The sequence below is a fragment of the Neophocaena asiaeorientalis genome, unplaced genomic scaffold (genome assembly GCF_003031525.2).
Source record: "Neophocaena asiaeorientalis asiaeorientalis breed wild unplaced genomic scaffold, Neophocaena_asiaeorientalis_V1.1 scaffold613, whole genome shotgun sequence".
Lineage (NCBI taxonomy): Eukaryota > Metazoa > Chordata > Mammalia > Artiodactyla > Phocoenidae > Neophocaena > Neophocaena asiaeorientalis.
Genome location: NW_020172685.1, coordinates 1,221,152 through 1,293,240, shown reverse-complemented (window position 1 = coordinate 1,293,240; position 72,089 = coordinate 1,221,152). Strand labels below are relative to the sequence as shown.

Genomic DNA, 72,089 nt, shown 5'->3' with positions numbered 1-72,089 from the left:
TTCAAACAAGAAGTGTGCAGATAAAAGTTGGAAAGCCAAGGTCATACATTTATTTTACTTTTATTCTCTAATTGCTCCCAGACCGGGGCACGAACCCGTGTCCCCTGCATCGGCAGGCGGACCCTCAACCACCGCGCCACCAGGGAAGCCCTGATTTTCTTTTAATAAATGATTCCGCACAAGTTGTTAAAAGGCTTTTTAATCCTCAGTCGTCCTCAGCTGCTGGGGGAGGACTGTTGATATGAAAGTTTGACTAGCATTTGCAGTGCTGACCAAGACACATCCCAGTCTTGCTCAGAAATGAAGTCTTGGGGCTTCCCTGGTGGCGCAGTGGTTGACGGTCTGCCTGCCGATGCAGGGGACACGAGTTCGTGCCCCGGTCTGGGAAGATCCCACATGCCACGGAGCGGCTGGGCCCGTGAGCCATGGCCACCGAGCCTGCGCGTCCGGAGCCTGTGCTCCGCAACGGGAGAGGCCACAGCTGTGAGAGGCCCGCGTACCGCAAAAAAAAAAAAAAAAATGAAGTCTGGGTCGCCTGTTTAGCCCCATTAGGAAAAGCCAGAGTTAAGCTGTGATGCGTAAGACTGTCAGTCTTTAAACAGTCTTTAAACTGTACATAGGTGGAAAAATTACTTTTAAAACTTGGTCTAACCTTGGTTATGATATTGTTTATAAATTCTTATGATTCTTGCCAGTACCTCTCCACCTTTGCCCCAGTTAATCTGAATTTACATAATCATAATAAATAAAATAATTTTTAAAAAGGTAGAGTTATATACCCCTAGCTACATGTCCAGCTTTAAAATGCATTATAGCTATTTGTTCACATTTACAACTCTTTCTTCTAGATTGTGAGCTCTTCAATGCTTTGGATGGTGCCTTGTTCATCTTTGTAAACTTACTATTAGCATAATACTCAGTTCTTAAGTGTTTGATTCATGGAGCAACTTCTACATACTAGTCTCTGGGATATGTTGGTAAACAATGCTTGTCTAATGAATAATTAGAGGATGGATTTAATAATTTAATAATTCTGGATTTTCTTGGTTTTCTATGTTTTGAAAAGCTAAACAATTATTTCATAGGGACAAAATCCATCACACAATTATTTTCCTGGTGGCAGCTGCAGAAAATAATTAAGATAGAACCTCTGTGGGAATAACTTGATAAATCATCATAGGCTGGTAAAGTCTTACTTTTGTTTCCTATTATTATTTAGAAGTCTTCTCTTAATAGGTTAAATAAGATCTACTCATTACATACCAAGAGTCTGTAGGATGTTTTTTCAGTATACATTTCTATTTGTATACAAAGGCTAATCTACTCATTACACAAAGAGTTTATTTCTCTTGCTCACAGTTATGTGACAATAATTCGAAATATCTTCATTGTCAGAGTTTGTTTTCTCTGACCACAATATTGCCCAGTTTTTCCCATGTTCTTACTTGTATACTGAACATGCTTATAGTCTCAGACCATGATTTTTGCCTTTACATCATTTATCTACCTTTTCACATAACCTAAACAGTTTCATCTCAATACTTTCTCATCCCTTTGTTTATCCATAATTCCTGCTCTGCCAAAACCTTAGGCCTTATATGATTTATTCAGCTCTTTTCCCAAGTTGAAAAAATTTCTTCATTAATTCTCTTAATACTTTAAAATAGATCCTATGTACCAGGAATTGTGCATTGGAGATAGAGTTTAACGTTATTTGAGCACTTCTTTCAAGATGCTCAGAGTCAAATGCAGAGATCCTTAATCTAAGTTAAATGGACTTCCTAAAGGATATGCAAGATATTGCCCCGCCCTTTTTGTACTGGGCACAAGGTCCCTACATTTTGTAGAGTTCTCTAATGAATGGTATAGACAAGGAAATATATAAATTTTAGTGTAATAAGTGCCATTTATGATCAGGATAAGAATAGGAAGCAGTGAAGGATGCTTTGGTAGGATCAGAGAAGGCACGTTCTTAGACTTTAGCTGATTGAATTCACCAGAATTCACCTGCAAACTAGTCTCAGCTGGGACCTCAGTGACTCTCCGCAATCCTTCTATTATATTTTCCTGCTGACCCTTGGTCACGGTCCTACATTCCTGCTATCCTCTCAAATCATTGTTTCTTTTCACTTCTTACTTTACTCATCTTCTTGAAAGGGTTATGGCCAAGTCCAGATATTTCGTTGAAAAATTAAAGGGACCTGCACTGCAGAATCTGAAATGTTCTTATAATGGTAACTGCTTAGAACTAACATTGCCTGCAAGGCATATTAGGTAAGGATATCTAATTCTAAAGGTGAAAAAGCCTCCAAAGCAAACAAGTAAACTTCTGGGAAAAAGGAGGAAACATCATTTACAGAAAAATATTTGTATGCTTCAATTTCTGCTTCATTGAATTTCTACTTTATTATCTCTAGGGAGTCTACAACCTGCTAAAAATGGCTGTGAGTTGGAAAGGGGAGTCTGGGAATCTGGAGGCTAACAACAGTAAAACCTTATTTACTCTTCACACTTTTTAAAAGGTGCCTCGATTATGAACCTTGCCTGAAGTCATGCAGATAACCAATTATAAACTAAAGTTGAAATCCACTTCTGCATGGTGTGGCTTATGTTCTTCTGTCTACCTCAAGCTGCCTTCTTTTTATTCCCACCCCCCTAGCTTTACTGAGGTATAATTGACAATTAAAATTTGTATATATTTACAGTGTAAAATTTGAAAATTTGATATATGCCTACACTGTGAAGGAACCATCAAAATCAAGCTAATTAACATATCCATTCCCTCACATAGTTACCACCTTCTTTTTTTGTGTGTGTGGTAAGAACACTGAAGATCTACCCTTGTAGTAAGCTTCAAGTATACATTACATGTTCAGAACTTACTCATCTTGTAACTGAAAGTTTGTACCCTTTGGCCAACATTTCCCGATTTTTCCACCCAGAGTCCCTGGTAACCATCATTCCATTCTCTGCTGCTATGAGTTTGACTTTTTGAGATTCCACATACAAGTGAAATTATGTAATATTGTCATTCTGAATCTAGTTTATTTCACTTAGCATAATGTCCTCCAGGTTGAGCCATGTTGTCACAAATGACAGATTTCCCTCTCTTTTAAGGTTGACTAATATTCCATTGTATGTATATACCACATTTTCTTTATCCATTCATCCATTAATAGACAGGTTGTTGCCATTTTTTGGTTATTGTGAAAAATGCTGCAATGAACATGAGGGTGCAGTTATCTTTTTAATATCCTGATTTCAATACCTTTGGATAAATACCCAGAAGTAGAATTGCTAGACCTCATATTAGTTCTGTTTTTAATTTTTTGAGGAACTTCCATACTGTTTGCCATAATGGCTCTACTAATTTACATTTTCATCCACCATGTACACGGGTTCCCTTGTCTACATATCCTTACCGGCACTTACTTTTTTTTTTTAATAATAGCCATTCCAACAGGTGTGAGGTGATACCTCATTGTGGTTTTGATTTCATTCCCCTGATGATTAGTGATGTTGAATACCTTTTCATGTATGTGTTGGCCATTTGTATGTCTTCTTTGGAAAAATGTCTGTTCAGTTCCTATGACCATTTTTAAATAGGATTGTTTATTCTTTTCCTATCGAGTGGCATGAATGGATAAAGATGTGGTGTGTGTGTATGTGTACGTGTATATGTGTGTGTGTATATATATACCCATATATATATAATAATACCCATATATATATAGGTATTATTCAGCCATGAGAAATATATATATATATATACCTATAACCATATATATATATTTATGGGTATCACTCAACCATAAGAAAGAAGGACATCCTGCCATTAGCAATAACATGGATGGAACTTGAGAACTTAGTGCTAAGTGAAATAAGTCAGACAGGGAAAGGCAAATACTGAATGATATAACTTACATGTGGAATCTAAAAAAGCTAGACTGGTAGAAACAGAGATTAGAATGCTGGTTATTTAAACAATTATTTTGAATCCTTTCCAGCAATTCATAGATCTCCATGTCTTTGGGTCGGATACTGGAAAACTATTATGTTCCTTTGATAGCATCATGTTTCCTTGATTTTTTATGTTCCTTGTAGCCTTGTGTTGATGTCTGTGTATCTGAAGGCACAATGACCTCTTCTTAACTTAATGGACTGGCTTTGGTGGGGAAAGCCCTTCACCTATGGGTGGGTACAAGGATACCAGCTAGGTGGAGTGTTGCAGCTCTGTCTCTGGGGAAGTGTAGTGGTGGCTCTGGCTCTGGCAGGTGGTGGGGGGAGAATGCAGCAGGGTAGACTCCAGACAGCTCTCAGCTGATGTCAGCATCAGCAAAGACTGGGTTCCTCAGTGGCAAGGCTGCAAGTGACCACCGAAGTGGTCAGGGCTGCTTGGATCCTCAGTGGCGAAGGCTGCTGGGATCTCTTGCCCTCTTTTTCTTCCATAGGAGGAAGAGTTATGCTGGGCTAGGGAATGGGGTGACATAGGTAAAATGTTCTCTATACTTTTTCCTATGCCGTCCTCAGTTTTTGTCCTCCACTTGTTGCAGCTTCTTCATAGCACTCTGGAACTCTCCTAGAGCTATTTTCATTGGTACATAGTTGTTTCATAATTGTTCTTGTGGGGGGACAAACATTAAGACCTTCTAGTCTGCCATCTTGCTGACATTACTCCTTATAAGCTGCCTTCTAAGACAACAGAGAAGCTATCCTTCCCCTAAATCAGAGCCCAAATCCAAGGCTTATTTGCAGGCTGTTAGTTTGGGGATGTGATTCTAGGGAGCAAGTGTGAAGGATTGGGGTGGTGGAGCAGGGAAAGAAGGACCATTAATAGAAGGATGTGAAACCAACTTGGCCAAGGATACAGGATGGCTGGTTCTTTGGGACCTTTTGAAAATCTTAATGAGTGTCTCAAAAATCAGAACTGTCTGAGGTAGCAGGGAGTGGAAAGATGCGTTTCAGGTATCTCCTGCATAAGTGTCAAGCACAGAATCAGAGTTTTCTGAGTACATGTCTTTTACTTCCTTGGTTAGATTTATTCCTATATATTTTATTCTTTTTGATGCAATTGTATATGGAATTATTTTCTTAATTTCTCTTTCTGATAGTTCATTATTAGTGTCTAGATACACAACAGATTTCTGTATGTTAATTTTGTATTCTGCAACTTTACTGAATTCATTTTTAGTTCTAATAGGTTTTTGTTTTTTTTTTTTTGGTTGTTATCTTTAGGATTTTCTATGTCTACTATCATGTCATCTGCAACAATGGTAGTTTTTCTTCTTCCTTTCCAATTTGCATTACCTTTATCCATTTTTCTTGTTTAATTGCTATGACTAGGACTTCCAATACTATGTTGAATAAAAGTGGTGAGAGTGGGCATTGTTCATTTTTACTCCCCTCTACCCCATTTAATGTTTTTGACTTCATATTTTACAACTTTTCGTTTTGTGTATCCCTTAGCTACTTGTTGTGGATATAGATGATTTTACTACTTTTGTTTTTTAACCTTTCTACTAGCTTTATAAATGGTTGATCTACTACCTATACCATATATTTGTCTTTACCAATGAGATTTTTTGTTTCATGATTTTCATATTTCTATTTGTGGTCTCTTACACTTAGAGAAATCCCTTTAACATTTCTTGTAAAACCAGTTTAATGGTACTGAATTCTCTTATCTTTTGCTTGTCTTTAAAACTGTTTATCTCTCCTTCAAATCTGAATGATAGCCTTGCCCAGTAGAGTATTCTTGGTTGTAGGTTTTTTCACCACTTTGAATATATCATGCCACTCTCTCTGGTTTGCAAAGTTTCTGCTGAAAAGTCAGCTGATGGTCTTATGGGAGTTCCCTTATACATAACCAGTTGTTTTTCCCTTGCTGCTTTTAAGATTCTCTTTTTATCTTTAATTTTTTGCCGTTTTAATTACAGTGTGTCTTGGTGTGGATCTCTTTGGGTTCATCTTGTTTGGGACTCTCTGTGCTTCATGGCCCTGGATGTCTGTTTCCTTTCCCAAGTTAGGGGAGTCTTCAACTTTTATCTCTTCAAATAAATTCTCTGCTATTTTCTCTCTCTCATCTCCTTCTGGGGTGCCTATAATGTCAATTTTAGTATGCTTGATGTTGTTTCAGACATCTCTTAAGCTATCATTATTAAGAAAATTTTTTTCTGTTCAGCTTGGATGATTTCCACAACTCTGTCTTTCAGTTCACTGATCATCTAATCTCCTGTTCTCTGTATCATCTAATTTACTGTTAATTCCTTCTTGTGTATTTTTTATTTCAGTTATTGTATTCTTCAGCTCTGTTTGGTTCTTCTTTATAGCCTCTAACTCTTTGTTAAACTTCTCACTGTGTTCATCCATTCTTCTCCCAAGTTTGTTGAGCTTCTTTATGATCATTACTTTGAACTCTTTAAAAATTTTCTTTAATTAAAAAAATTTTAATTGAACTATAGTTGCTTTACAATATTATATATGTTACAGGTGTACAACATAGTGATTCACAATTTTTAAAGATTATACTCTATTTATAGTTATTCTAAAATATTGGCTGTATTCCCCATGCTGTACAGTATATCCTCGTAGCTTATTTTATACCTAATAGTTTGTACCTCTTAATCCCATACCCTTGTATTGCCCCTCCCCGCTTCCCTCTCCCCACTGGTGACCTTCCCTCTCCTCACTGGTTCTCTATATCTGTGAGTCTGCTTCTTTTTTGTTATATTCACTAGTTTTTTAAAAATATTTTTTAGATTCCACATATAAGTGATATCATGCAGTATTTGTCTTTCTCTGTCTGACTTATTTCACTTAGCATAATGCTCTCTGAGTCCATCCATGTTGCTGCAAATGGCATAATTTCATTCTTTTTTATGGCCAAGTAGTATTCCATTGTGTGTGTGTGTGTGTGTGTGTGTGTGTGTGTGTGTATACCACATTTAAAAAAAAATAAATTTATTTATTTTATTTTTATTTATTTTAGGTTACTTTGGGTCTTTGTTGCTGCACATGGTCTTCCTCTAGTTGAGGCAAGCCGGAGCTACTCTTCGTTGTGGTGTGTGGGCTTCTCATTGCAGTGGCTTCTCTTGTTGGAGAGCATGGCTCTAGGCATGTGTGCTTCAGTAGTTGTGATGCGCAGACTTAGGTGCTCCGCGGCATGTGGGTTTTTGCTGCACTCGGGCTTTCTCTAGTTGTGGTGAGCGGGGGCTACTCTTGGTTGTGGTGTGTGGGCTTCTCATTGCAGTGGCTTCTCTTGTTGGAGAGCATGGCTCTAGGCATGTGTGCTTCAGTAGTTGTGATGCGCAGACTTAGGTGCTCCGCGGCATGTGGGTTTTTGTGGACCAGGGCTAGAACCTGTGTCCCCCTGCATTGGCAGGTAGATTCCCAACCACTGTGCCACCAGGGAAGCCCTATACCGCATCTTTATCCAGTCATCTGTTGATGGACACTTAGGTTGCTTCCATACCTTGGCAATTGTAAATAATGAACATTGGGGTGCATGTAACTTTTCAAATTAGCGCTTTTGTATTTTTCAGATATATACCCAGGAATGGAATTGCTGGGTCATATGGTAGTTCTGTTTTTAGTTTTTTGAGAAACCTCCATACTGTTTTCCACAGTAGCTGCACCAATGGTGTAAGAGGGTTCTCTTTTCTCCACATCCTTGCCAACATTTGTTATTTGAGTTCTTTTTGATGATGGCCATTCTGACAGGTGTGAGGTGATATCTCATTGTGGTTTTGATTTGCATTTCCCTCATGATAAGTGATGTTGTGCGTCTTTTCATATACCTTGAACTCCTTATTGGATAGATTGCTTATCTCCACTTCACTTAGTTTTTCTGGGGTCTTCTTCCTTTGGTTGGAACATGTTTGGAACATATTTCTCTGTTGCCTCATTTTGCCTTATTCTCTGATTTTATTTCTAGGTATTAGGTAGGTCAGTCCTGTTTCATGATCTTGGAGAAGTGGCCTTTGTAGGAGGTGTCCTATGGGGCCCAGCAGCACACTTCCCTCTGATCACTAGAGCTATATGGTCTAGGGGTACCCCCTGAGTGGGCCATGTGAACCCTTCTGTTGTGGTGGGGCTGACTACTGTGGGTATGTTGGTAGGTGGGACTGGCCTCTGGCCTGGTTGGCTGCCAGTTCCTGCCTCATGCAGCCTCTACTGGCTGGTTGGTGGCAAGGTCAAGTCCCAGGGGATCCCAGGGGGTCCTGATGCTGGTGTTGGCCTGCTGGTGAGTGGGGCTATGTCCCCACATGGTTGGCTGCTTGGCCTGGGGGGTTCCAGAACTGGTGCCAACTGGCTCGTGGGCAGGTAAGCCCCTGGCGCTAATAGGCTAGGGAGAGGACTCCAAAATTGCACTTGCCAGCACTCGTGTCCTCGCGGTAGATCAAGCTCCCCATAATGGCTGCCGCCAGTGTCTCTGTCATTAGGGGAAGTCCCAGTTGCCTCCTGCCTCTCTGGGAGGCTCTCCAAGATCCGCAAGTGAGTCTATCTCAGGCTCCATTCAAATTACTGTCTCTGTGCGGGATCTTGGAGCATGTGAGATTTTGCACTCACCTTTTAACAGCAGAGTCTATGTTTCCTGCAGCCCTCTGGCTCTCCCATATGCAAGCCCCACTGGCCTTCAAAGCCAGCATTCTGGGGGCTTATCTTCCCAGTGCAGGACCACTGGGCTCGGGAGCCTGATATGGGGCCCAGAACTCTCGCTTCTTGGGGAGAACCTCTGTAGTTGTGATTATCCTCTTGTTTGTGGGATGCCTACCAGGGGGTGTGGGTCTCGACTCTACTGTGTTGCCATCCCTCCTACCTGTCTCATTATGGTTCCTTCCTTATATCTTTCGATGCAGAAAATCTTTTCTGCTAGTCTTCAGGTCACTCTCATCTATAGTAGTCTGTAAATAGTTGTAATTCTGGTGTGCCCATGGGAGGAGGTGAGCTCAGGGTCTTCCTGCTCCATCTTGGCCACACCTCTGTCTAGAAGTTCTTAGAGTCTGTGCAAGCACAGGGCTATATCCTCTAAGAAACCCTGCAATTCAGAAAGCAGTGATACTCTGTGGTCTTTGTGACAGCTGCTTCTTTGGAGGTTCATTACTAAAGCTTTGTCATTGGGATCTTTTCTTTTCCCCTGTGTATGTCCTGTGCTTCTTCCCTCTTATGGAACCTAACTGGCAAATGAAATCTTATGCAGAACCATAATATGTTGGATGCCAAATGAAGTCCCCCTGCTTGAATTAGATAGTTTCTTAGAGAACTGAATGCTAGAAAATGGAGAAGAAAGGGTATGCGGACCCTCATCTGATCTCTTTTGGATGCCCCTGAGGTATTTAAAAAATCCACTAAGAATCAAAAGAGCAGTTAGAAAATGATTGCCTTGGGGCATGAATTAAAGATTCTGAACATTGGAGCTTTTACCACATTTAAAGCCAATCTCAAAATGTGAGCTACATGAAGGCAATGACATTGTTGTATTCAATTGTGTATTTCCAGAACTTCTAAGCATGCTTGGCACATGCTAGGTCTCAGTGTTTGTTGAATAAGTGAGTGACTGCTGTGTTCAATGTGCTGTGCTACTATTTGTTTTTCAGTAAGTTGGGAAAAGCTAGTTTTGGTTCAATACTGATTTTTTTAGTCCTTCGTCACTATCACCATTTGTGAGATGAATGGCCATGATTAGAACATAAGTCTGTTGGCCTCAAAATACAGCAGTACTAACTGACTTTGAAGAGTCAAATCCATGACATCAGTCTACTGAGAAATATCCTCTCATTGAGAGTTGGTCAAACATAGAGGTCAAAATGGCCTGGGGAGGAATGGGGTCCATTAAACATGGAATCTGGAAAAGAACAGACGTGCAGGAGGACACAGTCATGAGATCTTATAGAGAAAAATTAAATGTATTTAGCATAGACATAATGCTGGGATTATTTTGACTCCTGTATAAAGAAAAATAAATAAGTAAAACCCTGTGGTAAGGGACTGGCAGTTCTAGAAAGTATATCTATCAGAAATCCTTGATTGGTCCTATGACACTGAAAGTATTCCTGTAGCCATCCAAAACAAATATTTTTCTTGTTTAAATGTTTAACTTGCACATTACATATTGCCATATAGAAAATATGTTCTCTGTTGATGATGTTAGCAACAATAAAATTAAATATATTGACAATATTTGAGTTACCACCAAACTTCTGGCTACAGAGAATGATTTATTCAATGAGGGTGGCAAATGGCAATTCCTGGCGGCAATCCTAGCAATGGTGGGTTTACCGTAAATACCTTGGAATTTGCTTTTTATATCTGAAGAGGAAGATTACCTTTGTGTATTACAAAGGTTGTAAAGATCAGTTTGTCATTGGAAATCCTTGCCTCTGAACAACTTATATTGTACTATATTTTTTGGAAAAATTATTTCTACAGTGGTGTGTTTTAACAACAGAATTGTTCATGTAGGATCTATCAATAGGGTACCACAATCCTGATAAAGTCTTGTGTGGAATCAAACAGTCTCTCATTTTACATTATACCTTTGTTGTTTTTAAATTATAATTTATTTTTCAATAATGGAGTAATACTTGCTCGTTGTAAAGAAGTAAGGGAAAAGCATAATCCTAAACACCTAGAGACAATCACTGCTTTCGTATTTCTAACTTTTAATTTGTCTTGAGTATACAAGTTAAACATGTTTAGAGAAGAAATTTAGAAAATTCAGACATGCAAATATGAGAAAATGAAATCACTCACAATTTCACTACTAAGAAATGACACTTTCAACATGTTGGCCAAAGTCCTTATCTAGATTATATATTTGTATACCAGATATTTAAGATATGCATTTTATTTTGAACAAAAGAAACCACACTATTGGATGACAATTTTTTATTGTGATTTATTACTTCATTTTTATATTTCTAGGCTAATAAGACTCTTTTATAATACCACTCTTACTGAATCTATAGAATTCTATCACAGTACGATTTATTTTAACAGTCTCCTATTATTGGCATTTTATATACAAACCTCTGAAATATTTCTTCATTAAAACTTTACACCTACTCTTCGTTATAATTTTTGGATAAATTCCTACAAGTAAAATTTTTGTGCAGGAAAGTGGAATAATTTTCATTCTCACTGAGAGTGTATGAATTGTTATGTATACTGTATATCATCATGCTTGGGGATTATGTATAATTATATAAATATATATTAATGTCCTGGACAAAAAGGGGAATCTGACCGTGTCCATGTCGTTTGGTTGGAAGGAACAGATTTCACTTACGTTGCTTCATGTAATGAGGATTTTGTGAGGAAACTTGTGTTAATTGGGCCTCATAGGATCATAGAAAAGCCAAGCACCAAGGAGTCTGATGCTGAATGTGATAGAGGAAGGCTTTTCAAGATGAAGTACAACTCTAGCTATCAGATCTGGTCACCTTCTGCCCTTGGTAAGAGATTTAAAAAATATATTTTAGGGGCTTCCCTAGTGATGCAGTGCTTGAGAGTCTGCCTGCTGATGCAGGGGACACAGGTTCGAGCCCTGGTCTGGGAGGATCCCACATGCTGCGGAGCAACTGGGCCCGTGAGCCACAACTATTGAGCCTACGCGTCTAGAGCCTGTGCTCCGCAACGAGAGGCCGCGATAGTGAGAGGCCCATGCACCACGATGAAGAGTGGACCCCGCTTGCTGCAACTGGAGAAAGCCCTCGCACAGAAACGAAGACACAACACAGCCAAAAATAAATAGATTAAAAAAATATATTTATTTTAACTTTTTATTTCATCTAAATTTTTAAAAAACTCAGCTTTTATATATAGTAATGACATAGATAGTAGAAAAGACTAAGAGAGAGGAACTCAAACAGCTTAACAGCAGAAAAACAAATAACTCAATTGAAAAATGGGCTAAGGACCTGGATAGATAGATATTAAAAAGAAGACATACAAATGGCAAATAGGTATATGAAAAGATGCTCACCATCACTAATCATCAGGGAAATTCAAATCAAAACCACAATAAGATATCACCTCACACTTGTTAGATACCTATTATTAAGAAGACAAGATAATGAGTGTTGGTGAGATGTGGAGAAAAGGAAACCCTTGTATACTGTTGGTGAGAATGTAAATTGATACAGCTGTTATGAAAAATAGTATAGAGGTTCTTCAAAAAATTAAAAATAAAACTACCATATGATCCAGCAATCCCACTTCTGGGTTTTTATCCAAAGAAATAAAATCATTATCTTGAAGAGATATCTACACCCTCATGTTTACTGAAGCATTATTTATAGCATTTGAGACGTGGAAACAACCTGTGTACTTCAACAGAAGTGTGAATAAAAAGAATTACATACACACATACATAAATATACACATACACACTGGAATATTATTAAGCCACAAACAAAGATGAAATCCTGCCGTTTGTGAGAACATGGGTGAACGTGGAGGACATTATGCTAAGTGAAATAAGCCAGATACAGAAAGAAAAATAGTATATGATCTCACTTACATGTAGAATCTAAAAACAAACTCTTAGAAGCAGAGAGTAGAATGGTGGATACCAGGGGCTGAGCGTGGGGGAAATGGGTAGACATTGGTCAAAGGGTATATAAGTTATAAGATGAATAAGTTCTGGAGATCTAATGTACAGCATTGTGACTATAGTTAATAATGCTGTATTGTATACTCTACATTTGCCAAGAGAGTTGATCTTAAGTAACAGAATTTTTACTAAACTTCAGCACTCTTCCGTTTTGGTTTCTTACATAATATTTCTTACTGCTTTCTGCTCTTATTATCAACTTTATATACTCTCTATTTCTCATATTTAAACTTCTAGATAAATAATATCATTGGGTCAGAGCATAATGAATGTACCTCCTGGGTCATGCTTTTGCTCCACACTGCTTCATAGGTCAACTGGATTTCCAAGCCCAATGGGCTATGACCTGAGAAGCAGGGCAGAGATACAGAGAATGGTAAACTGTGTAAGAACCCCATCCACAGAGGGGTATATTTCTGGCAGAAATTCGGAGCAAAATAGGCTTCCCTCCTCCTTTTTATTTTAAATTACATTTTACTGTATATAAACAGCAGTGGGGCTTCCCTGGTGGTGCAGTGGTTGAGAGTCCACCTGCCGATGCAGGGAACACGGGTTCGTGCCCCGGTCCGGGAAGATCCCACATGCCGCGGAGTGGCTGGCCCGTGAGCCATGGCCGCTGAGCCTGCGCGTCCGGAGCCTGTGCTCCGCAACGGGAGAGGCCACAACAGTGAGAGACCCGCGTACGGCAAAAAACAAACAAAAAACAAACAAAAAAACCCAGCAGTGAATAAATGTTATATAACCACTGGTTATTTGTATTTCTTGTTTTGAAAATTTAGTGTTAATATATTGTATTCTAAGATTAAAATAAATGGAAATGCAAACATTATTATTTAACAGGAAAATGTTTAGTTAATGAAGTTTTTATTTCCTGTTTGTTTGAATCAAGTACCTTTGAAGTTGGGAAAGTATTTTGGAAATCCTTAAATCACTTAAAATAATTTAGACCTGCTATTAATTTTACATCACAAGTGAGTAGTTAATGCACAGTTAGCAAGTTCATCACTGCTTTTTAATTAAACATGAGTTGATTGTGAAGAGAGAATATTGAGCATTTGAGAGATATATCTAATGGTTCTATAATTAGATGAAAATTACATAAGCAAGGAATGCCCAATTTAGTTCTTGCTATATATTAGCTGTATAAAAAAAAGTCGATACTTCATTTACGTTGATCAAAATACCCTACAGCAAGATAATTAGGGATCACTTTTGCAAATGGTGGTGCTTAATAGACATATTAATTGATATCAATCTTCCTTCAAATAGCCCATTAAGTGGAAAACTATTACACAGAAAATAGTTTATCAATAAAAATAAAAAATGCGTTTCTTTTTTATGCAAAGCTAATTGACTGCACTCATATATTTTCATTTATTAAAGTTAAATAATGCTTTGTTGATGACTAGCCATAACTATCAATGAATCTCAAATATTGATGGTAGTTAAAAATCACTTTATAAAAATAATAATGATATACCGCATAATCAGAAACAACAAAATGTAAAATTATTATATTGAAATAAGAAAACAATGAGACTGGGACTTCGCTGGTGGCACAGTGGTTAAGAATTCGCCTGCCAATGCAGGGGAGCTCTGGTCTGGGAAGATCCCACATGCCTCAGAGCAACTAAGCCCCTGAGCCACAACTACTGAGCCTGTGCCAGAACACCAAAAAGCCACAACTACTGAGTCCATGTGCCACAACTACTGAAGCTCGTGCACCTAGAGCCTGTGCTCTGCAACAAGAGAAACCACCGCAATGAGAAGACCGCACACCGCAACGAAGAGTAGCCCCCGCTTGCCACAATGAGAGAAAGCCCGCACACAGCAACGAAGACCCAACGCAGCCAAAAATAAATAAATTTATTAAAAAAAAAATATATATATATAACTGCATCTCTAACTTCTGATCAATGGAGCAGTTCTCAGAGCTTCTTAGTATCTGTTTCCTGTGTTATTGTCCTCAGTTTGGCTCGAATAAAGAATGCTCTTTAAAAAAAAAGAAAAGAATATGACTTAGTTTATTTATTTGTGCTTAAGATTAGGTAAACTTCTAATAATAATTTTCAAAATAATCTCTTTTTGAGGAGATTTCAGTAAATTGGTGGAATATCATACCAGAACTTTTGTCTTATGAAAGTGCTGGATGATTGAGGTCTGTCCTTAAAAAAATGAACATTTCCAATCAATCCACATTATATATCAGATACCAGTTTGTGATAAAATTCACAAAGCTGAAAAATTAAGTAAATAATAATAGCAAATTCTACAATAATAAATAAAATTTCAAGGTTTGGGAAAAATATAACTAACTTATAATTAGTCTTTGGATCTACTTGATTACTGTAAAATTTCAATCAAATAAAATCACAACAAAAGCCAGGGAAAAGACTGCAATCTCAGAAGGAGGTCTTAGAATAAATGGATTCAATTAACATTACATAATTTTGTTTTTCTAATTGAAAGTCAAATCTATTAATCATAAAATTAATTTGAGTTACATAAGCATTAATAATAAAATACAAAAAAATCAGCACCTATAATAACAGTAAATATATTGCCATTAGATTTTTTTTTTTTTTAGATTCCATATATATGTATTAGCATACGGCATTTATTTTTCTCTTTCTGACTTACTTCACTCTGTATGACAGACTCTAGGTCCATCCACCTCACTACAAATAGCTCGCCATTAGATTTTGGTTTTAGTTATGTACTTGATGCGTGTGCGTGTGTGTGTGTTGTGCTGCATGGTGATGGTGATATAAACTATATTTCTATTGTAGGTCACAGCCTGTATTAGTAAGGATTCTTCAGAGAAACAGAACTAATAAGATCTATCTATCTATCTATCATCTATCTATCTATCTATAGATATAGATATATCTATTAATATATAAATCAGCTCATGTGCTTCTGGAGGCTGAGCAGTTCCATGATCTGCAAGCTTGAGAACGAGAAAAGCTGGTGTAATTCAGTCTGAGTTCAAGGGCCTGATCGCTGGTTTGGAGTTCAGGGCTGATGGTATAAGTTCTGATCTGAGTCTGAAAGCCCAGGAACCAGGATTGTAGATGCCTAAGCCAGCAGATACATGTCTTAGTTCAAGTGGAGAGAGAGAGAGAGAGCGAGCGAGCAATTTCACCTCTCCTCCACCCTGTTTTTCTATTTAGCTATTCAACAGATTGGATTATTTCCATTGGTAAGGTTCATCTTTCTTTACTCAGTTCACCAATTCAAATGCTAGTGTCTTCCAGAAACACCCTCACAGGCACACCCAGAACTAATGTTTTGTTAGCTATCTGGGCATCCATTAGCCTATTCAAGTTGACACGTAAAATTAATCATCACACAGCCAAAGTTTGAAAAATATATAAATGTATTATCTCTTGTATAATGATTAAAATTTTTATAGTTTGTGATTATTATAATATGTTGTGATATACAGGTGTGGATATAAATTTGAATCAAACCATCCAGGTTTGAAATATGGCTTCAGCATTTAAAAGCTGGATGTTAAAGAGCAGTTTTCCTGAACTCTTTGTTTCCCCATTTATAACATACGTGTAGTAATAGTATTCAACTGACTGGGTTGTATATGTGTGTGTGTGTGTGTGTGTATGTGTGTGTGTGTTGGTGGCATCAAGACTTATCATAAAGCTATAATAATCAAGACAGTGAGTTATTGGCATAAAGATAGACAAACAGAACATTGGAACAGAATAGAGAGTCTGAAAACAGACCTGTACACGTACAGGTATACGTGATCATAAAACAATGATTGAAAACGACTAGATTTTATGGTATGTGTGTGCTTTCTGAGCCTAGAAATGTAGGCAGGGGTCTTGAATATCGTTTTGGAAAGTTTGAGTGTATTATCCTGAATGTAATATATAGTCATTGAAGAATAAAAAGGGAGAGTGACAGGATAAGATTGACTTTAGACACATCAGAAAGAAGTGATATGGAAGATGGATTATAGAAGGGTAATGTTTGACTCTGGCAGTATAATTAGGAGGCAGTGAGATTGAGGAAAGAAGAGGGGGTAGATTTGAGATGTATTTAAGAGGATAGAACCAATGGTCGTGTCTGGCTGATGTAATGGGTGAAGGATGATGGAGTAAGAGGTATAAAGGACAGCTCATAGATTTCTGTCTTGGGATTCTGAGCACAGACCCATGCCATTCACTGGGATAGGGGACAGGAGAAGAAGTACGTTTTTGAGGGTACTTGATGATGCAATTTTGAATTTGTTGAGTTTGGGGTTCTTTGAGGACTGCTAAAGGGAGTTTCCCAGTACTCAGAAGGATATTTGGGACTAGAGGTGAGTGGAGAAGACTGGTATTATGCTAAGAATTTCGAAGTGTTCAGCATATGTGTGGAAATTGAAGCCATAGACTTGAAGCTTCACAGAAAGAGTCTATATAATAAAAAGAGAAAAGCATGGAAAAGGTCAAAGGTAAATCTAGAAAGTAACAGTATTTAAGGGATAAACAGAGGAAGAGAAGTCAGAGTGAATCAGAATTTATTTTTTGTAGGTGCCTAGGGGCATAAAACTGTCAATGAAAAAAATCAATAATATTAGAGCCAAATATGAGGATTGTAACCTGGGGAAAAGCATCTCAGAAAGCTCTGAGAACTGTTCCGTTGATTAGAAATCAAGGCACAGTTATATGCTTTTTTTTTTGAGACAGAGGGCTGTACATCAAATAACGTATTACTGACAGTTTACATAATCCAGATCTATGCGTCATCGTGGTGGGTCGTGTGACCCCTCACAAGATGAAGAAGGAATGTTTTCTTTTAAAGAGTCATCTTGTTGTTGCTAGGCGGATGTTGCTCTTTATGGTTGAGCAGGTATTCCTGCTGATGGAGGAGGTCTGGTCGATGCGTAATGTAGATACACAGTACACAGTGGGAAGAGAGGAGAGGCCAAAGGGCAGAGAATTTTTATGCTTAAATTTTTCGTGTCTTGCCATAAACATGAATTTTATTTCACAAAACTAATTTGGATTGTGTGTGTGTGTATGTGTGTGTGTGTGTGTGTCTCAGTGACAGTAAGGGAACTTGTCTTGAAGCTGTGTTTCATCAAAGCACATTGTTTTTACTCAGAGTGTATGTTAATGGGGGAGGGCTGTTGAAGATTAATGTTGTTACTTTTTCTTGACCACACTAAGACAGACTCTTTAAGGAGACTAAGCAGGTAGAGTCAGAGATAAGAAGAGAGTGGACATTGGCATCAAATGTTGGAGAGCAGGAAAGTAAGATAAGGACTGTAGTTTGTCAGATTGCCAGCAGGAAACAGATTGCACTCTCAACTTGGGTAATTTAGGAGAGCTTAATAAGAGATCGTTTACCAAGGTGTTGAGAAAGATGCAGGGAAACTCCAAGTGACAGTGCCTTTCAGCAGGGCTGGTAAAGGGTGATGCCATGACTGCTTCTCAGCCTAACAGGGCAGGAGGAGGGAGCAACTGTCGGAACCTGGCATGAGAGAGCTTTGTGGGAGACTGCCGCTGAAGGAGCTCTAAGTTGTGATGGAGGGGCTTTGCAGGGAGGTGCTGGAGCGTAGTTACCCTGACCCTCTCTTGACTCCTCCCCTTGCTGCTCTTGCCTGTGCTTTCTATCGGCCAACCCCAATCAGAAGCAAGGCAGTCAATGAACATAGTCCATATAGGTCAGCCTCTGGGGTAGAGCAGGTTGGAGGAGAGATGGGAGTGGATCTAAGAGGGGCAAACAAAATATACACAGCACAGACTGAGAAATATCTACTGGGATTCATCACAAGAGGTTTTGACCCTTTATTGAGGTCAGGGCAGTATTGGGGCAGAAGGTAGATTGCGGAGAGTAAATCAAGGATGGAACAGAAGGGAAGAGGAGGAGTTACTGTTAAGGGAGAGCGTTTAGGGAATGACTGGAAATAAATTTTGGGTAATGGTTGGCAGATGTGAGTTAAGATGGCAGACCCTTATTCATATATAGAGTCACAGACTCAAAACAGTACCTTGCAAGATCTCCCTGTAATTTTCCAAAACCGTGACAACAATAAAGGCCAGATCAATAAAAGAGACATCTTAGGACCAATCTGTAAGGAGATGTGTGTATGTCCTGCTTACTGCATGTTCATTGAAACTTGTATGTGCACATGAGCTCTGTAACATGCTGTCTCCCCCACTGGAGATTCTGCTTTAAATGTCATTACAGGTCTTCCTTGACTTACAGTGGGGTCATGTCCCGATAAACCCATCGTTAAGCCAAAAATGCATTTTATACACCTAACCTACCAAACATCATAGCTTAGCCTAACCTACCTTAAACGTGCTCAGAACACTTACATTAGCCCGAAACTGGGCAAAATTGTCTAACACAAATCCTATCTTACGAGAAAGTGCTGGATAGCTTGTATAATTTATTGAATACTGTTCTGCAAGTGAAAAACAGAATGGTTGTCTGGGTACATGATGGTTGTAAGTGTTACCGGTTGTTTACCCCCGTGATCACGTGGCTGACAAAGTAGGGAGCTGCGGCTCCTGCCACTGCCCAGCATCAGGAGAGTATTGTACTGCATATTGCTAGCCTGGGAAAAGGTCAAAATTCAAAATTCCAAGTATGGTTTCTACTGTATGGGTATTCCTTTCTCACCATTGTAAAGTTGCAAAATTTTAAGTGTAGCCATCATCTGTATAACCTCAGTGCCTAGTGAAGTGTTTGAAACATAGCAGGTGCTCAGTGAAAATTATTGAATACAAAAATGTTCAAATGTCCAAAACCCTAAAAACATCCCAAAGGCATAAACTGATGCATGAACACAATCAGTTACATTTAGAATAGCTAAAAAAGCTATTTGTCTCTTCAGTAGAGCCCCATCCCTCTTCAGTATATGCTATACATCTCACTTTCATCACTCCTTTTGTTCCTCCCATAAGTAGTTTTCCTTAAAAGAGTTTTGACTCCTCCTACCCAGAGAAAGTTTGATTCTTATTTGACAAGTCATATCAGCTTTGCACAAATGCTGGAACATCTCTCATGTGAATTTAAGTGTATTGCTAAACTCTTTCTCTCCATGAAGCTTCTTTGGAAGGCTTTTCTAGAAAGTAGTTTTTCTCCCATCTTAACTGGTTCCATTTCCAACGTGCTATTACAGTGTCTGAGTTCTAAGACTGACTGAGAAATATTTCCTGTCTAATTGGCTGAAGGGGGTAGAAAGTTGCTTTAAGTACTCTATGACTATTTTAGATATGGTTCTCTTGTTTAAGAGGTATTTTGACATATTTAAAAATTCTTAGTAATATTTTTGGAAAGAGAAGTATAGAAAGAATCTTGCCTCTTCTAACCCTTTAATTTTTTGACAATTTCCATTTCTCTGTTCTAAGTTACACAACTTGAAACCAAATTCTACTTTTTATTTCGTTTACAAACCATAATATCACAAAGTATGATAAAAGCAAACTAGCCTGAACAACAAAATATTAAAACATAACGAAACTTGGAAATTCTAAGTTCTAGAACAAAAGGTGAAATTAAAATCTCTATTATGAAAAGGAATCTGGCACATTTCAGTCTGGCCCCTGGGGCCTTAATACGACAGGCAGAAGTGTAATATATAAAAGATAGTAAATCAAGTTGAACTTGGTGTTTCTCAGATTTTAGTGGTTTGTTTTTAACCCTTAAGACTAAACTCTCCAAGTAGTTGTTTAAATTACCATAGTAGGATTAGTAGGCAGAGTTGTGTAGGAAAAGCAGAATTTTCTGCTTCTGAAATGTACATATTTCACAGGTCATGTACTTCCATATGCTAAGATACATTAAAATTTTACTTGTTTAGGAATAGCTCCATTTTTAAGCTTCCAAAAGGGATCAGCTGAAATGATACACATTTTGCACATAAATATTGGAAGGGCTGAGAGAGTCAACGTGATTCTTGCCTTGTGGAGACTAGACACAGTGGATTTCCATGTTGTACATAGTCCTGGGTCTTTGTGGTTCCAAAACACACCCACTTTACAGGATGTGTTATAAATACATTGCTCCTCAAAATAATCACTTAACATTTGATTGTTATTAAAATACTGAAAAATATCTACTTGACTATTTGGATTATTTCATTCTGAACATATTATTTTTTTGGTGTATATAATGCTACTTAAGTAATTGAGTGTTTTTTTCCCCAATTGTTTGAGTGCTGCAAATTCAATCTTATGTAATTAAAAATAAACCTTCGAAATGAACACAGCTGTTATTTTTCCATATACTTTATTGAAAGTGATAAAAATGGATCAAATATAACCATGAATTGTGCCTCACTCCTATGACATATCAAGCTCCCATTTCCTTAAGTTTGGGGAGGTGTTTTTTGAAATAATATGATACTGAAAGAAGGGAAATAAAATTCTTAGAAAGATTTAAAAAGATTTTTAATAGATGGGATTTGAATAAGACTGATCAAATGCTGGAATGGATGCTTTCTTTTCTTTCTTTCCTTTTTTTTTTCTTTTTGATTGCCCACATTGTCTGAAAACTGTTCAGCAGAACAAAGGGTTTTATGGATGAAAGACTAGTATGAAGAAACATGAATGTCATCTCAGGCTCTGAAAGACAGTCTGCTAATGAAATATTCTAAAAGTCATTTTCAAGGTGGTTGAAAGTTCTCACTGATGTGCACCAATGCTTTTGATAAAAAAATTATATATATCAAATAATTACACAAATGTTGGCTCTGGGGATAGAGAAAAAAGGTTAGCTTATATGCACCCAAATATTAATGAAAGATTTGTGTATCATTCTTTCCATGGGTAAAAATAATGAGACACCTGATAACATTAGTTTGGTAGTAAATTTTTTACTTTTTACATATGAATAATGTCTTTTTCTGCTATCTAGGTAACGTTAACTAACTGTGATCTATGATTTACTACCTTAATGGTTAGCTCTTTATGTGCAAAGTGTAGATCATCTTTAAAAATTGAACTTTCTCAAAACATCCTTGAGTGAACTTTCCTGATAAATGCAAGTAGTGACTTTTCCCCAAAGATCCACTGACCCACTCTATTAATATACATACCTGCCAATGACACCTACTTATGCTCTGTTTTATATATATATATGACATATACATTTGTGTGGGTTTATAATTTGATGGTGGTCCAGTGGTAAAGAATCCGCCTTGCAATGCAGGGAATGTGGGGTTGATCCCTGGTTAGGGAACTAAGATCCCACATGCTGCGGGACAGCTGAGCCCTGTGCCACAACTACTGAGCTCATGCACTTCAACTAGAGCCCACGTGCCATAAACTACAGAGCCCATGCACCCTGGAGGCTGCACGCCACAACTAGAGAAGAGAAAACCCGCACACCACAACTAGGGAGGAGCTGGCGCACCACGATGAAAATCCCGCATGCCTCAACAAAGATCCCACGTGCCACAACTGAGACCTGACTCAGCCAAAAATAAGTAAAATAAATAAATGTAATTGGATGGAACTTTATATTCAGAGGTTCTTGGAATCTGTCTGCATCAGTTTTCTGTGACTTTAATTTTAATCATGCAAGGATGATGAGGACTCTCTTAAAGGAATGTCTATCATGGTGTCCCATACAGAGAGACCCTTACTTACGGTTACAATGGTTCTATGACATGATCAAATTAATGGAGACATGGTTCGTAGGTTTCTTTAAACACTCCATATCAGATTGACCGTGGGGCATCTACCTTCTGCTCCTGTCACAATCCCAGATGACTGGCTAAATCACGGTGGTCTAATAACAAAGTTAAGCTTTGTATACTTGGGTTTGTGTTGGGCTTGATTACAAAAGGCAACTAATCTGGGGGATGGACTCTATCTCCATTCCATTTTATACTTTCATGAATGAAATTTTAATTATATGCATTGATACAAACATAAACAAGAATTTTGCATGACATTTAATACGTTTGGGGACCAAACTGGTCCCAGTCTCTCAAAGCCATCTGCCTTTGTACATATGTTATTGCCAGTTTATAATGCACTTTCCTCTTACACTTTCTTTTCAACTTGAAACTCCTTCTCAGCAGTCTAGATTATAGCTGATTCACTTTGTTATACAGCAGGAACTAACACACCATTGTAAAGCAATTATACTCCAATAAAGATGTTAGAAAAAAAACAACCCACAATGATGTCTTCTCTTTGAAACGTCAACTGACATTGTTACAGTATTTTTTTACATATGTATATGAGACAATTTCATATCATATTGTAATTTTCACGTATTTTTATACATATTATACTAGTCAGAGAGGTTCTAGAGCTTAGGGGCTAGTGCTTACTCAATAAAAAAAAAAATCCCCAAGACCAAGGTAGGCACTCAGTGAATATTAGTTTTAAAAAATTGTTCAAAGGTAAATACGAGTATGTAAATAGGATATTTACAATTTATAAGAAAGACTAAAAGAAAATGGAGACCAAGATGTGGTAACATTTAGAGATAGTTGAAAAAATGGAGTCACCTTGTAGAGAAATTGTGGTCCTTGTGCACTCTTTGTGGAAATATAAAATGGTGCAGCTGCCATGCAAAACAGTATAACAGTTCCCCCCAAATTAAGAATGTAATTACTATATGATTCAGCAATCCCACTTCTGTGTATATACCTAAAAGGATTGAAAGCAGGGTCTCAAAGAGGTGTTTGCACGACCATGTTCATAGCAGCATTATACATAATTGCCCCAAAGTTGGCACAATTTAGGTGTCCATCGATGGATGAATGGATAAACAAAATGTGGTGTGTACATACAATGGAGTATTATTCAGCCTTAAAAAGGAGGGGAATTCTAATGCATGCTACAACATAGATGAACCTTAAGGACATTCTGCTAAGTGAAATAAGACCGATGCAAAAAGGCAAATGCTGTGTGATTCCATTTATATGAAGTACCTAGAGTAAAAAAATTCATAGAGAGAGAAAGGAGTTTAGTTGCCAGTGACTCAGGGTAAGGGGAAATGAATTGTTTAATGGGTGTAACATTTCAGTTTTGCAAGATGAAAAGAAATTTTGAGATTGCTTGTACCAAACTGTGAGTGTACTTAACACTACTGAACTGTATTAACCTCAAAATGGTTAAATGGTAAATTTTATCTTATGTATATTTCACCACAATTTAAAATAACTGATAAAGAGAAGACATCCTCATTATATATATCACAATTATGTCAGACTAATTCATAACAAAGGTATTTTAATATCTATAACTTTGGTTATAAATTTTGGGGCAGCGAGTTTATTTTTTATTTTATCTTTTATTTTTTTTAACATCTTTATTGGAGTATAATTGCTTTACAATGGTGTGTTCGTTTCTGCTTTATAACAAAGTGAATCAGTTATACATATACATATATTCCCATATCTCCTCCCTCTTTCATTTTTTAATTTTTTAAGTATAGTTGATATACCATGTTGTGCTAATTTCTGCTGTACAGTGAAGTGACTCAGTTATACACATATATACATTCTTTTTTTATATTATTTTCCATTGTCCTTTATCCCAGGAGATTGGATACAGTTCCCTGTGCTATACAGTAGGACCTTGTTGTTTATGCATTCTGAATGTAATAGTTTGCATCTACTAACCCCAAACTCCCAGTCCATCCCTTGCTCTCTCCCCCCACCTCCTTGGCAACCACAAGTGTGTTCTCTTTTACTGTGAGTCTGTTTATGTTTTGTAGATAGGTTCATTTTTGCCATATTTTACACTCCACATATAAGTGATATCACATGTTATTTGTCTTTCTCTTTATATCGGCAGGCAGACTCTCAACCACTGCGCGACCAGGGAAGCCTGCATGTATCTTTTTGAATTATAGTTTTGTCCAGGTGTATGCCCAGGAGTGGGATTGCTGGATCATATGGTAGTTCTACTTTTAGTTTTCTGTGGACCCTCCATACTGTTTTCTGTAGTAGCTACACCAACATACATTCCCACCAACAGTGTAGGAGGGTTCTTGGGGCAGCTAGTTTAAATAGAGATTATCCTGTTGTTGCAGAGATATCCACATGCAAAAGAGAATTTACTGTTTTATAATTTTAATACCAATCCATTAAGATGTATTTATTGCATATTCACAGTGTTTCATAGCCTTTAGTCATTGGGAGAAAGGATAAAAATGAATATCAAAAAGGTGACTACCTGACTGTATTCTAAGGGTTTTTATATAGCGAAGTCATAGCTCATAACACATTAAGGGAATTGACACAGCTGCTTTGTAAAGTCAGACATTCTGGAATTGTTCTAGAATAAATCTTAACTGAAAGTTAACTCAAGAAATTCAGAGCACTGACACCAGTAAGAAAGGACAATGAGCTTTCCAGCAACATTCTTGGTCAGTTGGATCTACTATAATTGTTCTTAAATGCTCACCTAGCAGTTGCTTTAGCAATATATCTCTCCAGGGGGAAAATGGCCAAACAGGAAAACCTGAGTGTCCTCAGCTATTTCTCAGCAGTGATGTAAGTCTTTTAAATCAGATCTGTCGAGTTTCACGTTCCTACCTCTGAAGCTGTTGCGGATGGCCTAGAGAAAGGCAAGTTGAAAGGCAGCTATCAAAAGTGGGTTCAGGGGTGTGGCCACCCATGTGCAGCCTGAGCCGGAGTGATTGGATGGTGCTGCCGTGGCAGGAGCAGCGCAGAGTGGGGTGGCCGCTGGAGATGCCTGACCTGTTCTGTTCTGTTCTGAGGCCAGTGGTGTGATGGAGCGGGCCAGGGACCATTTACACCTGAGGTGGACTGTTGAACAGCACGTACCAGGGGTAGAAGTCCAACTCAAACACAGAAGGATAGCCTCACTGAGCAACCAGGAGTGTCACCTGTACCTGAGGCGATCTCAGCAGCAGCAGCAGCAAGTCCCTGTGGTGGATTTCCATGCAGAACTGAGACAGGCGTTCTTGGCTGAGATACCGAGAGGTTGTTAAAGCAGTATTGGAACACCCAGGTAGCTGATTTCAAGAGAAAACAAACAAAATAAAAATAGGCTCTATCTACTGTTTGAAGCTTCTGCCCCAGCTTGCATTGTTTGGTGGAGAACCTTGGACATACCTTAATCTGTAGCCTTCTCTTAGGTCTTAAGGATCCCGAAACTTTCCTGTGGGCATTGGATTTGGTGGAGCAGCAATCATGACTGTGGGGAAGAGCAGCACATTGACTATAGGGTGAGATGTGTCCTGCAAGATGATTGGATCTTCACTGGCACCTTTAAGGCTTTTGACGAGCATATGAACTTGATGCTCTGTGATTGTGATGAGTTCAGGAAGATCAAGCCAAAGAATTCGAAGCAGCCAGAGCGTGAAGAAAAGCGGGCTTTGGATCTGGTGTTGCTGTGCCAGGAGAACTTGGTTTCCATGACTGTGGAGGGACCACCCCCCAAAGATACTGGCATTGCTTGGATATCACTTGCTGGAGCTGGAGGAGGCCCTGCGGTTGGCAGAGCAGCTGGCAGAGGTGTTCCACCCGGTGTTCCAATTCCCCAAGCTCCCGCTAGATTAGCAGGCCCTGTCCGAGGGGTTGCGGGGGAGGCATCCCAACAGGTAATGACCCTACAGGGAAGAGGCATTGTAGCAGCTGCTGCAGGTGCTGCTACTGCCAGCACTGCTGGAGCCCCAACTCAGTATCCACCAGGACAGGGGACTGCCCCCACACCTGTTGGTTGAGCAACCCTACCTCCAGGAATTATGGCTCCTGCACCTGGTATGGGACCACCCATGGGCCCACCAATTAGGCTTCCCCTGCTTGAGGGACTCCAATAGGCATGCCCCCTCCAGGAATGAGACCCCCTCCCCCAGGAGTAAGAGGTCCACCTCCACCATGAATGTGGCCACCAAGACCCTAGGATACTATTGATCCTTCTTAGTCACTGTTTTCCTGCAGTGCGTCTTGTGGAATGTATGTAGTGTTTGTGAGCTTTTGTCCCCTCTGCTGCATTAATATCAGCTAATAAATGCATAGAGCAATAAAGAAAAGTGGGTTCAAAAGGAGGTAGATGAACTTCATCTAGAAATTTCAGAGATTGATTGGGGATTGAGACAACTATCAAGAGGAAAGGTGTGGACCCAAATAGAGAACCAATACTGGCAAAATTAAGGGGAAGTAGGTCAGAGGAGACAAATAATACTAGATAACAACTCACAAATAACATTTATGAACCATAGACTACATCCCAGGCACTCTTCTAATCACTTTACTTGTATTAACTCAGTGAATCCTTTCAACAACTGTATGTGATAGATACTTACATAATTCTCCAATGTCTTACCTCGTATCATCCCAAAAGGATACCTGGGGACAAGGATTTGGATTCAATCCCAGGGCAATGATATCAGGTGCTCTGTCTTCTGTGAGAGAGTGGATAAGTCAGTCAAGGAAGGGAGGAAAACCAAATAAGTTCTGTTAATTAGTGGTGTCTGCCATGGGCAACCAGGGCTCCAAATGCCACTGGAAATGCTGTATAGAATATGCCTCAGCATTGTTTCACTGAAGGACAGGGAAGCATTAGATTTTATCCGTCAGCTCCTACCCTTCATTAATTGAGGATTGCTTCTGAGGCATTAATTCCTAGGCACTGTCATGTTATCATATTCCAAGACATCATCAGGAAGAGAAGCAGTCCTTGGTATATAAGGAGCTGCAGATGGTGTCAGAGCAATGACAGCATCTGCCTCACTGAGTTTGCGTATGAGGAACATGGGACACAAAATTAACATCATTCAGTTTGGATTTATTTTAGAAATAATGACCATTGACTGAAGCTAGGTTTCTATATTCTGCCTGTGTTTACATGGGTAACTCAGTACAGCTAAAGCTGATGAAACAGACAAGAATAGAAAGACATCTTACACATGAAATCCATAGCTAACAGTGAAACACAGTTCATTGGTTCATTCATTTATTCAATCGTTTGTACTTTCATCCAAAAATTTATTAAGTGCCAGTGTTGAGTTTAGTAGTGTTTTATGCACTGGGGATGGGGTGGGGAGAGGGATATAAGAACAATTATGACAAGATTTCTGTTGTCATGCAGTGACATGTTGTTGGAGAGACAAAATAAATAATTTCAAATGATAATGAGTACGTTGAATAAAATAGACATCTACGGGACTAATTACAATGCTAATAGTTACTCAGAGCACCAGCAACTTGGCCATAATTGCCAAAGAAAAAGGGAACATCCACTTCTTACCAGAATTAAACTTCTAAATATGATACTGAGGACTGTGTAGTTAGCAAGTGGATGGCGGTACAGCAAAGGAGAGGTGGATGAAGAAATTGGAAACACATTGCCAGCAGGGCTTGGTGCATACCTGCCCTGATTAGAATGATGAATTGTGATGTTTCAAAAGGAAGAAAATGGTTGTGTATATTATCCTATATTTAACTTTGCATAAAAGATTAAAAGCATATCATCACATATTCTGTATCATTCATTTTAGTAGGCTGAGTGTGTGCTCAAATATGTGATAACTCTAGATCAGGGATTAAGAACTTCAGGGCATGCTTTTTTTTTTTTTTTGGCCACTGCTCGACTTGCGGGATCTTAGTTCCCCGACCGGCCCTTGGTAGTGAAAGTGTGGGGTCCTAACCACTGGACCGGCAGGAATTCCCAGGGCCTGCTTCTTTCTGTGGAATGTAGTTCGAGTTACATACTGTAGGTCACCCTTGGAGACTAGTCTGTCGTGGGATGTCTGTAATCAAAGTCTGCTCATGCATTCTCTCATTCTTTTAGTATTATCTTTATTCTCACATTTACTGAGTGCCCGTATCGGGCAGGTGCGGTTTGGGGCACTGAATTGAGCAGGAGAGACGTGGTAACTGGAGCTCACATTCTAGTGGGGGAACCTGACAACAAGTAAACAAGAAACTGATCAACAAAAATGTTAACAACCCTTTCAATTCGGCCCCAGCAGGGTCCTCCAGCCCAGTGTCGTTGGAGCCAAATAGAATGATATACTGAGTTCGGTTCAGAAGCAAAGGAAAGTTTTATTCTTTGATCAAAAAATGGAGAGCTGCGAGCTCGCACTCTCCCCATGGGCCGTGGGCAGGGCTGCTAGGGTTCTCCTAGCGGGGAGGGGGCCGAGTTCTCGCGGGTCTGGCGCAGGCGTGTTGCTCACGCTCCAGGTCACGGTGTCACGCAGTGTCTCCGCCCGCGGGCTCGCCGCCTCCATCTTGAATCGCAGTGCTGTGCGCCGCCCCTGTGCACGGGGCAGTGGAGCTGAGGTGTCGGGCGCAGCTGTGTGGCTCGAGGAGCTCTGGTTCAAAGGGCTGGGTACAGGGCCTCTGCGTGTAGCAGCCTATGGGCAGGTGAAACTGAATAAGCACAAAGGAAAAGAAAAAAAAAGGTAAGACACTATTACCCAGCTTTTATTTTTATTTCCTGGGAATTGTTAATGGGCTTTACCGGTGGCAAATCTCTCCTCTGGCTTTTGTCCTGCTCTTCATTCTCGAGGGGCGCTGAAGGGCGCAGGTTCATTTTCTGTAACTACTGCCTCCTGATTTCGGGCGTCGTCATAACCCAGGGTAGAGGAGTAGAACTCCCCAGCTCCCTTTAGCTATGTATGTCACCAGGCTTTGGCCCTAACTGTTCATATCCCTGAGTGAGACAGTTTAACCTTTTGGAGACAGAGGATGTCACCGAATTAGACGTGAGGCCCCCCTCTTGGGGTCCTAGCTGAACCGAAGCCCCCCCGGCTCGGTCAGGGTGTTCTTTCCCCCTCAGGTTCGTGCTGCCAATAATGAAATTGAGTTTGGCGCAAGCAAGACCGGCTTTTATTCAATGGCTAGGGAATGGAGAAGGGTAGCTCATGCTCTAAAGGCACCTTCTTCCTGAAAGGAGGAAAGTGGGGGACTTTTAAGGGGTGAGAGGTAAGTGCGTCATCAGAAACTGGGGAAAAGGACAGAGATTTCCAGGAACAGCCCGGGTATGCGCAGTCCCTCAGGCTCTCTTGCACACGCAAGGCCCTCTTGCACATGCACAAACTGTGTCTAGCAGAGTACAAATGCCCCTTTGGGTGGAGATCTTAGTGTGGTAATGAAGTAAAGGTAACTTGCAGACACCTCCAGGTTTCACCTGCGCAGGTGCGTTCCTGCGGTCAATTCAGAGCCGGTTTGGGGCGGTTGACCACTGTATATCTCTCAAAACATATACCTCTCAAAGTACAGCTGCAAAACATCTCTGCCAAACACCAGGTACTTTTGAAACAAACACAGAAATGAATCTGGGCAGGTGTTGTTCAGCTCTCAGGAGTTGGTATGGAAACAGAGATAAATGAGGGGAAGAAAAGCGGTGACCTTTAGTTTACTTTGCCTGCTACCTTGGATCTAGCCAGTTTGGTCTGGTTTTGTTGTGGGCCTTTGTGGCAACCTGTTGATAGAACACAACTAGCTTCTATAGTTAAAAGCAGTTTCTGCACCCAGGGCCTGGGCCGCATGGCGTGGGTGACAAGGACACCAGTTAAGTCAAGGTACATGGCCGACATATTAGCAAGAGCAGCATGTCTCAACTATCTGACTGATTATACTTTTCATGCCGGGAGTTACCGTGACTGCAACTAACCAATTATATAGGGCTTCCCTCCCATAGTGAGTTTCTTGATGAGCCTCCCTGATGGCTTGACAAGCTGCAGTTGGGGAAAGAAGTATGGCTCGTGTTCATTAACTAGCCACCCATGGCCTCCTAGATCTCTGATGAAGCCCTGTTTTGCACTTTGTCTGATTCTTCCTTTATGCAGATTGGGGAATAATTGGATGGATCTGGCCTTCGAGGTATGAGGGGTAGTTGCCAAGTTACTAGTTCTCTGGCCACCCTTTTGGCAAGCGCATCTGCCTTGTTGTTTCCCTCTGCATCCCCCTTTTGGCGACCCCTACGATGCGTTACTACCACCTTTTTTGGAAGCTGTACTACTTTTTTTTTTTTTTGCATAACAAGTTTATTTTTAGAAGGCATATAGACAATAAACAAAATAAACATCCCATCAAGATCTTAACTTATGCCAAATGTTATCTGTCCTAGAATTGCTCCATTGAGTCCCAGTGTCTAGACGTCTTAAATTCAATAATTGTCATCTTCATCAGAGTCCATTACTTTTCTTCTGTTGAATTTAACTGTTGTTTTCTTTTTGTTGGCTTACCTTTTCGAGGATTTCTATTAAACCTTGTTCTGATACCTTCCCACTTAGTTGTCCATACCGTGCCATCTGTATAAGGTAATTCTCTACTGTTTTAGTTTTCTCAGGCTTTACAAGTGCTAAGTTACTTAATCGGGCCTGGGCTGACTGATACAGAACTTGGGCTAAGGCACTGTTTCTCATTTCTGCTTCCCTTTGCTTTGCTTCCTGTTGCGCTACATGGCCAGGGTCCCCGTGCTTCGCCTGCAGCTTGGCCCGCCTGTGCTTCCTCAGCGCCTCAAGCTCCTCCTCCGCCATGGTGTGGCCGTCTGGAGCGAGCAGCCGCGGCCACGCTCCAGCCCACCCAGAGAGACCTCTGGGAAGCTGTACTACTTCTGAGAGCTTCAGTATGCTTAAGCCACGTTCCAGCTGTCGCAGTAAGCATACCTCTTTCCTTCCAAATAGCCCTATGTGCATGGAGGATGGCATATGCGTACTGGGAATCTGTGTAAACATTGAAGATCCTCCCAGTCCTGAACTCTAAGGCTTTTGGACAGAAGTCCCTGGAGGGTAGCCCTCTTGCTTCTGTGACTTGGGTCCAGGAGGTTACAGTGTATCCTGCCAGACTTCTTCCCCTCTCATAAAACTGCTCCTGTTTGTGAACCATTCCTTTTTGGCATTTGGAAGAGGCTCATTTCCTAGCTTGGGGCAACTGGAATAGATGGCGTCTGTGGTTTCTATACAGTCATGCTCCAGGGACCCCATTTCTGTGGGTATCAGGGTGGCAGGATTTAGTGTGTGACAGGTTATTATGATAGCCACTGGATTGTCTAAAAGCACAGTCTGGACTTGAATTGACCTTCCAGGGGATAGCCATTCTGTTCCCTTAGAACTTACTAAAACGTGAATCTGCTGTGGAGTCCATATAGTGAGTGGCTGACCAAACATTAACTTTTTAGCCTCCTTTATCAGGGCTGCAGTAGCTTCCTCAGCCTGAAGGCAAGGAGGCCATCCCTTTGTGCCTTGACCTAATTGTTTAGAGAAATAAGCAACCACTGGAGTAAGGGTCCCAGGTTTTGACCTAATACCCTGAGGAGATCCTCCTTCTCTCATGAATGTAAAGGTCAAAGGGTTTAACTAAATCTGGGGGGGAGGCTAGGTCAGGGGCCTGAAGTAATTGCTTTTTCAATTCTTGAAAGGCCCCTTTGCATTCTGAATTCCATTCAAAACGATCATCATCCTTTCCTTTGAACTTTTCATATAGAGGCCTAGCTAATGGACCATAGTTAGGGATCCAGATGTGGCAAAACCTGGCCATCCCCGGGAAACCCTTAAGTTGTCTTCTAGTTTTAGGAGGAGGTGAGGCTGCAAATGGCTTCTTTCCTTTCCTGGGGTAGGCTTCTCTGAACTTCTGTGAGAATGAAGCCTGAGTGGGTCACCCTAGTTTGTGCTATTTGAGGCTTTTTCTTGGACACCTCGTATCCTTTATTGGCTAGGTGGTTCAGAGCCTTCCTTAATAAGCCTGGTGATCAGAATGTTATCTACATAGTGGAGGAAGGTTCCCTCCTCCAGATGTTGATCTTTCAGGTCTTTAGCTAAAGTTTCTCCAAAGATGGTGGGGGAATTTTTGAACCTTTGGGGCAGGACTGTCCAGCAGTATTGTTTTTTTACGTGTTTGGGTCCTGCCACTGAAAAGCAAAACTTTCTTGTGAGTCTGGGGCTAATGGAATACAGAAGAAGTCATCTTTTAAATCGAATACAGAATACCAGGACTTGGGGAAAATACAGTGGCCAGCAGGGTGTAGGGCTTAGGGAGGACTGGATGTATATCCTTGGGGGCTTCATTGACTGCCCTGAGGTCCTGCACCATCTGATATTCCCCATTGGGTTTCCTTACAGGGAGAATGGGTGGTATGACAGGCTTATTAGCATAGTCTAATTAGGTTCTGGTCAGTTAGGCCCTGTATAACAGGGGCAATGCCCAGAAGGCCTCCTGATGGAGAGGGTACTGTTTTCTGTTGGGCCATGTGTGTCCTGGTTTTTGATGAACTATCATGGGACTGGCTCCTACAGCTTGTCCTACCCATCCCTAGGCTCATACCTTGGGATTTACTCCATGGAGGTCGACTTGCTCTGTGTGGGGAGGTTTGTCCTCAGCTGTTAACATTGTCATCTTGTACCCCCTTTCTAGGGGACACCAATCTCTAGTTTGTCTCCCATTAGGTGGATAGTATCCCCCAATTTATGTAAGATATCTCTTTTTAGCAGGGTATAGCACATTCAAGAACATATAGGAAGGGATAGGTGAGTGTGTATTCATCCAATTTACATTCTAATGGCTCTTTGAATGCCTTTTCTTGGGCCTTCCCTGATACCCCCATAATTTTACAACTCTTATGACTGAGTTTGCCTGATCTGGTGTTCAGAACTGAGTAAGTGGCACAAGTGTTGATTAAGAATTCGACAGGCTTTTCCCCTATGTCCAGTGTCAGCTGGGACTCCTCGGGGGGCTCAATTGAAGTGCCAGCTTAGGAGCCCCCTGACCCCATTATTCTTCATTGGCTTGGACCATCTGCCTTTGAGGGTGGTGGCTGGGATCTGCCATTTCCTCCCCCCTTCCAGGGCAGCGAGGTCATTCTTCCTTCCAGTGTCCCTCTTGTTTACATATGGCACACTGATTGGGTCCTTGTTTCCTCGGTTTGCTATCCCTCGGTGGGGGTTGGGGGTCACTCACTGGAGTTAAGAGTCTCTGTGGGCAGTTAGTCCAAATTCCCGTGCCCCCCCCCGTTGACATTGGAGGGCAACGGCCAGTGGGTGGGCTTGCCTCCGTGCCTTTTTATCCTCTTTTTCTCCTCTGTATCACTGTTATTAAACACCCAGTAGGCAACCTTGACCAGGTGAGAGGTAGGAATATCTGGTTCTATCTCTAATTGCTGAAGTTTAAGCCTAAGGTCAGGAACACTTTGGGAAATGAAATATGACCTCAGGATTACATTCCCTTCCAATGACTCAGTCAGTGGTCATATAGATTCAGAGACATTCCCTGAGGTGCTCTAGGAATGCTGAAGGGTTTTCCATTGGCTCCTGGTTGATTTCCCTTATTCCAATTTGTTTCTTTCCTGCTGCCTGGATTCCCTTTAGGATCATATTTTTATAACGGGTCAGTCTCTGTCTTCCATCCACTTCTCCATGGTCTCAGTGGTCCTAGTTGGGTTCATTATCTGGGACCACTTGCTTCCCTGGTCTGAAAATAGCATGACCTGCATGATTTCTGTTCTCTATGTCTGCTCCTCTCAGGCTTTTGAAGACTGTGGCCTTTTCTTCCCCCATTAAGAGTACGTTGAGGAGGCTCTGAATGTCAGCCTAGGTGGCGTCATGGGTCTGAAACGTTCCCCTAATCAGATTCAGGAACCCCTCTGGATCTTCTTTCAACCCCTTACTATGACTTTTCCAGCTACACAGATCCAAAGTGGTAAATGGGATGTGTACCTGGATGAGATGAGAGCCCTCCTTCTCCAGCAAGGACCTGCCTCAAAGGGAGTACGTTTCCTGGTGGGGTGTTGGCCCCTGGCTGGTAATTAGTCCGGCATTGTGTAGCTCTGGGCTGGGTTCTGGAGGGAGGGGGCTGGCATGGAGGGGGCCCTTCAGGCCTGTGGCCCCAATGGGAACATATGAAGGAAGAGGGAAGGGAGGGAGCAGTAGGAGGAGGGTTAGGGAAGAGATCAAGGAGGTCCTCAGAGGAGGGTCAAGGACGTATCAGCGGAGGAGAGCCCACATGCCTTTTGAAGGCCTTTGTTCTGATATAAGGCCATAAAAAAATAACCGGACATAGGGAGTTTCACCCCATTTCTTTTGTCTCTGGCATAGCAGGTCCAATTGTAAAATAGTGTAATTTAGAGATCTGTGGACGGGACAACTTTCCCCATCTCCCAGCTGGTATTGGGGCCAGGCTGTATTATATAGGAAGCTTAAATGTTTTGGGGTCAGGAGGTCATACCTGAAAAACTGCCAGTTCTGCAGGAGGCACCCTACTGGGCTGTCCTTCGCTATGGTAGATATTTGGTTCCCCGTACCTTAGGTGTTCTGACTTGAATTTGTTTCCAGCTACTGAGAAGGCAGTTAGAGTGATTTGTTGGCACAGAATTGTCACAAGGTTTGACCCAAACAAGATTTCTGAAATTTGGAACCAGCACCAAACTGTTAATGGATTCCTAAAAAGGCCCAAATAGGGGGCATCCAAATGGCATGGACTCTGATATAACTGGGGGTCCCCCTTGAACTTGTAACGGCCCATGCTTGAGATAGTCCTTCCTCAGTCAGGATATCCCACAGGAGGTTAGACAGGACATCCTCCGGGCCAGAGTAGCTTAGCCACATTAGTTCCTGACCAACTTGGTTCCTTAGGGTGTGGCATAGCTCTCTGAGGTGGGGGTCTTCTCTTTCCTCCTTTTGGCTGAAAAGGAGGAGTTTTCAGACTTCCCACTGGGTGAGAGTTAAAGGCCTGAGGGATCCCCGTAGGTTATTCACCAGATTGCTGGGGCAGCTGGGATTCTGTGCTGATACGGGGAGGAGAGCCTGTGGAACCTTGGTTGATAAAGAATCACTCAAGTGTCGCCTTGTCAGCCGAGGGAGAAGAGGTCGAGTGGTGGGTGTTTCTTGTTCTTGTCAGCAGCTCAAGAGCTTCCCAGTAATGGGGTTCCTGGTCTTGCAAGTGGCTCGCAGTGCTCCCTAGTCCACTTAGAGGAACGAGCACTGACTGGAAGAGAGATCAAGTCACCGGTTGCATACCTACCTTGGGACCCTTTCTCACTTGGGCGTCTGCAGTGCCTTTTCCTGAGCTCAGATTGCGTGACCTTGTTCCTTTTTGTCAGACTGTCCTCAATACCTGGACATCTTCCTGGTCTCGCCTCTTGGCCACTTTCCTTTACCAAACTGAAAGTGACTAGGGAGGATGGTACTGTTGACTCCTGAGGTTGGCAAGGATGGCAAAAAGTCCTGGTGTGGCTGCTACTGCCTTGTACTGGGATTAAGGGGACAGCACTACTGCTGAGGCCACAGGCAAGACTGCCTGGGCTTCCTCTCATCCCCACCATCCCCGGGCATCTGGTACCGCAGGAAGGCCAGCCAGAGGCAGCAGGCAGACATACGTGAATTTCAGTCTCTGATCACCACCGATGCCCCAGTGTGATTGCCTCAAGGGGGCGCCATCCAGATTACTCTAGGGGCTACCCTGTGTGTACACCACAACTGGGTATCAGGCTGCTGGGCAGAGTTGCTCTGAATTTGGCCTTAGGCTTCCCGCTGTTCTATCAAAGACCAAAGACCAGAGTCAGTCATCCTCACAGGAACCTCCCAAAGCCTCAGCTGTCGTCCCACTGGAGCTAGGGTGAGCCCAGAGCCTAGTGGAAAAGGCCATAGTGCATCCCACCTGGGTTGCCTAAATTTGTTACTGACCCTTTCTCCTGCCTGGTGTTATTGGAGCCAATACTAAGACTAAGTTTGGTTCAGAAGCAAAGGAAAGCTTTATTTTTTGATCAAAGAAGGGAGAGGTGCAAGCTTGTGTTTTTGAGTACACACTCTTCTGGGCAGGCCATTGGTGGCAGGACTGCATTACAGGGTTCTCTTCAGCGGGGAGGGGATGGAGTTCTTATGAGTGGACTGCCTCTGTGCTGCTTGTGGCTCCAGATGGCAGTGCATCTCTGCACATGGCTCACTGTTGCCATGTTGAATTGAGATGTCGTCACAGCACTTCTGCTGAGCTGAGGTGATGGGCATGGCCATTTTGCACAGGCAACTCTGGTCTGAAGTGCCGGATGCTAGGCCTCTGCATGGGGCACCCTATGAGTACAAAGGAAAAAAATGGTTTGACTTTATTTTATTACCCAGCTTCTATTTTTATCTCCCGGGAATTGTTAATGGGCTTTGCCGGTGACAAAATCATCACACTAGTTGTAAGAATTATGAAGGAAATGAAGTAGGTTATGTGAAGGATAAATAACCAAGTACTGGGGAGGGGTGACACTTGATGTAAGGTGGTCAGTGTCTCTGAGAAGGGGACTTTGATGGTGGGGCCTTAAGGACCAGGGACTAGTCACATTGAAAAGCCAGGAGTGGAGTGCTCAGAGCATGAACACAGAAGATAACCATTCCAAGGTCCTGACACTGGAAAGGGCTTGGCTTATCTTAGTTTTAATAAGTCAATGAGTGAAGGGTGAGGAGTGTCCGAGAAAATGGAAAAGGTTGGCAGGAGTTAGACCAGGCCCTCCTGTTCACTTGGCCAGTTTAGTGTTTATGTGAGACAGTAAATTTAATTTTGGTTTTTTTCCCCACCAACCAGATGCAAAACAGACAACAGCAAAACCGTCTCTCTCTAAAACTAGAGGGAGAAGTATCACATTCCTGGAACTGTGTGCTCTGGTGTCTCCTCCCATCCACATGAACCATGTCAGTATATCATCTCTAGCTCCTAATTCAATGCCTGGCCTGTATTAGCATTCAACAATATGTACACAAATGATTTGTAATTGCTACGAGGTATTTTATGTTTCCTGTTCTATCAGGCATGCTTAGAACTGTGGGATTAGCACATAGGATTAAAATGATTTTAAGATAAGAGACTTTTAAGACACTATACAGTTGATCCTTGAACAGCCTGAGTTTGAACTGCGTGGGTCCGCTTATCCATGGATTTTTTTTTTAATAGTAAATACTACAATACTAAACAATCCCCGGCTGGTTGAATCTGCAGATGCAGAACCTGAGATACAGAGGTACCACGTATACTGATGGCCAACTATAAATTATAAGGGATTTTTGACTGTGTGAAGAGGGTTGGTGCCCTAAGCCCTTATTGTTCAAGGGTCAAATGTGCAGTCTTTAAGGGACCAGTGAGCCACTAGAAATCACAGAGAGCCTCCTGGGGCAGACGGTTGTTGATACGTTTTGACAACTTATTGATTATTTAAAATTAATTAATTATTATTTGGCTATTAGCTAGTCTTTGTCTCACTTATAATATCACAGAAGTGTTTTTTTCTATTGGAGTATAGTTGATTTACAATGTTGTGTTAGTTTCAGGTATACAGCAAAGTGAATCAGTTATACATGTACATATATCCACTCTTTTAGATTCTTTTCCCATATAGGCCATTACAGAGGATGATGTTTTTGTTGATTCATTCATCTAAGGTACCTATAGAGCATCTCCCTCATGGTAGGCATTTATGCTGGATGCTGGGGAGACAAAGGCAAATGCTGCATGGTCATCATTCTCACCACTTAAGGAGTGAGTTGAATATAAAAAAAAAGGAAATGTTATACAACATCAGTCATGCAGTTACAGAATCTCTAGAATGTGCAGTGCTGTCATATACAATGGTGCAGTGAGGGTCTAGGCTGGTAGGGAACATGTGCAAAATAGCTGGCATGCAAATCACGGCATGCTGACATTTATCACCAACAACTGTTAAATGATGTCAAATGATAGGCTTGTTTGTATGTATAAATGACAGAAACATACATAGCAGATTCTTGGGAGTGTACTAATTCTTAGAGATTCTTAATACTTCACTAAGTAATGAGATATAACATAGAGGGTTTTTAAAAGAACTATTTCAATAAAAAAATTTCCTTTCATAAGATATTGAGAAAATTCTGATTAAAAGATGAACATATTTTTGACCTTAAAAATATAATCCTGGGAATATTTTCTGAAGATATATGTGTAAAGATTCAGACACAAAAGTTTTTTGGATTTTTTTTATGCTTTTCTCCTTTTTATTATATCAACATGCCAAGCATACTCCCTTTTCTACCTCTTGTTTTACTGTATCTGGAAGGCTTGTCGCCCAGATTTCCACTGGGCCGATGCCATACCGTCATTCAGATCCCTGTTCGAAGATCTTCCTATCATAGAGACCATCTACTACTTCTTGTCACTCTTTGTCTTCTTAACCTGCTTTATTATGATTATTACAGTTTTATTGTAGGACTTAATCACCAGCTGTTATATTTATTTGTGTGCATTGTTTTTCTTGTCTGTCTTTATCCCTCAGTCCCAGAAATGTAAGCTCTGTGAGAACAGACTTTGTATTCCCAATCTGGGACAAGGTAGATATGAGCAATGAACACATATTCCATAAATAATCCTTTAACAGATAAATAACATAAACAAAACAAGCTAAATGTCTATCAGTAGGTTATTCACCAGTGCATTAGGTAGCCATATAATGAAACTCTATGCAGCCTTTAAAATGGCATTTTTAGAAATATGTGTATGTATATATATATTTTAATGTGGTAAAATGTTCATAATAGAGTGTAAGAAAAGGTATAGTTTGCAAAGCAGGCTTTTCACTGTCCAGTATTATTCTCTCTCTTCCTCTCTCTCTCTCTGCATATACGTAGCATCTTTGTGTGTTTTTATGTGCATATGAAAAAAGAAACAAAATGTTAATGTTAATTATTTCTGAGTGGAGAAATCAGTTTAATTTGTTCTTCTTTGAATTTTCTATGCAGTTTTAAACTTTGTTCTTTCTGTTTCTATTTTTTAACAAGTTTTTGGGTGTGTGTGTGTGTAAAAAAACTCTAAAGTAATAAAGGCATTTTTAATCCTCAAATAAATTAAGCACTTGTGTTGAGCATTGCAGATTTTGGGGGTTTTGCTAGTTTGTCTCTCTGGAGTGACCCATATTGATTAATTTCAAACTTTTCATTAGATTGTTACCTGTTGCCTCTAATATCTTTATATAGGCAGCCAGTGACGTAATGCTTAATTCAAGAATTTGGTAGAGTTTCTATGTGCAAAGGTATACAGTAATATTACTGCAATATATGATATTTTAGCATCCTAAATACACACTTTTAAAATCGACCCCTAGTATATGTTTTTAAACAAATGATAGTTTAATGTAAATAGCAAACTTTGTCTTCTGTATTTAATGTGGCTTTTGAGTTTTGGTTGCTTACTTTCCTCTTTTCTCTGGCAAATTTAATGTTACTACTGTTACTAAAAGAACCTATTTATCCCTTCAGTCTTTTGATAAGCCTGAGATCTTTAGATATAGTATTTACAAGAAAGTTATGGTGCTACTGCTATGAGAGTCTAAAAGGGTAATTTTATGATAATAATGCTCCATATAAATGACAATCCTTAGGCAATCTCTTAGTATTTCCCCCAATATGGATCAGCCCATGAATTTCTGAGGAAGATTAAAAATACATTTTAAACTTCTTTAAACTTTTAAAATCTTAAATTAAATGCTTAACTCTTTTAAATGTGTGACACCATCCATCACAATTTTATATTTAGACATATAATAATGTATAATCTCAGCTCGCTGTCCACTTGTAAAAATGGGAATAGACTTGGAGAAATAAGCAATTTCCCAACAGAAAATTGGAAGTTCTGCCAACCAGTTCCAGGTGACCTGCCATCAATCAGTGTTAAATTCTCTGGGGTTATTGTTGAAGGGTATTGCTATTAGTGAAGGGCTTCACTGGTGACTAATGATATATAACAAATACATTGAGGAACTATAGAAACCCCCCGAATGTGTAATTGTCTGGCAGCTTTCAGCGGAGACCTATACTAGCAATTGAGAAAGTGAGATTTTTATAACCTCCTTGTAGTTCTCTTATTAAAATATGTTTTTAGAGAAATAGGTGAAACGATTATGCCATGCAATTAAATTAACTGACAAAATATTTCTTTATGACTAAACTGTTTAATGTAGGCATTTGGAATGTGTGGTATCATTTAGAATAGGTGCGAATGTGACAATTATTCTGATTCTGAAGTTAAATAAGAAGTCTCAGTTTGCAATAAAATCTCCTTGTTTGGTATTATTAAGCAATTATGATTAATGTCTGAAATGTAATGTTCCATGGTTATAATTTCCTCATTTGCTTGAGTGAGTACATTAGGAATTCATTAAAAATATAAGCCTTTTAGATACTTGCAAACTACAAATTCAGTGAGGACTTTCTGGAGGTTAGGAAACATTTTTGAATAAGAAACCATGACTGGGGTGAACCAACAGCTGGCGGATAATTATGATGGATTTCTAGTCCTGCAGTGCAGGGATAGACAAATGAATTTCCATCTTAACTATTTTTAAGTGTACAGAAGTGTTAACTGTATGTACATTTGTTTTGCAACAGAACTCTAGAACTTTTTCATCTTGGAACACTGAAACTCTATACCCATTGAATAACGACTCCTCTTTTCCCCCTCCCTCCTGCCTCAGTCTTATAATGATCCTGATGCTGCAAGTTTGGCCTCTGTGCAGTAGTGCCACTGAAATCTTGGGGACATTGGGTGAAGTAGAAAAGAATAGCTTTATTGCTTTGCCAGGCAAACGGGGACACAGTGGGCTCCAGCCCCAAAAAACTATGTGTCCCAACCCAGGAGGATTTGATGAGGGGTTTTATAGCAACTGTTCAAGGATGGGGTTGCTGATAAGATTAGGGTGTGTGAAGGGCCTCCAATCCTCTAATCTGGTCTCCCGTAATCTTCTTGATGAGCTTCTCTGGTTCCTTTAATGTAGCCTTAGGTGATCTTTCTCTGGTATGAAAAATTCTAATATGGTAAAGAACTTAAAGGCATTGTTACCTGTATCCCTTGAGGTGGAGCCAGGACTGTGCCCCAGGCTGCACTATTGTTTCCTGGCTGCCTATCCCTTGTCTTTGCATCCCTTCCCTTCCTGGATTAGCAACTGTTTGAATCTGCCCTTTGGAACTCAGGGAAGGTCATGGAGGCTGGAGTCAAGTAATGGGGGACAGAAGGGCTTCCGTGCCCAGGAGCCCCACAGGGTCCTGCTTGGTTTAAGTCCTTGTGATTATATTGGGCCCACCTAGATAATCTAGGATGATATTCTCACCTCAAGATCCTTAATTATGTCTACAAAGTTCTTTTACTTTTGCGGGTTTCGGAGATTAGGATGTGGACATCTTTGAGGAGCCATTATTCTCTACCACATTATCTGATGAGCTAGTTTCAGGTAGTTAATATAAAGAACTTAGAAAAAGAATCAGAAATACTGTAATCAGAAATGCTCAGCAGAGTGAGACATCAACTAATTTTGTATAACTTTATTTTCTTTTCTACAATTAACCTGCATCCTGGGAAAATTCAATTAGGTACCTTAATGGATGATAGAATCATGTGGGTTAATTAAGAATATGATTTAGGGTTTCTTTTGAAAGAAACCCATTTGAAACAGATGGCTTGTCTTGTGTTTTTAAAAGTTCTCTAATAAAAGTACTGCCTGAAGATGAACTATCGTATGTATGTTCTGTAGGCTAGGGCACATCATGTTGGTGTGAGATGCGGGTATAAACCAAGAAATAACAAGGCTAGTCTTCTTTCCAATGCTAGTTATAACTTAATTTTCCCCCTCTTTTTAATATTAACAAGCCATATGCTCAGGTTTATGACTAAGAGACCAACCTCATACAAGTCTTCAGGAGAGAGGGCTTCTGTGAATTTGTTTGTAAAGATTAGGGAAATAAGGTCCATCTTGATTCCTTGAATTTTAAAGCTAGAAGGGGCAACTGTGCAATTTGAGGTGCTTCTTGTTTTGTTTTCCTGAATGCCTGAGGGACAAGACAGCCTACCAGACACACAATATAATCTGAGAATCTAAGAGAAATGTTGCAGGATCCCCCTCAATGAGAACAGAGACTCTGAAGCAGTTGCCTCTTTCAGGGTGCAGTCATAACCACACAGAGTACATGTTCCTTGAGGGCACAGACCTCTTGGCTGAACTTGATACTCCTGAGTTTATCAGGAGGCACAGTTTCATGAGTTACATTTAAGAAGAGAGGATGAGTGATCTACACTGAGAGTTCGCAATGTCCCTCAAAGGGAACCCAGCATGAAAAGGAGAAAGAAAACCAGAGAATGGGGCTTCCCAGTATTTTGGTTCTGCTTCATATTTGGACTGAGTGGAGAGGAGACAGCCTTATATTCTGGACCCTCCAAAATAAAAGAGAGAATTAAGCATGGTGGGAGCTAGAATGATCCTGCATTGCTGGATTCTCCAGAAGTTTGCTGATTGATTGGTCTTCATATGGGTAGCACATGAAGCTCTTCAGTTGCTGGACCCACATCTGAGCCCAGCAGACGAGAAGACTACCACCACCATGGGAAACCTTAGTTCTCTGTTCTGAACTGCCCCTCGCATGCCGCCTGTGAGTGCTATACTGATGCTAAGCCTTCTGAGTACAACCTTAAGAACCCCTTTGATCACCACTCATCCGCTAAATAGGTCTCCAACCAGGGTCACCTAGAATACACTTTCTCCTTTCATTATCTTATAAATTCATAATTACCCTTAAAAGGTTGGTGCATGTGTGATTTCCTTCAGGAAGGTTTTCCCAAAGCCTACTGTGATGTAAGTCATGACCTCCATCTTCACTTCTAAAATGCTTCTTTTGGCATTTTGTGCTTTTTTGTATCATAACCAATTTAATAGAAATGTTTATTTACTATTTTTTAAACCTGTAAGACTGTGAGGATAAGAAGTGTGACTTATTCCTTTCCGTATTACGCCCAGTACATGGCATAGGGTCCTGCACATGATAATGAATATGTAAATGAAGGAATGAGTAAATGAACGCACAAGAGCTATTCCAGCCCAAGGCTGTTCTGCTGAAAGATAACTGCATGACTTTTTTTTTTTAGCATCTTGATTGGAGTGTAATTTCTTTACAATGGTGTGTTAGTTTCTGCTATATAACAAAGTGAATCAGTTATACATATACATATATCCCCATATCTCTTCGGGCATCTCTCCGCTTTGCCCTCCGCACCCCTGTTGCTGCGCTCTCCTCCTTGGCTCCAAAGCTCCCCCCGCCCCGCCCACCCCCTGTCTCCACCAGTGAAGGGGCTTCTTAGTGTTTGGAAACTTTTCCTCCTTCACAGCTCCCTCCCCGAGGTACAGGTTGCATCCCTATTCTTTTGTCTCTGTTTTTTCTTTTTTCTTTGCCCTACCCAGGTACATGAGGAGTTTCTTGCCTTTTGGGAGGTCTGAGGTCTTCTGCCAGTGTTCAGTAGGTGTTCTGTAGGAGTTGTTCCACATGTAGATGTATTTTTGACGTATTTGTGGGGAAGAAGGTGATCTCCACGTCTTACTCCTCCGCCATCTTCTGCATGACTTTCTGAATCATGCCTGTTACTGTAAGATGAGTCTTTATGAAAACAGAAACTCTTCATTCAGTTTGAGTAAGTCATTATTTTACCTAATTTAGAGAAGGCACAGGTAAACATGTTGGCAGTTACAAACTAAACTTAATAAGATAGACTATTCTTTACCTTCTGGTTTTGGAGAGAAAGAGTCAAGTGATATGTTTATTTTGAAATGTGATACTACATATTAATAATATCAGTGTCTTGTGCTAGGCCCTTATGTGTTAGGTGCTGTGCTAGGTGCACTGGAGCAGAATTCAATTCTTAGAACCATCTGCTTCCATTATAGAAGGGGAGACAGGGTTAGAGAATTGAAGAGGCTTGCTGTCTGCCCCAGAGCCAGTACATGCCTCAGCTGGGGATCTAAACTTGGCTGCTGGTATTCTGAAAGCTATGCTTCTAACCATTCTGCAACCCTGCCAGATTTGGTCATCTGAAAAGTCTAAAATGCTTTAGTCATACATTTTGTTTATGATACGCACTTAAGTCAGAATCTCTGTAGCAACAGTAGGAAAAAAAAAAAGCAAAAAACCTCTGTAACAAGTAGCCAGTAGAGGCAGGATCATCTGGAAGTAAAGCAAGATTCATATCATGTAGTTCCGTAAAAAGTAGTCATGTTAATTTAAGAAAATGACCAGTTGAGTGTGAGAGAAAGGACTGTATTAGATTTCCCATAGCCTAGGATTTCCTGGTTTCAATGCCATTTCTTACCACTCCCCGGGTTCACCATATTGCAATTGTGTTAATTTGCTTTCTGATCTTTGAATTTATCAGATATTTCTCTCCCTGGGCCCTCGTACCTATCTCTGCCCCCACTTTCTGGAACTCTCTTCTTTAAATGTTTGGATTACTTTAAATGTTTGGATTACTGTCATCCTTTGTGCCTGGAGTATAGTAGACAACCAGTAAATACTTTCTGAATAAAGGAAAGAAACAGAGGCACATGAGTTACTGGCCTATTTAGCATAATTTTTATAATTTTTATACTGATTTGCATCAAGGTCTCCCTCCCCTACTGTTCTTTGAGATATTAAGCATGTGCCTTTTTTCCATTACATCTCCAGAAGATGGAGAGGGAAAATGAACACATCATAATTATTTGGTTTATAACATTATATAACATTATATAAGCTTCATGTGTACATTATATTTTATATTTTGCTCACCACCAAAAGTTTAGCTTCCATTTCTGATGTACCAGGTTCTTACATATAATTGCCCCTTAAATCCTCAAAATATCTCTTCATAGCAGTTTACAGACATGAAATTTGAGGTCAGAGAAGTTAATGGTGTAGTCAAAAGTATTAAAACATAGAACCAGCATTGTAACCCAGGTCTATCTGATTCCAGAGGCTGTCTTCTTTTTATTGTACCAGAGTGACCTGTATTGATGAAATAATCAGAAACATTTCTTACAGAAGGGAAGAGGTGAAGGAATAGGGACTAACTTTAGGAGTGGTTAAGAAGGATGTTTGCATAAGGTGGAGGTCATGCGTTTCTTTCCTTTAGTGCATCTCATTCCTAGTCCTGGGATCATTGTATTAGCTCTGGGTATTGTGGACAAAATCTATTTTGATAGACTCTTGAGAGAACAAGAGGTTGAATGGTATTTTAATAGTAAATAAGTTACCCTAGACAAAACAAAAGTATACTTTCCTCTTCCAGTAAAATAAGAGAAACAGGAATTAGGCTATAGAAGTAGGAACATACTACTTCTAGTAAATGAAAAAGGAAAACAAGAAACTGATTGTAGAGGACACTGAATGCAAAATTGTTCTGCTCTCAAATGCCATTTTGGGCTAGCACATGTAGAGAAACACCTCTGTCATTGTATTGAGCGCTGAACCCTATTATATCAAGTGTGTTATCTTTGACCCTCATAGCTGGTGGTAGTGTGGGAGGGACCAGAATCATGGGCTTTGGAGACAGGCAGACACAAACTGATTTCCTAGGCAGGTCTTCTAGTTACTAGCTGATTGACACTTAGGCCTTTAAACTCTCTTAGCCTCAGTTTTGATGCCGAAAACTCAGCCTCTGTGTATCAGTGCCAAATCAAATCTCAGTTTTGGGTGAAGTAGAAAAGAATAGCTTTATTGCTTTGCCAGGCAAAGGGGGACACAGTGGGCTCGTGCCTCTCAAAACTGTGTGTCCCAACCCAGGGGGATTTGATGAAGAGTTTTATAACAATAGTTCAAGGGTGGGGTTGCTGATAAGGATCAAGGTGTGTGTAGGGCCTGCACTCCTTTAATCTGGCCTCAGGTGGCCTGATGAGTTTCTGTGGTTCCTTTAATTTGGCCTCAGGTTGTCTCTGGAAGAGCTTCTCTGGATCCTTTAATCTGGAATGAAGAATGCTAACATTCTCCATTTTTGGGGGGCTTTAGTTTTGTAAAGAGCTCGAAGATATTGTTATGTGTATCCCTTGAGGCAGAACCAGAACCTGTCCCACAGCTGCACTGTTGTTTCTTGACTGCTCCTCCCTTGTCTCTGCATCCCCTCCCTTCCCTGATTAGCAACTGTTCGAATTTGCCCTTTGGGACTCAGGGAAGGTTCATGGAGGCTGGAGTCTATTCTCTACAAACAAGAAATGGTGGACAGAAAGGCTTCCATGCCCAGGAGCCCCACAGGGTCCTGCTTGGTTTCAGTTTCTTCAATAAGAAATGAAGAATATCTAACTCTAGTGTTTTGTGGACTAACTTCAGTAATGCTGCAAAACGCTATGCACAGAAAAAGGTGTTTTATAAAATGAGCTATAGTTATAGTTAATAATAATATTACTGTAAGGTCGGATCTTAACAAACGGCATCAGGAAACAGCGGAAAGCGTCAAGTGAGCTTTATTAGGGAGCGCTCCCGGGCAAGGGTTGGGCAAGATTTTATAGGGGAAGAAGGGAAAGGGGTGTGGTGAATCTGGGAGGGCGCAGGGTATTCCTTATTTGGTGGTCTTTCCGGGTATCCTGGGGGACCGTTGGTCCTGCCCCTCAAAAGGCGGGAAGGCTGGGCTGGGTTCAAAGTCCCCAGGTCAGTTCCTGGAACTGGGTGGTCCGGAATGTCTCCAGGACAGTTTCTGGAACTGGGTGGTCTGGAGAATTTCTGTCTGATGCAACCTGTGAATCTGATTGTGTTCCCCTGCCTCGGGCCAGTTGGCCTTACAATTATTAATGTTAACAATAGTAATTTGTAATGATTAAAGATATTTCTAATATCTCTGTAATGATAAAGATGTTAGAAATAGTAGTGGTGCATTATTTTGTACATAACATATAATCATTAGATAGAATTACTTGTAATTTGCTTTTTATGAAGTGGTAAAGTGCATAATAAAGATGCTTCACTTGAATTGTATATCACTTATGTACTTTATCTTAAAATGAGATGTTATTCCTTTAATAGATACTTAGTACAGTTATGGATTATGCTGTCTTCCTTGATTTGTTTGAATAATTACTTTCTGACTGGGTCTTATAGAAACCTGATTAAAAATTACCAATAATACTGTTTCTTTACTGCTCTTCATGTTCTTTAGTAAGGTGTGAAAAATAATTATATCTGTTAACAAAAACTGACTACTTAAGCAGCTGAGCATCAGTATCTTTACCTTTACTTGGCCTGGATTTGCAAGATAATCAATGGCCATTTTTTTTTTTTTTTTTTTGCGGTACACAGGCCTCTCACTGTTGTGGCCTCTCCCGTTGTGGAGCACAGGCTCCGGACGCGCAGGCTCAGCGGCCATGGCTCACGGGCCCAGCTGCTCCGTGGCATGTGGGATCTTCCCGGACCGGGGCACGAACCTGCGTCCTCTGCATCGGCAGGCGGACTCTCAACCACTGCGCCACCAGGGAAGCCCCCATTTTTTTAACAGTGAATAATTGAGCTCCCCTTTTGGAACCTGAAAATGGAAAAGTAGTGAAAAAAAAAGGCTTAAAAAATTCACAGAGTCATGCATACAGGTTCTGCATACTAATCTAAAACTCTGCCTGAGGGCACGGCAATCCCCTCCCGTTCTGAATTCAGTTCCCACCCCATGGCTCTCAGGAGAGCAGGAGTTCAGAATCAAACAAGCATCTATGCTAATAATACTTTTAAGGCATTTAAGGAAGGCATTTATCAGAATCAGGACGTTTCTAAAGTGGTGTTGTCAGCTGAGACGTTTCGATTTGTTCTAATGACAAAGAAGAATGAGGTTAAGTTAATCAAGCAATTGCCAACTTTTGCTTTGGTAAAGAAATTAAATATTCAATCTGGAAATCAGATTAAGGGTCCATGTAGAGCTGGGTCTATGTGGCCACTGAAAAAGCAATTTCAGAAAGGAATATTGATGTATGGTCCCATAGAACGCTGAATCCCCTTAGAGGTTTCCCTCCTTTGTGGTAAAAGTATAAAAATTGGAGCGGGGTAGTGACTTTTTCTGAAAATGATTTTTGTTTTATTTAAAAGGCACACATTCTGAGATTATATCATTCTATATGTATCCATCTATCAACTATCAGTGAAAAAATTGGTTGATCTAAGAAAGATACGGAAACTTTTATTTGAGCCAACCTGAGGATTATAACCTGAGAGACAGTCTTTCAGAAAGCTCTGAGGCTTTTGGAGGCTCTGGGAGATGAAACACACCCACTTGGTGAGAAGGCACTCATTGTTTTGCCTCAAAGAATCAGTAATTTCTTTGTTCTGTTTTTAATTAAAGTATAGTTGATTTACAATGTTATATTAGTTTCAGGAGTATAATACAGTGATTCAATATTTTTATAAATTATACTCCATTTAAAGTTATTATAAAAATATTGGTTATATTCCCTGTTCTGTACATTACATCCTTCTATCTTATTTATTTTATACCTAGTAGTTTGTACCTCTTAATCCCTTTTCCCTATCTTGCCCCTTCCCCACCCTTCTCCCCATTGGTAACCACTGATTTGTTCTCTGTATCTATGAGTCTGTTTTTCTTTTGTTTTATTCATTTGTTTTATTTTTTAGATTCCACATAGAAGTGATAATATATAGTATCTGTATTTCTCTGACTTATTTCACTAAGCATAATATCCTCTAGGTCCATCTATGTTACTGCAAATGGAAAAATTTCATTTTTTTTATGGCTGAGTAATATTCCATTATATTCCAACATTCCATTATATATATATACCACACCTTCTTTTTTAAAAAAATTTTATTGGAGTATAGTTGATACAGTGTTGTGTTAGTTTCAGGTATACACCATAGTGATTTAGTTATACATATACATATATTCATTCTTTTTCAGATTCATTTCCCATACAGGTTATTAGAGAATATTGAGTAGAGTTCCCTGTGCTATATAGTAGGTCCTTGTTGGTTTTCTATTTTATATATGGTAGTGTGTGTATGTTAATCCTGAGCTCCTAGTTTATCCCTCCCCCCCCATGTTTCCCCTTTTATACCACATCTTCTTTATCCATTCATCTGTTGATGGACACTTAGATTGTTTCCGTATCTGGGCTATTGTAAATAATGCTACTATGAACATTGGGGTGCATATATCTTTTCAAATTAGTAGTTTTGTTTTCTTTGGATATCTACCCAGTTGTGGAATCCTGGATAATATGTAGTTCTGTTTTTAATATTTTGAGGAACCTTCATACTGTTTTCCGTAGTGGTTGTACCAATTTACATCCCACCAACAGTGAACTAGTGTCCCTATGTAGTCTGCGTGTACCCAGTGGCTTTGGTGGGAGAGCTGGATCTGAAGTGAGCATGGACTGTGTCTTCCCTCAGGGAGTGCTGCATCCACTGTCTTGGTGGGAGATAGGGCTGGAGATGGAGGGGCCACAGCCAGAGCCAGGTGCAAGCTGGGGCTTCTCCTGTGTTCAGTGGCTGCCACCACCCTGTTGGGGTGGGGTTGGGGGCTGAGGGGCTGGAGCAGGAGCCCTGAGGGAGTTGGGTTTCTTCTGGGTATGTGGCAGAGCCTGAGGGCTTGGGGCTGCACTTCTGTGCTGGTTTCACTTTTTCCCCAGTGTGTGTGCCTTGGTTAGAGGCTGGGTCAGGGCTGGAGGGGTTGGTGCCACATCACTGAGCTGGCCATACGCCTTCCCAAGTGTGTATAGGGACAGGTTCTCCAGCAAAGGTGGTCTCTGCCCTGGAGCTAGCTTCAGGTTGTGTGCAGGGACATGTGAGCCGGCAGTGCTTGTTTCTGTCCTGGTCAGAGTCAGGGCTGGGGTTCGGGCTGTCTTTGTTTCCTCCAATTTTGCGCACTTTTGTTGGCAACGGAAATCTCCACCTTAGTGGGGAGCAGTGCTGGACCAAGAGGGGCTGGGGCAGGAGCCTGGAATGTGTCCTGGGGTGGTTCTGGCAAGCTGACCAGAGACCTAGGCAGTTTTCAATCTGCTGCCACCACACTGTGACTGTAAGTCAGTGCGTGTGCTCTTCAGGAGCACAGTCTTGGTATCTTACAGCCCTTTGGTAAGCCCCACTGGTTTTCAAACCAGATAAGGGGTCTCATCTTCCTGGTGTCAGACTCCAAGGCTGAGGTGCCTAATATGTGGCTCAAACCCCTCGCTTCCCAGGGAAGAGCTCCTATCCTGTGATATCCTCCTGCGCTTCTCTGTCTCCCAACCAGTTTCTTTCTCCTTGCTTCCTAGCAGAATCTGTGTGTATCTTTCTTTATAGCCTTGGTTGTAGAAGAGCTGTTTTGCCAGTTCCCAGGTCCATTTCAGTGAGAATCTCTCTGTGGGTAGTTTTAGTTTTGGTGTGTTCACGAGGGGAGGTGAGCCCAGTATCCTCCTACTCCACCATCTTGATCTCCAAAACCCTCCATAGTTCTTGCTGAGAAGAAAATACTTTGTGAAAGAGAGGTGGTAATATAGTAAAATGGGAGAGAATGCTGGTCCTGGATTTATTTTCTATTGGCTCTCAACTCTTACATAAGATCAACAGCCTTATTAACAGCCTTATTAACCTCCTAGGGCCTTGCAAATGATGATCATTAAAGGGTTTTGTTAAGATTAAATGGGGTAATGCATACAGAAAGCTTATCCCTGGTCCTAGCACATAGTGAGCACTAAATACGTATTACTTATTTTTGGAGATTAATATGAACTTTCTTGTAATGGGATGGAGGCCAGAAGAAGGAAAAATGTTTTGTGAACTTCATTCTCAGGAATAAAAGAACAAAAGTGCGTTGGGGCATATATCCACCCTATGACCCAGAAATTTTAGTTCTGGTCATTCACCAATGAGAAATACAAAATATGTCCAAAATGGGCAAGAATTTTCCTCACAGCTTTATTCATAAAAGCCTAAAACTTGAAACAACTCAAATGTCTACCAGCAGGTGAATGGACATACAAATTGTGATATTTTCATACAATAAGATATTAATCAGTAATAAAAAGGAATGAACTCCTGATGTGTACAACAACATGGATATATCTCAAAACATTATGTTGAGCAAAAGAAACCACACACAAAAGTTGCTTATTGTATAGTCTGTATAGTCTGTAAATGAATTTCTGGAACTGACAAAACTAAGCTAATGTAATAGAAATTGGAGCAGTAGTTGCCTTAGGGGGAGGGTTGACTAGAGAGGTGCACTGGGAACTTTGGGGTGATGGGAAATATTCTATATCTTGATTGGAATGGTAGTTACGAAAGTGTATACATTGTCAAAACACATCAAAATATACACTTAAAAAATGAGCATTTAATTTTACGTAAATTAAAATTCAGTAAAAAATAACTCCCAAGAAAATGCACCAGGTCTCCTCCTTACTATCTCAGAAGTTCATGTGAGATCACAATCTATAAGAACTTTGTATAAGATTTCATAACCTTTAGGAATTCTTCATCGTTTCTTCCGATGTGTAATTCTCTGTGGTGAAGAGCAGTTCAACTCTGAAGTGAGAAATGATCAATGACATCATTGGGAGCAAAAAGAAGCTGGAGATACAGGGCTGTATCCAAACTCAGTTTACGAGAAAACTGCGTGTTAGCTGCAATTTATTATCTTCTAAATCCCACAGCGAAATTTTGTTTTGTTTTCAAATTCTCTTAGAAATATTTGGTTAAAATTAAGAGTGATTTGCCTTGGATCTATTCCTATTACTACCCACTATCTGTTGCCACTAAGCCCAACATATTGAGTACTTTCATTCTGCAGCAGTCAGCAAGCATTCATTGAATGCCCACCGCCTACTCAGGAGGGTCTTTAAAGAGGTAAAAAAATAGGTGTTAACATGACATTTTAGAGCTGGGCAATCCATGTGGTTAAATAGCCTTTTATATCTGCGGAAATTGCAACACAGAGAGGGCAATTGGCTTAATCAAGGTCGCTTTTGCACTCCTGGGCTTAAATCTCCTGAATGCCAGTCAAAGAATCTCTTCATGGAATCCCATTGGTATAGTTCTTGCTTTTAGAGGATTTATGATCTATTTGCAGTACTCCTGCAAGCACAAGACAGAGATTAATTAGAGCATAAACAAGGAGACAGGAGAACAGGGAAGAGAGATTTAACATTTGAGCACCAACTAGGTACCAGATAATTTCCTGTGTTTTAATTCTCTGAACTATCCAAGAAATGCATGTTTTTATTGCCATATCATCGTTGAGAAATCTGAGGCTCAGAAGGTTCCCATGACTTATATAAGGTCATAATGGTAGAAAGTGGCAGAACCCAGGTATGTCAGGCTCAGAGTCTTTACATTAATGAAGCTGGAGCATTATAAAGCAATCTTTTAAGGAAGGGATTTCAGCGAGAAAAATACTCAACAGACCAGTTGAATGAATTGCCTTGTTTTCAGTAAGGAAAACAAAATTTCAAAGCCAGTTTGGGGTATCCAACGTAGAATGGGAATTTGCACGTTCCACAATGACGGAGAAGAGAAAGTCAGGTTGGGAAGATGGGATGTAAGAGAGGAGCATTCACCTGGCTTTTTTTTTTTTGCATTCACTATTAGCGACACAGAGCTTCTAATCAAGCATTTAATACTTTCTTTTTGCCACTCAGTAAAAGGCTTTTTATTTCAGTTCGCCTCCTAGGTGTTCTATGTCAGGCAGTTACTGTACCTGAAGGTTTTCAAAGTCTAAGAAATTAAATGGGCGATTCTTAAAGCAACACTCTCTTGAAAGCATAGTTGCAGTTAAGCAATAACAACCTGAGCGCACAATATCGGGTTTTCTTCTCTCAGCACCTGGGTGGTGAGTTCCTGATGTATCAGAAGGAAAAGCAGAACCCTAGGCCCAGAGCAGAACCCTAGGCCCTTGTGATCCAGGAATGAGAGCATGCTGCCTTACTATATCATATTAGGTTTGCAGAAAATTGCTCCCGCCCTTTCTTGTTTGGTTATTTTCTTAGTTTCTTGCATTTTTATGGCTGGTAGTTAGATTATGGGAAGCTCCAGTGTGTCAGAAGGACTGAGATAGGGCCCTGGAGTGTTTAACAGGGAATTCTGGGGCTGACCTTGGTGTGATTGGCATTAATGCTGCTGGAACCCAGGATTCCCAAGGGCATTCAAATTCACCGACCTGACCAACCACAAGATAGACAGCACAGCTTTCATCATGCCAGAATCTGTTCATGCTGAGTTATTTTATAATGTTGTGGTAGGCAGAATTCTAAAGGTGTCTCCCAAGATTCCTGTCCTCTGGTTATTAATCAAACATGAATCTAGGTACTGCTGTGAAGGATTTTTTGCAGGCGCAGTTAAGATTACTAATCAGCTGACTTTGAAATAGGGAGATTATCATGGGGGTGTCAGGGTGGGTCCAGTGTAATCACATGAGCCCATAAAAGCCAGCAGAAGAGGAAGGCAGAAGAGCCAGTCAGAGAGATGCTGCAGGTGAATAGGAGACAGAAGAGACGGGCAGTGTGAGAAGGATTTGTCTTCCCACTGCTGGTTCTGACATGTAGGGGGCTATGTGCAAGGACTAGAGAAAGGCCTCTGGAAACTAAGGGTGGTCCCCTGCTGACGGCCACCAAGAAAACAGGAAAACTGTATGGAACTAAATTCAGCCAATAACTGAATGAACCTAGACCCAAGTCTCCCCTAGAGTCCCCAGAAAGGAACACAGCCCTGCTGACACCTTGATTCCAGTCTTCCAAGACTTTAAGCAGAGCTGAGCCCATCAGGTTTCTGATCTACAGAACCATTATATAATAAATAGGTGTTGTTTTAAGCTACTACATTTGTGGTAATTTGTTTTGCGGCAGTAGAAAATTAATACAAATCTCTCGCGATGGGGACTTCCTGTGACATTTTCAGCCTCACTTTTTCAGGTTTTAGGATGAGGCACTCTTTTTGGATCACTTTTCAGAGATTCCAATTAAGAGCCGCAATTATTTTGTTTGAGTGTGGAGGGAGTAATAAAATGCACATTGAGCCAAAGTTTTATTTGGATGGACTTTCCGTGACTGAGGTTCTTCTCTCCACCTTATTTTCCACTCAACGGGCTCTGAAAGGTTAGTTCTCAAAGTCGGGACAGTGGGTACTTCAGGAAGTCTCTAGAGAATTGTTATTTGATGGATCCAGTGCAAAATAAAAAGACTTTGTGTTAGTTTCCTAGGGCTTCTGTAACAAATTACCACAAACTGGGTGGTTAAAACAACAGAAATTTATTGTCTCAAAAATTTATGTCTTATTCTAGTTTTGGAGGCTAGAAGTTTGAAGTCAAGGTGTTAATAGGGACTTTGCTCTCTCTGAAGGGTTTAGGGGTGCTTCCTTCCTTGTCTCTTCCTAGCTCCTGGGGGTTGCTGGCAACCTTGTCATTCCTTGGTTTATAGACCTGTCATTCCATCTCTGTCCCCTTTGTCACATGGTGTGCTGCATGTCTTCACATGGCATTCTCCTTTCTCTATGTTTGTGTCCAAATTTCCTTCTTCTTGTAAGGACATCATCATTGGATTAGGGGTTACCCTACTACAGTATGACCTCACTTTAACTTGACAAAGTGAAGTCCCTATTTCCAAATAAGGTCACATTCTGAGGTTCTGGATGGGCGTGAATTTTGGGGGAACCCTATTCAACCCAGTACAGATGTGATGTTTGGTTCTTACTGTAGGTTTGGAAAGATAAGGCACCTAAGGAAACTTTAAAATATTATCCAAATTCACGGTGGTTTCCTCAGTTAAACACCTAATGTATGGTTTTTGTCTATGTGGTACTAAGCCAAAATGGATGAGATTTAACTCTCAAACCTTACTGAAATATTTCATAATATTTTAAGGCAATAGAACAAAAATTTTGGTTTTATTATGTTACCAAAGGAGGTAGTGACTAGTTTAGAGTTATAGAATGTTGGATTTGGAAGTTACTACTTACCTCCCTGCAATCACAAAAACTGTTCTAAGGCAGATATTCTCTGCTCTATAAAGACAAACAGAACAGGGCGCGTGTGTGTGCGCACGTGCACACACACACACACACACACACGTTGGTCTGACCAGTCTGCGTGGGAGGGTGTGATTGGAGGGAATTCATAATACCAAAGGGTTAATAAATGAACAAAGTTTTTTATGCCAATAAGTTGTATTTAATATTTGGGCAATAGCCCTAAATTCAGTTCCCAGACAACTTCTATTGTGGAAAATCAGGCACACCTTAACAAATCACATGTGTCCATCCACATGCTGAATTTGCTTGGATTTTATTTTTTCCACTCTCCGATTAAGATGCAAGGTTCGAATATTTGGATATTTGGAACTGAAGCTTTCCTCAGCCTTGGCTATTCAGTACTTTGTATTCCTATGTGTTCCATGACAGACTAATCCGTAGTAGATTAACATATTTTCATCAGCTTTGATATTACATCCAAAGTGCAGTGTGTTTGTGTGTATACTTTACTAAATGCTTCAAATTACCCTTTGGTAATGATGACAGGTGGTATTTTAAAAAATTGAATAGGCTCCCTCTTCATCCCTCTCTGTCCTCTTTGAAGGTTTCTGTGGCCTGGAGAAGTGCATATTGCCCTGAAAGAACAGCTAGTGCCTGTTGCCTTGTTTCACCAACTTCTCCCTTTTCTTCACCATCTTCATTGTTGGTCTTTCTCCCTTTCCATTCTGACTTTGCCTGATCTCTTCATGGGATGCACTAATCAGATCCCTCTGGGCTTCAGAATCTCTGCTTCATTTCCTTATTACTGATCTTATCTCTTGAGCCTTCTGTAGAGCTCTGCAGACAGATGTCAGGAGCCCCTCCTTACCTCTGAACCTGTGTATCTCTTATCTAGTCTCCCTACCTCTAGTCCTACCCTTCTCCAGTCTATTCCCCAAACAGCAACCAAAGAATCCCAAGAAGTTAGTCTGAGGCTCCAACTCCCATTGCATTCAATAGCCAAACTCATTAATATGGCTTAGGAGGTTCTTCATGATGTGTCTCCTGCTTACTCCTCTGATTTCATCCTTTGTGCCCCTTGTCTGTGACCCCTTCCTATACTGTAGACATAGTGGATTACTCCATTTAGCTTCCCAGTTGTTGTTATTATTATTATTTTTTGGCTGTGCTGTGTGGCTTGCAGGATCTTAGTTCCCTGACCAGGGTTTGAACCCGCGCCCTTGGCAGTGAAAGCATGAAGTCTTAACCACTGGACCCCCAGGGATTCCCCCCAGTTGTTTAATGTTCCCTCTTCCTTCTAGGCCTTTGTACATTCTGCCTCCCACCCCCCAATCTGGTACATTCTTTTCTTTCCTTTCTGTGTTCATCAAATAGTTGCTATTTGTCCACACTGACTTAAATGTCTTCTTCTCTAGGTAACATGCTCTGATCTCTCAGGATTTTATTAGGGAATCTTTTTTTGTACTTATATTACCCTAAGTTTTCCCTAGTTAGTGCATATAATTGAGCATGATAATGTCTGTTAGGTTATCCTATTCTCTCCAAGGTTAATTGTAAGCCTGGATGTGTTTTGTCACCAACATGGCATATAAAAACCATTCAAGGAATATTTACCATTCAAAGTAAGCTGGAAAGAGAAAAAGAAGAGAGAGAGAAAAACAAACATTTACTATTCAAGAAACGAATGTAGGGGAACTTCCCTGGTGGTACAGTGGGTAAGACTCTGTGCTCCCAATGCAGGGGGCCAGGGTTCAATCCCCAGTTGGGGAAATAGACCCTGCATGCATGCCACAACTAAGAAACCCACATGCCACAACTAAGAAGTCCGCATGCCGCAACTAAAGATCCCCGTGCCACAATGAAGATCCTGCGTGCTGCAACTAAGACCCAGTGAAGCCAGAATAAATCAGTAAATATTGAAAAAAAGAAACAAATGTAGGAATGTATGAGTAATACCTTTTCTATTCTATAAGCACTGGAATTTTTTCCAGAGTGCCTTTTCATAGATACCTACAACATATGCATGGTTGAAGCTTATGAGCAAATCCTAGACATGTCCTGTATCACATAAGATAGATGTTTTGAGAAGTGAGGTGTTAGTGTTAGTGAGTAAGAATGATGGTTGCTGGCACAAGCTTGACTCTGGGAAAAATAGGCCTGCTATTGTAAGGTCAGTTCAGAATTCAGAATACGGATGTTAACAGACCATCAGACCATGATCATCATGAATGTACAGCCTCTCATTTGCAGGGCTCTCCACATAGGAGAGATGTGCAAATGATTAATAGTTACGGTTTCCACAAGCCAGGTGTAAATTCACAAATTGTGCTCTTACTGATGAGCAGACTCATTTTGGATGCATTTGAATCAGGATGCTTGCTGGGCTTGTCTAATGCCTGCACGATTAACACATAATCATTTTGCAATTTGGGCTGCCAGTGCTCTGTTTGGACATAATAGACGAACAGGCAGAAGACTTTGCTGTGTTTCTCTGGATGATGGAAATATCTAGAATAAGGCTATTCAATCTTTCATGTGCATGGGATCACCTGGGGATCTTGTTAAAATGCAGATTCTGAGTGGGGCCCAAGAATCTGTATTTCTAGCAAGCTGCCAGTTAATTCCAAGAAACTCACCTTAATTAATTAAAATTTGCCAAATTTATTTATTTATTTAATTGAAGTATAGTTGATTTATAATATTATGTTAGTTGCAGGTGTACAGCATAGTGATTTAGTATTTTTGCAGATTATACTCCATTATAGGCTATTACAAGATAATGGGTATAATTCCCTGTGCTGTATAGTATATCCTTGTTGCTTATCTGTTTTATATATAGTAGCTTGTATCTGTTAACCCCATACCCCTAATTTGTCCTTCCCCCCTTCCCTCAAGTTTGTTTTCTATATCTGTGAGGCTGTTTCTATTTTGCATATACATTCATTTGTATTTTTTTTAGATTCCACATATAAGTGATGTCATACCATTATGGTAGCTCTATTGTTAGTCTTTTGAGGAACCTCCATACTGTTTTCCATAGTGGCTGCACCAATTTACATTCCCAATGAACAATGTACAAGCAAGAACCCCACTTTATTTTTTATTTAAAAAATTTTTTAAGAACCCCACTTTAAATAAGAGGTGAGGTTTTTAATTTTTCTTTGTTTTTTTTTCTGTCAGTCACCTTTAAAATGAATATTATGAGGGGTTAAGCTAGAGAGACACAGATGGGAGGTTCAGAGAATGGATCTTTGGCTTTGGTGGCTGGGACAGACAAAGAGGTGAGGGAATTCAGAAGCCACTATGTAATGTCATCTAAAACAGAGCCATTGACAAATTTGTTGCCCCTGCCTCTGTTTCCATCTTGACTTCTGAAAATGTAGAATATTAAGAAAACAAAGGTTGTATATACTTTTTCCTCCCTTTTACCTATCATCTCCAAATAGTAAAAAGAGAAAATTCCACATCTATCAAGAGTGATTTCTCTAAACCTCTCTTCACCATATAGGCTTTTTTTTAAAAAAATAAATTTATTTATTTATTTATTTATTTTTGGCTGCATTGGGTCTTCGTTGCTGCATGTGGGCTTCCTCTAGTTGTGGTGAGTGGGGGCTACTCTTTGTTGTGTCACGTGGGCTTCTCATTGTGGTGGCTTACCTTGTTGTGGAGCATGGGCTCTAGGTGTGTGGATTTCAGTAGTTGTGGCACATGGGCTCAGTAGTTGTGGCTCATGGGCTCTAGAGCACAGCCTCAGTAGTTGTGGCGCACGGGCTTAGTTGCTCCGAGGCATGTGGGATCTTCCCGGACCAGGGCTCAAACCCGTGTCCCCTGCATTGACAGGTGGATTCTTAACCACTGTGCCACTAGTGAAGTCCCAGTATACAGGCTTTTAAAATTTAGTTTTGCTCATGATAATTCCATGGCTTAGCTCTGGAAAACACATTGACATAGTTCCTTCAGGATCATTCTCCAAATGAGGAGCAGGGATGTAACTCAAAAAAAAAAAAAAGGAACTTTTTTTTCCACTTCCTTTTGTTCTTCCAAGTTTGTACTGAAAGAAAAAAATCATCAACAATAATAACAAAAGCCTGTGCTTCCCTGGCAAACACTTCATTCAGATTTAGGGTCTAGATGGGCAAAAATTGCAGTGGTCGGACTTAATAACACTTTCTCCAAGAGTGTGTTAATTGACAGAGGCTCTTTTTACTTGAATATTTAACTCCTATTGTATTTATTTATGTATCTATGTATTTATTTATTTATTTATTTTGGCTGCACTGGGTCTCAGTTGTAGCATGTGAGATCTTCGTTGCAACATGCGGGATCTTTTAGTTGCAGCATGTGGGCTTCTTAGTTGTGGCATGCATGCGAGATCTAGTTCCCTGACCAGGGGATGAACCCAGGCCCTCTGCATTGGGAGCACAGAGTCTTACCCACTGGACCACCAGGGAAGTCCCCCTATTGTCCTATTTGACATTGAAAACAAGTAGTTTAGCTATGGATACCCAGAAGGAGGCCAAAAGATTCCTGATCTTCAGTTTTCTCCATGGTCATCAGCAAGTGTGACTAAGATCTCTCTTGACAGGTAGACTGGATGGGTCATGTTCTGCTCCATCACTTTCCTGCATGTTTCCTCAGTTGGTTTCTCAAACCTTTGCTTTTATGTACTTTAAAAGAAATAAAACCAAGTCTTCACCTAAAAGTTGATTCAGTCAGCTTCAGCACCTCATCTGTGTATGAAAATGAATATATTGTATTGATGTATGTGATGCCCTTTATAGTTAATCGATGAATATAATCAGATTTTACCTTCTTGTATTGTTGAAGTTTTCAGTGTTTATCTCAGAGTAAAGTGGATCTGTTAACTCTAACGGTCTGATTAGCAAGATAATATTCAAAACTCTGACCATCACAGTAAGACCTTCCTTTTACAGAATACCCCATATGTGCCAGGGATTATGCTAAGTACCTTACATTTGTTATATAATTTAATAGTATAACAACAAAAACTGGATGAGATGGGTGTATTTATATCTCCTTACCGTCCAACCAACTAATACACAAATATTTTAGAAATAACAAGAAAAATAAAACCAAAGCAGCATTGAGAAAAAGTAAGCAAACTACTCAAGACCATACAACTAGCAATGTTAAAACTAAATCAGATCTAGGTTGGTTTGTTGCTGGTATTAATGCTTTAACCAGTAGACTCTACTTTCTGCTACTTCTCTGTCTATGCTATATTTTTTTCTGAAGGTGCATTTCTAAGGTATGGTCTTCATGATGTAATATCACTTTTAAAATGTAACATGGAAATAGCATAAAATTGAGGAATCTATAGTTCTGTCTCTGGTAGTGCAAGAAGATATATACTTTGGAAAGCAGTGAGCCATTTTACTTCTTGGGACTTCCTTTTGCTTATCTGTCATATAGAAATTGAACTAGATATTTAAACAACTTATTTACACCACTGTCATTCTAGTAATTTATAGATTATATGGTGGTTGAGGGTCTCGGATTTTGGCTGTGCACTTCTTTCTCTGGCTGAAGTGCCTCTTTTACATCTCCTACTCTTTCATCCCGCCCTTCTGTGGAAGGTTAAGAATTTTCTCTCAAATCCTACATTTTCCATCTTTCTCCCCTCCCAAATTTCCTGTTTATGAGTCCATTGCAATCATTATATGCCAGGAAGTACAACGTGGATTCACTGCAATTTGAAAACATTTTTTGAAAATTGACCCAGCACGTGCACAATTTCCCTGGTCACCTGCCAAGTCTTGCTTTATCTTTGGTATGCTGTCAGGCTAACAGTTGTAAATTAGATAAAGTGACTGTCTTAACCCTGGGAAGCTGAATTTAGAAGACATTTTATCAAAATAAATTATCTGAATTAAAAAATTTTGGCTGCTCTTTAACTCAATTGTAGGTAATAGGTTTAGGGGAAACTCAGCTGGTCCAGAGAAACCCAAATTCTGTTGGGCTCTTGGTTTATACCAGTGAACCCTAGGACACCACCACCACTCACTTCACACTGCAGCATTGCAACACACAGAGATCTGTTTACAACAAAGACCATTTTGGTTTTACTCCTCAGAAGGCAGAATTAAAAGTTCATCACAGCTCCAAATTCTAACTTGGGATGTTGCTTCGTATTTGGATGCCATCATTGAGTTCATCTTTTGCTTGAATTTTGTGAAAATCTCTAGCCTTTGTAATGGTGATGGTTGAATAGATGAGGCCAAACTTTGAGAGCCAGTGAACTTTTTTTTTTTTTTTGCGGTATGCGGGCCTCTCACTGCGGTGGCCTCTCCCGTTGCGGAGCACAGTCTCCGGACGCGCAGGCTCAGTGGCCATGGCTCACGGGCCCAGCCGCTCCGCGGCATGTGGGATCTTCCCGGACCGGGGCACGAACCCGTGTCCCCTGCATCGGCAGGCAGACTCTCAACCACTGTGCCACCAGGGAAGCCCCAGTGAACTTTTAATTAATGAACAGACACACGCATCAGACCTTTAAAGAACTCATGACTATAGCTACACTTATAATGTACACTTACAATTTTCCAAGAACTATGCTAGACACATCAAATATATTTTCTCATTTAACCCTCAGAACAACTCTCAGTTTACAAATGGGAAAGTTGAAACGCAAGAGAAGTCATGCCATTTTCCACAAGGTAATGTAGTAAAAGCAAAGCTGGATTTTGACCTCATGCCTGTATATTTGCAAAGCTCATGCTCTTTGCCTCCGTGTCATGAGCCCATGACTGTTGTATGGGTTCAATTTGACTGAAAGAAGCAGGAAATGTCTTCTAGCAAGAGATTCTCTTATTAAGAGCTCAAGAGTTAAATATTACAAAAGACAAATTCTGCAGTGTGATTGTTTTTTCTCATCCAGGTTTTTATTTCTATAAGTTTGCACTTACATTGAAATTTTAAGAAATTCAGTTGTTTTTTTCCTGAACATTTTGAACTTCTGTCACATATTCTGTCTTTATTAATGTATCAGATTTCTTAAAGTTTTATGTAAATGCTTGAGAGGAAAATACAACCAACCTAGGGTCTCCATAGACACGTTTCCTCTTTTTCGAGGCCGTCACTCTTCCATTAAGACCCATGCCTGGCTTAAAGCACCATGGAAGCTAACACTTGCTCATAGTTCACTATGCTGTTTCTGACCCACTTACTTTGCCCCATTCCCTTCACTGGTTTCTGACTTTTTCTCAAAGTTTCCTGATCATGTTATTAATTCTCACTTTTCTTGCTTCTTCTCACCCTCAGACTTGACACTGTTTCCCTGGATACTGACGTCCTTCCCTCTAAACTGTAGTTTGTGTTCAGTGACACTTTCTCATACTTTCTTGGAAAAATAATCTTGGTGGCACACCAGTAGGTAACATTCCTACCAAACTTTTGTCCTGGACCCTCAAAGAAAAGTCAGTCTGAAAAAAAGTAAAAAAAAAAAATTTTAAGCTTTAAGAAGGTAACTTCTTGTTATTATAACCTATAGTATAATAAGGAAAGAAAACAAACATCAAATTTGTATGTCAATTGGAATGTCAATAATAGAGCAGTTTAAAAAAATTATTCATTCATTTATTTGGCTGTGCCACGTCTTAGTTGTGGCACGTGAGATCTTTAGCTATGGCATGCAGGATCTTTTTAGTTGCGGCATGAGGAATCTTTAGTTGCAGCATGCGAACTCTTAGTTGTGATATGTGGGATCTAGCTCCCTGACCAGGGATCAAACCTAGACCCCCTGTATTGGGAGTGTGGAGTCTTAGCCTACTGGACCACCAGGGAAGTCCCTAGAGCAGTTTTTTTTTTTTTTAATTAATTTTATTTTTGGCTGCGTTGGGTCTTCGTTGCTGCGCATGGGCTTTCTCTAGTTGCGGCCGGGTGGGGGGCTACTCTTCGTTGCGGTGCGCGGGCTTCTCATCGCCGGTGGCTTCTCTTGTTGTGGAGCATGGGCTCTAGGCTTGCGGGCTTCAGTAGTTGTGGCACACGGGCTCAGTAGTTGTGGCTTGCGGGCTCTAGAGCGCAGGCTCAGTAGTTGTGGCACACGGGCTTAGTTGCTCTGCGGCATGTGGGATCTTCCTGGACCAGGGCTTGAACCCGTGTTTCCTGTGTTGGTAGCAGATTCTTAACCACTGCGCCACCAAGGAAGCCCGAGCAGTTTTTTAAGAAGCCAATATTTTGATTTCTCTTCTTAACATATCCATCAAATGATTATTAAGTATATACCTATGTATTCCAGTTACAGAGAACTCAGTACTTCCTGAGGCAGCCCAGTCCATTTTTATTCCACTCTTTTGGAATGTTCTTCCTTCTATTAAACAAAATTATATTTCATTGGTTTAAATTCTAAGGCATGCACCCACACAGAGCAAATCTATCTCCTCTTATAAGACAATATTTCAACATTTATGGATAATTCTCACTATGCTAACTATCCCATTTATTTTTACGATTCCTTGTAGGAACTGGGTTGGGAACTGTCATGTGCTTGTCTCTTGTCTTGTTGGGGTAGAGGGACCCTACTTTTTCAATATTCATTTTAAATGAACTAACTTATTTTAATCCCAGTGTGGTCTGCTCAGAAGAGAGTGGGACTGTTACCACTTTTGTTATAGACACTAAATATGTTTGTTCATTAGTAAATATGTATTAGACCTCTTTTGGTTGCAAGTTGTAGAACAATCTAACTAAAAAACTAACTAAAAAAAAACCAAACAACCAAAAAAGAAGAATTTATGTTAGGAGTTTGCTGAGGTGTGAACAATTTGACTAGGCTTCAGGAAGATCTGGAGCCCAGTGCAAATGCCTAAATATCTTGAACCTAACCCTTTTAAATTTTGGCTGAAATAATGGAGTAAATAAGAGAGCAGAGCACAGTATATCCTGCTGACTCTTAAATATCTCTCCAAACTATCCCTAGCTCTTCATCTCCTGCTAACATACTTTTTGTGCTGACCTTTAGATTTCAAATGTGTTACAGCGGTAACCTCAGAGGGAGGCTGTGGCCACAGCAGTTCATGGTATTACTATTGTAGATGCAACCTGGTTTCATAGAAAGTAAGATTCTAAGCAAATTACGCCCCCCTCCAATCCCCGCAATATCAAAGAGGTTAGACTAATTATGGTGCATTCAATGATGAAACATAATGGGCCCTTCAAAGTCATGGTTGGAGAGTTTATACTGACATAGGAAAATGTTGATGATATAATTTCAGTAAAAATTGAAGTGCAAGAAACTATATAACCTGTGTTATTCCAATTACATTAAAAACTAAGACTTCCATGTGGAAAATGAATAGAAGCTTAATAGTGATAATATCTAGACTGTAGATTATGAATGATTTGTAGTTTCCTCTGAACATCTTTCCACAATTTCTATGAGGAACATTATTAATTTTATAAAAAATAATGTGTAAAAGCAAAAAATATAAATATAAAATTATTCAATGAAATAGGTATAAATTTTGATAATTGTGAAGATTGTGATAATTGTGAGAGTTAATACATATAAAAGGCTTAAAAGAGTGGCCAGTTTTAGGTGCTCAATAAGTTTCCTTTTCTGTTTATTTTCTATGTTCAGTGCTGAGCCCTTATATGAAAATAATTTGTCTGGATATTAAATACAAAGGCCAAATTGACATTGAATAAAATTTAAGTCAACAGAATCAAAAGAAAGTGTGTTGGAGAGAGAAAATAAATAAGCTTTGTGGGTTGAAGTAGCCTCTGAGACAACGTTTAAACTCTAGGTTTTGTCTGATTCTATGATCTCCAGAATTGTCCAATTAAATGTAGCATAAGTTAGGGAATATGCTACACATATTCATAATAGTGTATGTGTTTACATGTTCTCAAGGCTAATTGCCATTTCTGAACAGCATTTAATGTGCCAGCACTCTTTAAAGAGGCCTTATAACTTCCCATGTGAACTTTTCCTGTTAGGACTGTTAGGACGAGACGAAATTATTAGAGTCTTCCTGATCTAAACTTATAGATGTAAATTTGAGAGTAAGGAAACAGTCTTCAATGTAAAGTAGAATTGAAACTAAGTTACATTGGAAATGCTTCCTCTTCAGTTTCCCTTTTTCCTGTTTTTTTTTTTTTTTTTTTTTAAGTTGGAAACTCCTTGCTACTTCATTGTTCTGTCAGAGGATTAAAAAGAATTATCCTTGGCTTTTGGTTAAAAAGTCTTATGTTTGTGCTGAATCTTCCCCCACCTTTCCTCTGTACATCATTTTGCTTTCTTAGCTATGTGTTTGATGCCGTGAAAGCCTGCCTCAGTGTACCAATTATAAGCGTTTAAGATGAAACCGAGCCACAGATTATACAAATGAAAGGAGCAAAAATAACAGCATTTTGTATAAACAAGGGCAGAGAGACAATTTGTTCTAGTCAAAGATAAATAAAGTTAAGCTCTACCCGAATTACCACGTGTCAAGCTAATCAGAGAAAATGTTGTTTCTCCAATGCTGTTGTGCAAAAATAATTGAAATGACATTTCACAAAATCTAGCAGAGGTAAATTTTTAAAAAACAGGCTTGCAAGCTTCCAGATACTTCAGCTCACCCTAAGAGCTATTTGCTCTACTGAAATAATTGAAGAACATAGTTTCAAAATGTGTTCTTTCTGCTTGAGAGGATCAAGGCCATCTCTTGGGGTTCAAAGTAAACCCAGGTATGTTAAAGGGACCTCCCAAATCCCCGAGGCTGTCCTTTGAGAATCACCCAGTGACACTTACTTTTTGTTCATTTCTATACCTTCATAGTATCTGTCAGTGTGCTCATTGTAAAATCCATTTACCCGTCATCTGTTCTTGCATATTGTATATGAAATGTATTGGCAATGAATCAACTTTCTCAAAAGAAAATTGGTGAAAGTTTTATTCAGAAATTAATTTAGACTTTATTGGGGCAGTTAGCAAGTAGGAATATTAGACCAAAGAAGAATAATGTATTCATTCGTTTTGTCCCTCATTCTGTCTAGTCTTCTCTGAGGTCAGTATTGCTCAAGGTTATAAAATGAAAGCTCTACAAATCACAATCACGTAACTGTCAAGCACCTTATTAAATTTCATTCAGTTCTATACCAATTCTTAAGGGACCATCACTATCTTCCAATTTACACAAAGATTGAATAAAAACTGATCAAACATTTATGGGATTGAATGGTCATCCTAAATTTGATCTGCTATTACTGGAGAGAAGCCTAGGCCAAGAAGTTTATTTAGCCTCTTAGGCAGTGGGGCTCCATTGAAAGCTTGTGAACAGATGACTGACATGATTACATCTGGCAGTGACATACAAAATTGATTTCTTGATCATTGCTTATGTGCTTTTTTTCTTTCTTATAAAGGCATAAAAAGTATTGTAACAACCCAAAGCACACAGACTTGTTGGAAAGTTAAATCACTGTGGCAGACAGTACATCCAGTCCTCTGTATTTCCTTAGGCATCCTTGGAGTTATATAACTTGTTCTGGCCTACAGTCTCTGAGTGACAAAGCCACCTCTGCGCTAAGGTGGGAAAGATCTGGGATGCCTCCTGCATCCTCTCTCCGGGTCAGTGGCAGCGTTGGAGGCTATCAGCTGAGGTAGTGAGTCATGAGATGGGAGCTGCCTATAGCAACTACGAGGAGAGTTGCCCTTGAGCCTTGCCCAACATAAAAGGTAGAAGTTTGTTGAATTTTGCCACTGATGTTTCAGCATGGCCTAGCTTATCCTATTATAATGATAAACAAGTATAAGAAAAGATACACAAGCTTATGATAATGGGAAAAAAGGCAAATTAAAACAATGAGATACTATTTCACCTATTATAGTTTCACTTATTATTGTTGAAAAAACAAGTCAGAAAATACCAAACTTTGATGAAGATGTGGACAAACACAAATCTTGCATTGCTGGCAGAGATACTAAAAGATGATAAAGTAATTTTGGAGAGCAGTTTGGAAGTTAGTAATGAAATTAAGAAGGACATGATCTATGGACTAGGAATCTACCCCATTGAAAATGTCACAAAGGTCTATAAAGGGTGTATGCCCAACATTGGCATACTGTCCCTTCTCCAAGTCCTGCTAACATGGTTTTTCTGTTGATCTTTTTTAGATTTTAATTGGGTTTCAGAGGACTTGTGACAGTGAAAAATCTGAGGTAACCTATATGTCTATTTCTGGTAAAATAAGTAAAATATCACAATCAGTGAATGGAATACATATAGTAAAACTTGGAGATAGATTTTAAATACATAGTTTTAAATTATAAATTAAGGAGATTAAGCATCCTTTACATAAGCTGAAAACACAAAGACACATCAAATAACATATGTTTTACAAAGTTACATATATAGCCAAGACTGTGGGTAGGGAGGAGAAAGAAAATGGGCACTGAAGATAAAAGGGAAAATAAAAATAAAGTAAAACAAGAGAAGGGCTTTGCATAGAACAGTTGAGGAGCATGTTTAATTCTGAGGCAATAAAGAACATTAAAAGAAAAAAATTACCTGTACAATTCAGAAACCACCTTGAGACATATCCATTTTAATATACTTGTATCTCCCATACTCGCTTCCAAAAATCTTTAAGGATAGGTTCACCTTTGCATAGGCCTATATTACCCCCATTGTAGGGACATAGCTCTTATTATCAACATGACCTTGGTCAGGGATTCATAAAATATCAACTGAAAACTTCCCTAGACCACACCTGGTCCAAATAATAACCTCATTTACTTAACCTTGACTCAAAGAGCTGAACTCACTTTTTCGAACTAAAAGAAAAATTCAAGGGTCGGGGTCGGCACTGAACTTTGAAAGTTAGATCTCCCATTACCACTAATCAGCTCTTTTTCCATATCCGTGTTACACATAAGAGTGTGATGACTGCCTGAACGAGATCAAAATAAACATCAGTCTGAATATTAGTCGGACTAATTTATGTTACACCAATTACGCTTGCCACTTGAAGAAATATATTTTAAGATGATTTTTCAAGTACCCAGGCAACATTTGCAGAGAAAACTGTGACGGTATTAGAGACTGAGCTGTTGATTACAAACAGGGTGAATTTTTGGCTTTATGTGTTTTGTCTAAAGAGGCAGCAAAATGAATTGAAGTAGAAACACAGGGCACTAGGTGGGCCCTGTTCATTCTCATGGAATTTGATCCTTACACTCAAATAAAAGGGAGCTGTTTAGCTGTCATTCAGTTTTGTCATTACATTGGTTCAAGCATAAGAAATGTAAATTATTAAGAAACTTAAAACATGTCCAATTATAACTGCACTCAAAAAAGTTTTCTCCCTAAAAGGCACATCTACTGGGATTTTAATCAGAGATGACAGTCATTTTAATTCTAAACATTTTTTCATAGTTTTCAACTTCTGGAATATCTCCAAGGAAATTGACATACTGTATAGAGATGAGATAGATTGAAATTTGGGAGCATCACCGCCTGAAACTGCTATTCCCCCCAAATCTTCCATTGAAGGTCTATTCAATGATGGGCAGCATGTTAGTAGAAAGAATTGTAATGTGCACTTAGTAGGTCAATTAAACATGCATATGCTTTTTAAGGATATTTTAAAATTTAATTATATATATATTTATTTTTTTATACAGCGGGTTCTTATTAGTCGTCCACTTTATACACATCAGTGTATACATGTCAATCCCAATTGCCCAATTCATCACCGCCCCCCCCACCGCTTTCCCCACTTGGTGTCTCTTTTCATGTGCTTCGTGGCCTTCTGTATGTCTTCTTTGGAGAAATGTCTGTTTAGGTCTTCTGCCCATTTTCGGATTGGGTTGTTTGTTTCTTTAATATTGAGCTGCATGAGCTGTTTGTATATTTTGGAGATTAATCCTTTGTCCCTTGATTGGTTTGCAAATATTTTCCCCCATTCTCAGGGTTGTCTTTTCGTCTTGTTTATGGTTTCCTTTGCTGTGCAAAAGCTTTGAAGTTTCATTATGTCCCATTTGTTTATTTTTGTTTTTATTTCCATTACTCTAAGAGGTGGATCAAAAAAGATCTTGCTGTGATTTATGTCAGAGGGTTCTTCCTATGTTTTCCTCTAAGAGTTTTATAGTGTCTGGTCTTACATTTAGGTCTCTAATCCATTTTGAGTTTATTTTTGTGTGTGAATTTTTATTTTATATTGGAGTATAGTTGATTTACAATGTTGTGTTAGTTTCAGGTGTACAGCAAAGTGACTCAGCTGTACATATACATATATCCATTCTTTTTCAGATTCTTTTCCCGTATAGGTTATTACAGGATATTGAGTTCCCTGTGCTATACAGTGGGTCCTTGTTGATTATCTATTTTATATAATAGTAGTGTTAATTTGTTAATTTGTTGTTTGTTAATCCCAAACTCCTCATTTATCTCCCCCTACCCTCTGCTATCCCCTTTGGTAACCATAAGTTTGTTTTCGAGGTCTGTGAGCCTGTTTCTGTTTTGTAAATAAGTTCATTTGTATCATTTTATTTTTAGATTCCACATATAAGTGATATCTTAAGGATGTTATGTATGTGTAATCTCCATGTTTCCTATTTAACGTTGCAAATATGTATTATTTTGAATAACAATACAGCCCTTACCAACTCAAGTCAAAGAATGAAAGCAAAATAACAATAGATAATAAAACACATTATAACAATATTTTGACTTTATAATATTGTAGTCTACAGTATGTTTCTTAGCATAACCTTTGATCTAGACTTTTACAGTCATATAATACCACAGAAATTAACATTTGTGTATGAAATAAATCTGTTTTGCTAGGAAATCCAGGAATAGAACACAACCATTTAAAATCTTGTTGAATAAAATAACGTTTTTTTTTAAATGACAGTTTTTAAAGTTGGTATCAGAGTGGGAAATTGGCATTTTTTGCCAGCCTGTCAGTATAATTCTTATGCTGAATAATCTATGTGAATTGAAAAGGTAATTTTTTTAAAAACAATTTTATAGCTACCAGCTGTGTGACCTAGAACATACATCACTTAATCTTTTTAAGTCAGTTTAGTTTTACAATACCACCACGCCTAAGAGTTAACATTTTTTTTGTGCACTTATTATGGGGCTATCATTATACTGAGAGGTTTACATGTCATGCTACAACTGTATGAGGTAGGTAGGATTAGCCTCTTTGAGTTTAAGCTTCTTAATCTGTAGAATGGGGATAATTGTCTAGAATTTCATGACTAGTAAGTGGCCAAGTCAGGAATTGAATTCAAGTCTGTTGTGCCCTACAGTCTAGGGCACTTTTAACCGCATACAATACTTCCTCATGTTGATTTTCTCCCTTACCCTTCCATGGTGAGGACCTCCCAACCCTATGTATTCTGTGGACTGATACTTGGTGCATTCTTTCTTCTCCCTTCCCATATTTGTTTGAGAATCTTTCCCATATACTAATCTAGGTCAAGGACAACTAGATTTTCATACCACTTCTTCCCTTTCTTTTTGATTTTCTGGAAGGAATTGAAAAAAAAAAAGTCTCTTCAAAACACATATCTTGGGGATTCCTTGGTAGCACAGTGGTTGAGAGTCCGCCTGCCGATGCAGGGGACACGGGTTCGTGCCCCGGTCCGGGAAGATCCCACAGGCCGAGGAGCGGCTGGGCCCATGAGCTATGGCCACTGAGCCTGTGCGTCCGGGGCCTGTGCTCTGCAACGGGAGAGGCCACAGCAGTGAGAGGCCCGCGTACCGAAAACAAACAAACAAAAAAACACATATCTTATTGTGTTGTTTTCTGCTTAAAGTCATTTAGTGGTTTCTGATTGCTCTCAGAATAAAGTCTAAAATGACTTATTAAGGTTTTCAAACTGCATGATCAGACCCCTGCCACCTCCCTGGCCTCAAACTTGCTCTTGTTCCAGTGCTCCACACTTCTTCTTGTTATAGGTCCTATAAAGCAGCGGTGCCCTACCTTTTTGGCATTGGGGGCTGGTTTCGTGGAAGACAATTTTTCCATGGGCAGGTGCCGGGGGTGGGGATGGTTCAGGATGGAATGCGAGCGATGGTTCAGGCGGCATGTGAGCGATGGGGAGCAAGCAGCAGATGAAGCTTCGCTCACTTGACCACTGCTCACCTCCTATGTGTGACCCAGTTCCTAACAGGCTACAGACCTGTACCGCGGGGCTTGGGGACCCCTGCTATAAAGGGACACTTCTTTTACTTGGAGAAGTTTTCCACTACTTATCTATTAACTTTCTCAAGAAAGTGTTTCCTTCTCATACAGTCAACAGTTTCCTTGGTTAAATGCTCTAAGTGGTTCACTGTATTGCTTCATAGCATTTAACTCAGTTCATAATGTTTTCTGTACATTTTTTGACGATCACCCAAAGAGTCACATTACCATTTAAGAGAAAAGGAGGGGTGACATCAGCAAGTTGGTGGAATTGGAATCCCTGGACCCTCCTTTCCCCCATGAACACATTGATTCAACAACAGTAAATGGACAAACCCCCTTATGAGAAATCCAGAAACAAATCGAGAGGCTCCTGCACCCTGGGTGAGTGCAAATCCAGCCACTTTGAAGCCAGTAGGAAAAGCTGAGAATCCTCTAACCATAATCCCTACCCCTGGCACAGCACCATACAATCAGAAGGAAACCCCTAGCACCCACTTCTTTGTGGAGAGAGAAAGAGTTGGACGATGTGTCCAACAATCCAGCTTTCTGGGGGGCTGCCCAAGGTACTGGCTTCTATCTCATCTGTGCTCTTGGAGCATTCATGGGACCTGGCATATTCTTGGTGCCCTGGGGGCCAGTGGGAACAAAAATGGTGGTTTGAAGTAGCAGCAAGCAGTCACCATAGCCCCTCCCTCAGGCTCCACACGGAGCAAGCAGCTAAAAA

General features: G+C 40.0%; 2 pseudogenes; one reads left to right on the top strand and one right to left on the bottom strand.

Moving 5' to 3' along the window:
* Window positions 1–25,330: 25,330 nt before the first annotated feature.
* LOC112396217 (small nuclear ribonucleoprotein-associated protein N pseudogene) lies at window positions 25,331–26,445 on the top strand (annotated as a pseudogene).
* Window positions 26,446–30,727: 4,282 nt separating this feature from the next.
* Window positions 30,728–31,051, bottom strand: LOC112396219 (programmed cell death protein 5 pseudogene; annotated as a pseudogene).
* Window positions 31,052–72,089: the final 41,038 nt, after the last annotated feature.